General features: G+C 38.6%; 4 protein-coding genes across 8 annotated transcripts in view; all 4 read left to right on the top strand.

Annotated features, from left to right (window-relative positions):
• Nucleotides 1-1,642, top strand: part of jagn1b (jagunal homolog 1b) — a 3,846-nt gene extending 2,204 nt beyond the window's left edge. The window contains exon 3 of the mRNA XM_039695068.2: nucleotides 580-1,642. Coding sequence (XP_039551002.1) covers nucleotides 580-1,042 — 463 coding nt within the window. The 3' untranslated portion in view covers nucleotides 1,043-1,642. The remainder of the gene's footprint in view (nucleotides 1-579) is intronic.
• A 9,532-nt stretch (nucleotides 1,643-11,174) lies between these two features.
• Nucleotides 11,175-17,331, top strand: LOC120495195 (adhesion G protein-coupled receptor G7). Its single transcript, XM_039694628.2, has 11 exons — nucleotides 11,175-11,248; nucleotides 12,136-12,272; nucleotides 12,381-12,512; nucleotides 12,610-12,770; nucleotides 13,585-13,734; nucleotides 14,389-14,501; nucleotides 14,634-14,962; nucleotides 15,296-15,377; nucleotides 16,227-16,385; nucleotides 16,605-16,764; nucleotides 16,895-17,331. Exons 1-11 carry the CDS (start codon nucleotides 11,175-11,177, stop codon nucleotides 16,991-16,993), a joined length of 1,596 nt encoding a protein of 531 aa, XP_039550562.2. The 3' UTR covers nucleotides 16,994-17,331.
• Nucleotides 17,332-28,301: 10,970 nt separating this feature from the next.
• Nucleotides 28,302-44,445, top strand: LOC120495337 (adhesion G protein-coupled receptor G7). Of its 5 annotated transcripts, none has more exons than XM_089117273.1 (16): nucleotides 28,302-28,405; nucleotides 29,667-31,313; nucleotides 31,403-31,513; nucleotides 31,662-31,696; nucleotides 31,802-31,954; nucleotides 33,518-33,609; nucleotides 33,712-33,842; nucleotides 37,310-37,414; nucleotides 37,512-37,669; nucleotides 37,876-38,052; nucleotides 38,347-38,459; nucleotides 38,552-38,883; nucleotides 40,826-40,907; nucleotides 43,166-43,324; nucleotides 43,413-43,572; nucleotides 43,665-44,445. In XM_089117273.1, the coding sequence occupies exons 1-16, from the start codon at nucleotides 28,372-28,374 to the stop codon at nucleotides 43,839-43,841; spliced, it is 3,666 nt and encodes a 1,221-aa protein (XP_088973399.1). In that variant the 5' UTR covers nucleotides 28,302-28,371; the 3' UTR covers nucleotides 43,842-44,445. The 5 variants fall into 5 exon arrangements, 3 of the variants coding, with proteins under 3 accessions (XP_088973399.1, XP_039550779.2, XP_039550781.2); XM_039694845.2 differs by having other exon boundaries at nucleotides 31,593-31,696; XR_016145605.1 differs by lacking the exons at nucleotides 43,166-43,324; nucleotides 43,413-43,572; nucleotides 43,665-44,445 and adding exons at nucleotides 39,175-39,238; nucleotides 39,352-39,474 and having other exon boundaries at nucleotides 31,593-31,696.
• Nucleotides 44,446-46,665: 2,220 nt separating this feature from the next.
• On the top strand, nucleotides 46,666-56,768 carry adgrg7.1 (adhesion G protein-coupled receptor G7, tandem duplicate 1). Its single transcript, XM_089117293.1, has 16 exons — nucleotides 46,666-47,094; nucleotides 48,415-48,609; nucleotides 48,692-48,805; nucleotides 48,890-48,993; nucleotides 49,093-49,245; nucleotides 50,604-50,695; nucleotides 50,811-50,941; nucleotides 52,432-52,554; nucleotides 52,655-52,812; nucleotides 53,209-53,373; nucleotides 53,638-53,750; nucleotides 53,843-54,174; nucleotides 54,751-54,832; nucleotides 55,842-56,000; nucleotides 56,089-56,248; nucleotides 56,344-56,768. Exons 1-16 carry the CDS (start codon nucleotides 47,061-47,063, stop codon nucleotides 56,518-56,520), a joined length of 2,292 nt encoding a protein of 763 aa, XP_088973419.1. The 5' UTR covers nucleotides 46,666-47,060; the 3' UTR covers nucleotides 56,521-56,768.
• The last annotated feature ends 15,321 nt before the right edge of the window (nucleotides 56,769-72,089 follow it).

The following is a 72,089-nucleotide window of genomic DNA, read 5'->3' as shown; positions in this document are numbered from 1 at the left end:
AACCAACCTTGGTGAAGAGCTGAGGATCACTGTCAACACCCGCCTCTGTAGTGATCATTTTACACTGGATAGTTTTATAAACTTTCCTCAGAGACAACTGGGATTAACTCATAATCCACTGTTACTGGTGAACGGGGCCGAAACGGCTATCTCCCGCCTCAGTGTTCATCCTCCCGTCGCGAAAGCAGTATCAGCTAATATCACCATCAACAGCTTTCCCGTGAGTGGGCGTGGCTTCAGCGCAGCCAGCGGACACGCCCCCAGCGTTTGAGAACAGAGATAACTGCTAATTTTTAATTTTTAAAAAAAGCAGTTTTAATTTTTTTTTTTTTCTAAGATTTTGATAGCTTATTTTATGTACTTGCCGGCTTTTTTTATCATTCAAATTTGGCTGGGTGGCTAATAACACATTTTTCTGTGGTGTGACAAACTCAGAACCCATAATTAATTTTGACTTTACAGGGACTTTAAGACGTGATGAGGCCTTAAAACTACTTAAAAAATACTAATGTATTACATTTTTAATCTCTGAAGTTACAAACTGATCCTGTTGAACTGACCCCTTCTCAATCCCTCCAGTGTGGCCCTGAAGTCTGAGATCAAGAAGCTGAACATCGCTCATGCAGTGGTCTGGTTTCTTGTAGCAGCACAGGTGGTGGTCAACCAGCTGAACCTGGTATCCCATAAAGTGGTGGCCTCTCCATACCAATGGGAGTACACATATCTTCTGAGCATCATACCTACAGTCTTCAGCTTCATGGCTTTGCCGAAAAACAACATCAGTTACCTGGTCATCTCAATGATCAGCGCTGGGCTTTTTTGTGTGGCTCCTATTCTTTATGGAGGGATGGAGATGTTTCCAGTGGCTCAGCAGCTTTATCGCCACGGCAAAGCTTATAGGTACATCTTTGGCTTCTCTGCCGTGTCTGTAATGTACTTAGTCTTGATTATTTCAGTTCAAATACATGGCTGGCAGATCTACTACAGCAAAAAGCTGCTGGATGCCTGGTTCACCAACACACAAGAGAAAAAGAAGAAATAAGAGACTGCTGGAGAGTAGATGTCTGTCAGCTTCTTCTCTGTGTCTTTGTTTCCTGAGGGCTCTTTGATCACATACGTTTTTATGATTACCTGACTAACTAATTTGAGCCTATGAAGAGATCAGATTTGTTAAACCAGGATCTTCTGTTCTTCCCACCCACTGGCTCGCGGCCCAGATTCTGATTAGGTCTGAACTTCTGCCTTTGTAATCTCTGTCTGTCTGCCACCATGTTTTCCACATGCTGTGTAACATGTCCTGTTCCTCCACAAGGGACGTCCCTGCAGTTGCACCTCATTGCAGTACACGAGATCCAGGGGGAGGAGTTGGATCCAGATCTAAGGGGTGGAGATGGGTAGGATTAGTGGTGGGGATAGGAATCAGAGGACGGAGATGAGTAGGTTTAGGTATATGTAAGGTGGGAGGAGTTGGAGCTGGATCCAACTCCTCCCCCTGGACTTCGTGTTCTGCAGTGAGGACCATCTCCGTCCCTGGGAAATATATCTTCAGTTATGAAAGTTATCCATTTACTACAGTAATGTATGTAAGACAGTCTGCTTTTTTCCACGAATCATCTTGCAATTAAAATATTCAATATGTATACATTTTTGTCCGTTTTTCAATATATAGACTTGAGCTTACAAAATTTAATATTGGCTAATTATTTAATTTTTATGCCCTCTTTTTTTCTCTTTATATATGATATTCCACCGAACAACAGTAGTAGGGTATTGGTTTCTAGAAATGGCCAGCAGATAATTAACTATCTGTGACGTAGTAAGGGTTGACATTGGGTTTATGTATTTACTTGAGATTTGTTACTTTTTTTAAAATAAGCCATAATTTGTGACTGCAGTGGTGTCAGTAATGTAATCCAAAAAGTAAATTTGAATCAAACCAGCCTATAATAAATAAGCAAGTCCATCAGACGCACCAATTTTCCAACTCTTTAAACTGATAACGAAAATAACATAATTCTGTCTAAGTGACATTGGGATATCCAAGCTCTATTATAGTTTCAAGTTGATGCATGAGACTGGCTTTTGCTGTAGACTATTTCTTTAGGTCTCATCCTTTTAAATCCTTTTGTAGTCAGTATGTGAGTGGATAACAGCTGAGTTGATGTGAAGGTTTCTAGGTAAGTACATATCCTTCATCACTCTCATGGATGCACAGGTTCTGAGCTTTATAAGCTTACACAGATTAACTGTTTAACCTTTGCACCTCAGTCTTCTTTCTTTCCTATGGAAGTTCTTGTGCAACACGTTTCTGTCATCATTCCAAATTCAGTCATAATCTCAAAGTACGTTTTCATCATTAAACCATCAAATCTGCATTCAAAAAATGCTGGGTTCAGACAATTGGGTAATATATATATATATATATATATATATATATATATATATATATATATATATATGTTTTAAGTGCCGTTTTCTTTCCACACGTTCCCTTTAGCTTCTGTTGCATCCTACAACTTTTACTAAATATATATTTATTTTTTTGAGTAGGCCATGAACTTGAATCAATAGCACACTATTTTATGGTTGTAAAAGACTGCTCTGGATAAACAATCTTATGGGCAAACTGCTCCTATTCTATTTTATATGTGTTATTTAAAATGGAAAAAGGTTAAATATCAGGTTTACTGGTCACTAGCCCAGCAGGCCTTGTTTGTGAGGTGGAGTTGTTCGTGATGAAAACCACTGACAGGAAAATACTCGTCTCGTCTGAATGTTCACGTCATCATACAGGTGCACGTGCATAGCTACATTTAGGCAACTAATTATTTCTGTACTAGAAAGGCAGAAACGTTTCTACATCATAATAGTTTTCTGCTTTTGGGGTTTTTGCACTATAGAGAGATTCGCCATTAATTTGCCTGTTGTTCAATGGCGTAGCTGAAGTGCGTGATTGCTGACAATAATTTGCATCTAAAACGAGGCTCACTTTGAATAACAAAAGTGAAGTTGAGAAAAGGGTAATTAATCTTTAAAAGTTTGACATATGTCAATCTTTTACACAATGCAGTGTTTATTTGGACGTGAATTCCGTTTGTTTGCGTCGTATAGTGTCTGTGTAACCGCGTGTGCCTGCTTTGAATCTCTTCGTGTTCTACAGTGATTCATTCTTATATAATGACGTGTACACAAATATTAAGTTATTTACATAATATTTGGCACATTTGACATGTTTCTTTAAAACCCTTGAAGTCCACCCAAATTCACTGACCCTATTGGCTGGTCATCTGAAGAAGAAAAAAAAAGTCGGGAAAGCTGCATGAGGATGAGTAAATGATAATTTTCATTTTGGTTAGGCTAATAGTTAGGCCTACTTGACACTTTTATCCAAACTAGTTAGGCTATGCCCGTGTAGGCCTTGTAGGTTCTCTAATAATTTTAGTTCAGTAGTAAAATGCAGTTAGGCTATGTCCAATGTTGTCACTGTCATGTAATGATACCACCTGTCATGTTTCTTTTCATGTTTGGTTTTTGCAAAACATTGCCCATTACCGTGTCCATAGCCTTTTCCCCCTTAGAAATGCAAATATCTGTCATGTCAAACTCAACATCTGAGATCCTCCTACATAAGTCATAACCAGGCATGCTCGAGAACCAGATCATTAATGTGGAGATGATGGATCGCTTCATTCTGCTGCTCATGTTTCTTTCAGGTAAGTTATTGTAACATTACAGGCTAACTTTCAGGAAAAAAAGATGTAATGCAGGGATTTTTTTTTTACGAATAGATAGAGGTTCTTCTCTCTCTCTCTCTCTCTCTCTCTCTCTCTCTCTCTCTCTCTCTCTCTCTCTCTCTCTATATATATATATATATATATATATGGAGAGATATCTAATTATATATTCTTTATTAACATAGCTCTCATTATGGCATTAACACACAAAGAGGGAAAACAATCCTGTTTTTATATGTTTTCTGCAATTCGAAAATTATGCCCAACAGGGGTACTTTTTTATTTGTGAAATATTATTACAATTCAAAATAACTGTTTTCTATTTGGATATATATATATTAAGATGTTTATAAAAAAATTCAACTCCAGGCACTCAGTGGGATGCAAAAGATAAAAAGCCTTTATTATTTTAAGGGTTAAAACATTAAAACGTGTATCGGCCCAATGGCCTTCATCAGGGTGTTGGTCTACAGTATATATTAAAATGTAATTTATTGCTGCAATCAGCATTAGGGGAGAGCAGGGCACAACTCTGCTACAAATGAACACTTAAAATTTTATTCTAGGACCTACCATTTTCGTAATAGTAAAATTATTATTAATAATAAAAATAACAGTAATAATACAATTAAGCCAAAATCTAAATTTAAAGGGTTTATTGCATTAAAAACAGGCCATATTTTGAAGAAATAAACAAGTGATCAATGCATAGTAAACTAAAATTTTATCATTTTAAATTCAACATTGTTTGTGAAAGTCCAACAAAGTTAAATGTATAAATAAATACTCAAATCTGAAAAGTTGTGTGGCTCCCTGTTTTCATTTGATTATCATTGTACACATGGCGGCTTAGTTGTAACACAGTGTTACAACTAACCCCGCTGTGTATTACATATTTTAAACCTAGCTAACAGTTGCTAGGAATTGCTGACATGTTTCAAAACGGTGCTATGTTTGAGCAAACAAGACAGTGATTAAGGCAATATAAAGTTAGATTTGGAAACGTATACACCCAACTCAGAAACCGGAAAAAAACCCCTATCATATAAAAATTCACTTGCATGGTGTCAAAACACTCTTTGTCTAGTATCTTCACGAAATAGTATCAAAAATTTCCAGCGAGAGAAAAAGAGCGGAAACACAACCTGCTTGATCCTGACTATGTAAAAGGTCCATGTTACATTTAACCCCGCGTTAGATTGTGCCCCTTGCTCCCCTACTCCAGTCTTCAGTGTCGCACGAATCTTCAGAAATCATTCTAATATGATGATTGGATCAAGAAACATTTCTTATGTCACAGCATTTGTCTGAAATAGAATATGTTGTAAAATTATAACTGTCTTTACTGTCAATTTTGATCCTTGCTGAATAAAAGGATTTATTTCTTTAAAAAAAATCTTACCGACGTAACTTTTGAATGGTAGTGTAATATTAGAAAAGATTTCTATTTCAGATAAATGCTGTTTTTAAACTGGTTTCAACCTTTATAATATGAAGAAATGTTTCTTAAGCATCAAATCATCATATTAGAATGATTTCTGAAGGATCATGACACTGAAGACTGGAGTAATGATGTCGAAATTTCAGCTCTGATCGCAGGAATAAATTACATTTTAAACTACATTAAAGTTAAGAAAAGTTATTTTGAATTATAATAATATTTCACAATATTACTGTTTAAAAAAAAAACTATATATTTTTAATCAAATAAATGCAGCCTTGGTGAACATAAGAGACTTCTTTTAAAAACATTAACCCATCCCACACTTTTGAATGGCTGTATGTTATATATTATATTAGTGTGCTATTGATTCAAGTTCATGGCAAATATTCCAGAATTGATAATTATACAAAAAAATGTAATTGAATAAATTCAATTTATCCATCTTGATTTGACTAAATTACCTTGTTTGTTATTATTTTAGACTATATATAATTATACAAAAAAAATAAATTCAATAAATTTCATTTGACTAAATTACCTTGTTTGTTATTATTTTAGTGTATATATATATATATATATATGAATTTGTATATGAATGATTAAGGTTTAGGTGAGACTTGTACATACGTTTAATTTTTTTTGAATGCCAATACTTTAATAGCCAATATAATTTTATGAAATATCCCATTGAACTTGTCAGTTTTTAATTGTATTGGCTGGCATTCTAATATGGATGGCCCAGGTTCGGCGTATTTGCATATGTCACGGTCATTTAAAGAATTACGTGCAGGAATTTCACTTGCAAATGACCTCAAGGTACAGAGCTGTCATGGGTTGGTCTATCTCTATAGTATACTGTACTTATTGGGCCAGGGAAAGCGGCCCAATAAATGGGTTTATAAAACAATAGGCCTTTATGAAATCACATTGTACCAAACATTTTGTGCTGATCCTGATCAAATTGTTCCTTCTTTTTGAACAGCATTTACAAATGAGGGGTCAGTGACTGCTGAAGGTGGAACAACTGAAAGTTCCTTCGCAAATACTACTACACTTCTTAATACCACTACCGTCAGTTCTCCAAACACCACAACATCTGAAACTACAACCATCCCGCCAACAACTACAAACACCACTACAACTCCTACCACTACTACCACCACTATCACTCCTACTACCATTCCTACTACCACCACTATCACTCCTACTACCATTCCTACTACCACCACTACCACTCCTTCCACCACTACCATTCCTACTACCACCACTACCACTCCTTCCACCACTACCATTCCTACTACCACCACTACCACTCCTTCTACCACTCCTTCCACCACTACCATTCCTACTACCACCACTACCACTCCTTCTACCACTCCTTCCACCACTACCATTCCTACTACCACCACTACCACTCCTACTACCACTCCTTCCACCACTACCATTCCTACTACCACTACTACCACTCCTTCCACCACTACCATTCCTACTACCACCACTACCACTCCTACTACCACTCCTTCCATCACTACCACTCCTACTACCACCACTACCACTCCTACTACCACTCCTACTACCACTCCTTCCATCACTACCACTCCTACTACCACCACTACCACTCCTACTACCACTCCTTCCATCACTACCACTCCTACTACCACCACTACCACTCCTACTACCACTCCTACTACCACCACTACCACCCCTACTACCACTCCTTCCACCACTACCATTCCTACTACCACCACTACCACTCCTACTACCACTCCTTCCATCACTACCACTCCTACTACCACCACTACCACCCCTACTACCACTCCTTCCACCACTACCACTCCTACTACCACTCCTTCCACCACTACCACTCCTACTACCACCACTACCACTCCTACTACCACTCCTTCCACCACTACCACTCCTTCTACCACTCCTTCCACCACTACCACTCCTTCTACCACTCCTTCCACCACTACCACTCCTACTACCACTCCTTCCACCACTACCACTCCTTCTACCACTCCTTCCACCACTACCACTCCTTCTACCACTCCTTCCACCACTACCATTCCTACTACCACCACTACCACTCCTACTACCATTCCTTCCACCACCACTACCATCCCTACTACATCTACTACCACCACCATCACTCCTAATACATCTACTACCACTACTACCATTTCTACTACTACATCTTCTACCACCACTACCACACCAACTAAAACCTTATTAAAAGCCCGGTTAACCACAACTGCAGCACCAATTATCAACCCTAACCTGCTTTTAAGCACTCCTAAACCTACAGGTACGCATTGCAGAGTTCTCTGAAACCACATGTCAAACTCCGCTCCTGGGTGGTCACTCTCCTACACAGTGCAGCTCCAAAACACCTGCCTGGAAGTTTCTAGTAATCCTGAAGTTTTTCAGCTGGTTCGGGTGTGTTCAATTAGATTGGCACTAAACTGTATAGGAACCCTCCAGGAACAGAGTTTGACATCCCTGTCTCAAAACCAGGCCTGTAAGACCATGGGTGCGTCTCAATCAGCTCCCGAGTTGTGAATTGGTATATCGTGTGTACACAGGTAAGGACGCTAGTCACTATGGGACAATGATTACTCAATCTCCGGCAACGTGACTATGTGCAACGTCAACGTATAGTGTTGTAAAAAGTTACCGTTGGTATTAATCAACAACAGGCAGGAATGATATCTTTATAATATTATTTGTTATGCTTTGTAAATGCATAGTTCTGTTGCATATCCTTAAAACGTTTCATTTATTAATTATAAATGTTAACTAGATGTGTTCACTACCTGTCTAGCATTGTGTGTTTATGGTGACATGATAAAAAACGATTTGTCTTTTCAAATCTTATAAATCAATACATTGAGTTGGCTCTTGCATTTTATGTTTCGCGCTTCAGAAATGTGATGTAATTACTAGTGAGCAATGCTCCCCTAATAGTGAGCAATGCTCCCCTAATCTCAATGCTCCCTAGTTTTTGTGGTACATTGTGGGATTTGTTAGGGAGCGAACGTTCCAGTGCACTGGAAGGATTTTGCGAGTCACGACTGAGACGCCCTGATCAGTGTCCGACTACTGAACTAGGGAGCTGATTGAGATGGACCCAATTTTAAGACTTGATCCAGGATGACGTTGACTTGTTGACATGACAGTACCCAAAATGATTTTGTTGCAGGTACTACCTGTCCAGAAGAAACACTCAACGGTTTGACCTTTCCAGTCACTGTGATCGGCCAGTTTAATTATTCAACACAGCTATGCCCTCCAGGAACAACCAGTGGTATGTTTAAAGTACATAGATAAGCATGATGCTAAATAAATAGCAAAAATATTATTTTTTTAAAGAAATGAATACTTTTATTCAGCTTGGATCTATTGCAAATACTCAAAAGTAGTACTAAATACATTTATTATGTTACAAAAGATTTCTCTTTCAAGTAAAGGCTGTTCTTCTAAAATTCTATCCATCAAAGAATCCTAAAAAAAAAAAAGATCCTGATGTCCACAAGAAAATATTAACTTTTCAAAATTGTTTCTTAAGCATCGACTAATCATTTTAGAATGATTTCTGAAGGGTCACGTGACACTGAAGACTGGAGTAACTGCATCACAGGAATAAATTACATTTTAAAATAGAAAATATTTTATATTATTATAATATTGCTGTTTTACTGTGTTTTCGGTCAAATGAATCCAGCTTTTGTGATTATTAGACTTCTTTATGAAAAACAATAAAAATCTTTCCCCAAACTAATAAATGGTTTAATATGCAAAGGATGTGTGTGTGGGTGTGTGTGTGTCACTAATTATAATATGATGTTGACAAACTACACATTATGTATAAAACTCAAGCCTCATCTATTGTACAATAGAAATCGTATAACATCTGTACAGTGAACTTAATTTGGGTCAGAAGTACATATAACATGCTAAAGTGCAACTATTTTAGTTTTGTTTGTGTTCTTAAGTTAACCAGTTTAACCTGTATGACTTATATGTGTCCTTTAGCTGGTGTTCCTATGGCTTCGGCTCAGTGTTTGAAGTTCACACTCTTCAACGCATTTGGTGGACTTAAACTTCTGAACTGTGACTTGACCCTGGAGCTGTTCGAAAGCAAAGTCAACGTCTGTATTTACATCTTTGAAAAGTTTGAACAAATTCACATTCATTTTGAATGACAATTTGTTTTATTTTAGATATGTTCGGAAAGATTGTTGCACTTTGTTAAATATTACATAATATATATTTTATATATATATATATATATATATATACTACTCTCGCTGAGTATAATTGCACTATAGTCCATGTACTGAAAGTGAAATGTAGTGAGTGAAGTAGTGAAATGTAAAAACTAAATATTCGATTACACTTTATTTTAAAGTAAATATACATAAAGTACTAAGTAATAATAATTGGCTACATGTACAGTACTTACTACAGGGTTAGTTGTGTGTAATTATGAATAATTTATAGTTTTTACTACAGTAACTTCATGCAAAGTGTAACATAGATAGATCTCTCAATAGATTGAACTCTGCCATTTTAATGTGCTTTTGATAGACAACTGATTGACACAGTGGTTTTGATTGTTGTATTTAGTTAACTCTGGAAGAGAATATGCATGTTGCAGCCAATGTCCAGATGCTCACATCCAAACCTGAGCAGCTGACGTCCCAGAACATCACCTCTGCTGCTATGACTGCCAATAGCCTGCTGTCCTCCACAGCGTTAAATGAGGCAAGAATCCTATGACTTTCAGCACATGTAGAAACATTAATGTGCCCAAATTATGCTATTTTAAAGGGTCCTGATTTTGTTTCGGAGGTCTCCTACAGTAGGGTTACAAGCATCAAAGTTAGAAAATGACCACTGTCATTCAAAGATTCAGCCTCCCTAAACGCCTTCTTACTATGCTCTGATTGGTCAGATGGCCCAGTCTGTTGTAATTGGTCTTCTCTGCTCTGATTGGTCAGATGGCCCAGTCTGTTCTGTTGTGATTGGTCTTCTCTGCTCTGATTAGTCAGATGGCCCAGACTATTGTGATTGGTCTACTCTGCTACGGTCTAGTCTGTTGTGATTGGTCTACTCTGCTTGGTCAGACGGTCTAGTCTGTTGTGATTGGTCTACAGGAAGTGAGACTGGAGTTACTGATGACTCATTTCAGCAGTTCAGAATTGATTCTTTCTTTTAGGAGATGAAAACGTACTCAGTTACTTACGTAACCTCATATCTCTCTAGAAGAGGTTCTCTCGTACTGTGTAATATCTTACACTAGGGGAAAACCTCTTTTCCACAAGATATTGAAGCCAAAAATGATCCTTAATTTTGAATCAATGTAAAATGTGCAGCATGGAGACATAGGCAAGGCGGCTATTGGCTGTCCTGCGGCAACTGCAGCAGCCTATCGAAAGAGACAATGGGGGCGTTTTGCGGCCACTATATTACAAAAAAATTTTCCGGCGGTACAGCGACTGAAGGCCAGATAAAGGCCAGCGTCTTCAGATGCAAAGGCTCGTCCTGCAGAAAGCTTTTCTCAGATGGCGTGGTTTCTTCATTCCGGACCCAGCGATTTGTGAGCTTCGCTGAAGAGATGAAAAATCAGATTATCTCAGCCCATCAAGCTTTATTTATAGGCCTAAGCAACGCCTACTTTGGCGGGAGGTAGTGTAGATCTGACATCACCAAGGGCCTCTCTCGATAGGCTGCTGCTATGTGTTTTACATTAATTCAAAATTAATTTTTGGCTTCAATATCTCGTAACAAATCATTATACACTTTGATCTTTGAAATTTTGCAGAACTTTTACAATCACAAACAGCTATATTACATACTGCATGAAAGGTTATATGCGAAAAAGCATAATAGGGGCACTTTAAAATATGTTAGTAACTTGTTTGACTGCAGAAAACTCGTTATGAATAAATGTAATATAAAATGTTTTTATTATACAGACAGTTGCAGTGTCAGCAATGGCCACCATCAGTCAGCTCATGCAAACTGATGAAAACCAACACTCTGAAAACACTTATGATGCCCTTGAGAGGTATTTACACTATTTCAAATCCATTTTGATATTACAAAAAAGATAAATGTTTTACCTGGTCAACCAAATGTTATTTGGTTGATCAGGTTAACCTCACATTTTAAAATTTATCTGGATTAAATCATTAACATATTGAAAACAATAACAATATACCCAACATAGTTGACGGCAATTAATACACTCCTTGATGACAGGTCATTGGAGATAAAAATATAAACGATATACAGTATAAGTCAAGTCAGATTTATTTATATAGCGCTAAAAGAAAATAGCTTCACAGTCCAGCTTAAGTAAATTCAGTGATGTTTCATTTTTGTTGTAAAAAAGTTATTAATTTAGTTAATATATATATATATATATATATATATAGAGAGAGAGAGAGAGAGAGAGAGAGAGAGAGAGAGAGAGAGAGAGAGAGAGAGAGAGAGAGAGAGAGAGAGAGAGAGAGAGAGATCAACATTGTTGTTGAATATTAAATTAAATGTTAAATTTAATGTCCCCAACAGCAAGCCAAAAGGCGATAAGAGGATATTTACTATAATGTGTTAAAAATATCTACCACAGAAGAAAATTAAGTTGCTCACAATCACATGGTTTGGGGTTAAACCATTTTTTTTTTTATTTTCAAGGGGGTGTTTAGTTAATAGCATAGTTGAATATTTTTGCGGACATGAATAACATGAAATATTTTCTTATTTGAAAGAAAAGTAAATTTAATCTCACTCTATTTTCTAAGGTACTTAGATTGTAGCAATAAATGTAATAATCTTGACTTATTTGAACTAAAGACAATTCAAAAAGTGGTCTTTGAAAAAACAGTAATTTTATTTATTTATTTTTCATTAGGATGGATGTGTTTAACCTTTTCATGTGTATTATATCTTTAGACTCACTAAGACTTTAGAGGATTTTGCTTTGAACGTTAGTAGCATGAACTCTAGTGCACTGGTGCAGCCAAACCTAGCGGTGCAACACATCAAGCTGTCAAATTGGACCCCGGAAGTGCAATTCTACGCTCAAACAGGTCAGAGCAGAAACACAAAGAGCAAATAAAGCTTCATATGTAATTGTTATATCTTTTTTGATATTATAAAGACATTTCTACTTCCTAAACTAAGCTGCATTTCACTAGGACTGTCAGGGAAATTTACTCCTGAAGGAATAGGTCTGGTTGGAGACGCTGCTAACAAGACTGCCCCTTCAGGACACCCCTTTGATCTCATGTTAACTATCAAACTGCAAAACAGTTCCCAGAAAGATTGGGGTACCGTTTATGTCTCTGTTGTTGTTGTTGTTGTTGCTCTTGGTTTGAGGAACATAATTAAACCCAAAATTTTGAATAAATTTCTCCTTTCCTGTAGGGAACAAAAATCTAAGTATTGGAGTGGTGCTTTATGAAAACGACCATTTTTTCAACTCAAAACAGTTCAATAGCCAACTAGATACGAAGAGAAGGGTGATCTCTGCTAGCCTCACGGACAAAAGCTTGCTTGATAACGTGGAGTTCGCCATTAGGCCCGAGGTAAGTGAGCGTAAACTCATAATGATTACATTACATATAGCGGCTTCTCTGAATCACTCATGTTACCAGTCAATAAAACTCCTACACATGAACTATAACTGTAACGTTAGCCTTTTGTTATCACAAAACAAACCCTGTCTGGGTTACGGGGATCAGGAATGACAGGTTTGCATACTTTTGTTTAGACTTGCCCAGAAAATAAATCAATTAACATGAATTATGGATTCTTCCACTGGAATTAGTAAAAGTATTAACACACTACCAGTCATTGTTTGGGAAGAAGTCTCTTTTCCCACCTGAATTTGTTTGATGAAAAATACAGAAAAAAGTGATATCGTGAAATAATATTACATTTTAAAATGGCAGTTTTCTAGTTAAATACTATATATTTAAAAATGTTAATTTAGTCCTGTGATCAAAGCTGAATTTTCAGCATCATTACTCCAGTCATACAGTAATCCTTCAGAAATAATTTCTAATTATAATAATAATTTCTGATTATTATCAATGTTGAAAACACCTGTGTTGCTTAATATTTTTATTTTACTGTGTCCCTGTTACACATATTACATGTACTTACTATAGTAATAACATTAAATTGTGCATAAATTACGCAACACAATTTATTGATGAATTGCATTATAAAATATAATAAAATGGAAAACATTTATTTTAAATTGTATTAATACTTTACAATATCACTGTATTTGTCATCAAATAAAGAGAAGAGACTTCTTCCAAAAACATGAAAAACTCCTAATTATTCCAAGATTCTAGTGCACACAGATTTGTTTTCACATGTTTATGTTTTCAGAATATATCCAGCTTGACACTTGGCGACTTTGCATGTGTGTTTTGGGACTACGCTCATAGAGACTGGAGAACAGAGGGCTGCGTCAAAACACAAAATCCCAGTGGTGTCCAGTGTAAATGCAACCACACCACCAACTTTGCTGTTCTAATGGTTAGCGGTCATGTTAAAAGTGTTAAAGGAAATATTGAAACTTTGCTCTAAAACCTATAGTGATCTCCCTAGATAGTCTCAGTAACTAAAGTGCGACATCGCTTCCTGTGGAAACTTCCCAGACAGCAAACTGACATTGAATCAACGTGGAAACGACGTCTCTCATGACATTGAAACAACGTTGATTTTGCTCATCGAATTAACGTTGAACCAACGTCAGGCGCGGCATTCTTCAAAGCTAAATGAAAATCGAAAATTGGTTTGCTTTCATAACGTTGAAACAACGCGTTGATTTCAAGTTGATTTTCCGTTAGTTTTGAAAGAATGACGCGTCTGACGTTGGTTCAACGTTAATTCGATGAGCAAAACAATGTCAGATCAATGTTGTTTCGATGTCATATTTCCACGTTGATTCAATGTCAGTTTGCTATCTGGGTTTATATGTGAAGAAAATAATGCTCCTCAAGGAACAGACACAGACAAGTCTCATATTTGATTTCAAGAGAATCTGTTGTTAGCATGATGCTAAGCTAACACAATCTGTTATGTTAACTTACCTGTAATGTGGTAGTAAAAATACACAGTACTTTTGGAAAAATTGGGGAATCTAGGTGAACTATAATAACTATCAAGATTTCTCTCTCTTTTTTGTAGAGCTTTAGAGCAGACTATAATTATTCTGAGGCTTTAAACTGGATCAGTATTGTGGGATGCAGTCTGTCCATTGTGGGTTTGATCCTCACTACAGTTTATCAAATTAAGACCAGGTTTGTACTAAAGCACTGGATAGATTTAAAGAATATTAGTAATAGAGTAATATAGTAATGCTATTGTACTGATACACTGTAATTTTAATCCCCCCCAATATCAAATAAACTGAATTCTTTACAACTCTACAGGAAACTGAGAGGAGCCAACTCCACTATGCTCTTAGTGAACATCTGTTTGTGCATGATCACCTATTACCTGCTGTTCATTTTTGGAGTCAACAACCCCGTCCCGAACTCAAAGGCCTCTGTTTCAGAGCAGAACGTTGTTCCTTCTTCAGATATGCAACCGAATGTTGATCAGGGTCCTTGTACGGCAATCACAGCTCTGCTGCAGTACTTCCTGCTGGCCACGTTTGCCTGGAACATCATGTATGCGGCTCACGTGTTTTTCCTCATCAGAAACGCCCTCAGTGGTCCACCACAAGGTTTCCGCACCATCGCCATGGCAGCCGGCTGGGGTACATTTCATAAAACACACAGATATATTAAAAGACATGACACTTTCATTCTGTCTGCATAACTGTAAACACAGATATGGTATTACATATGTTATAATAAATGGGCATATTAAAACTATTGGTAGTGCACTACTACTATAACAGTTTAGGCATCAAATTTTTATTTAATTTACAGGATGAAAAGTGGATATTCATTTTCAGGTTTACTAAAGAACTGTTATTAATTTTTACTTTTATTTAAGATTCAATTAACCCATCTTAAATGTAGAAATGAGCATGAGGATAATCATATAGGCCAACATTTAATAATTTTGATCAATTATAATGTCTTAGGTCTGCCTGCTGTTATTGTCGGCATTTCGCTGGCCACCACCTACAGCTTTAAGGACCCTTCAGGTTATCGACAAGAAGAGTTGTAAGTTAAAAATCATTTCACGTTCTTGTGACTTCGAGATTTCTGATTCATTGAATGCAATAGTTTAGCCTAACTAAAAGAATAACAAAGTGCAGAAATAAACTACAGTAAATAGTTAACCCAGATAGCAAACTGACATTGAATCAACGTGGAAATATGACATAGAAACAACGTTGATCTGACATTGTTTTGCTCATCGAATTAACGTTGAACCAACGTCAGACGCGTCATTCTTTCAAAACTAACGGAAAATCAACTTGAAATCAACGCGTTGTTTCAACGTTATGAAAGCAAACCAATTTTCGATTTCATTTAGCTTTGAAGAATGCCGCGTCTGACGTTGGTTCAACGTTAATTCGATGAGCAAATCAACGTTGTTTCAATGTCATGAGAGACGTCGTTTCCACGTTGATTCAATGTCAGTTTGCTGTCTGGGAAACTAGTGACCAGTAAAACTAGTCAAGCAGTATAACAGACTGTTTCTTGTAGTGTACAGCCAAAATAAGTGAAAGCGGAGACACCGGAGCACCTCGCACATTCAAGTTACAAACACATTCACCTCGCACATTCAAGCGCCATTTTTTATTTTTAAAAGGAATGAAAGCGTGGTTGTAAGGGATGAATAGATATACATCTCTTAAGTGAGTTGTGCTGTTATTGAATGTGTTCTGTTCTGCTGACGAAAAGCTGCAAAAAGTAAAATTTCAGTATACAAAAAAATCCAGACAACATGAGCTGTGGAAAATTACAAGTGATCAAGGAGCTTTACAGCTTTCTGGTCCTCTTCCTCTTACTTACCAATTATTTACACATCCAAGTATTTCTCATTCTCTCTTTGTCCTGTTTTAGCTGTTGGTTGGCATCTCTGGACAAAGCAGGAACGTTTGATCCGAAACGGCCGATGTTATGGGGTTTCTTGCTCCCTCTAGCGGTCATGTTGTGTTTTAACACAGCTCTGCTTGTTTACTTCTCTCAAACCATCTGCTGTGCAAATCCCAACCTGAAGAGGTACGTAACCGAACCGTAAACAAATGTTCCGGGGTTAAAACAAGTCCCCGGTTATGAAGACATTCCTTGAAGTTTGATTCGGATTTAAAATTGTTTATTGAAGACTAAGTAGAGTAGTAGCTGCCTGAGGTGTGATTCTTAGAGCTTTGATGTTTAATGGCAACATAATATTTGCAGTTTAATAAAAGTTAATATTTGCTATATTTTTTGGTTATTTAGCTCACGAACCACTCCTTTAAAGAAGAAGATTTTGAGTAGTTTCTCTCTGGCTGTGGTGCTCGGTTTGTCCTGGGTCATTGGTTACTTTGTGCTCATTACCCATGACAAAACACTCTATATCATTCTCAGTGTGGTCTTCTGTCTCTGCAATACAACACAGGTGTGTTATTACACTATTAATAATATTTTCGACACATTATTTTTACTAAGGATAGTACATTTTTATTGGATTTATTGAAGCTGTCTTACATTGTTTGGTGACTGACGACCCCATTTTCTGTCCTTCAAAGGGTGTTCAGATTTTCTTTTTATTCACACTGAAGTCTTTTCTAAAGACGAGAGCTCGATATAATCTGGATTCTAAGACTGAATCAGGGGGAGTGCCTTAACATGAAAAATGGACAAAAATTAGCCAAGGACAAGACAAGATTGCAAGATTCCCTTTTTTTCCCGAAATTTATTTTTAGTTCAGTTTAATATTATTTAATACATTATTATTTTATCTCATATACTCTTATTAGGTACTGTACTGGTTGATTGTACTTAAAAATGTAAATCATTTCAACCTAAATTACATTAAATTAATTAGTTAAACCTTGTATGACATAAAAAGTTGAATTTTTTTTGATAAGATAAGAAATATAAAAGCAAATGTTGTCATTCCTTTTTGATCACGTAATGTGTTACAGTGTTTAGTAAACTTTAGATATTATAATATATCAGACTTGCTTTTTAACAAATTATTTAAATTTTCTCACTGTTTATTAAAAGAAAGTTTATTTGAAAATATGTTGTTTGTTTTATTTATTCACGGGACACGGACACGGGAGGCACCTAGCCGACACGCAGGCAATAAGCGCTGGCGTCGACGTCAGCAGTGCTGTAGGAAATCAGGGCTTTCTGAGAAGCTCACCTAAGGAAATAATCGCACGTATCCAGTCCGTAGAGAAGAATGGCAATCAAACAAAGACATCTGAGCGGGTCCGGTACTAGGTGGTTGAAGCGAGTACATGAGGACACTGGCTCCACTCGGAGATTGTATTATCTGGCGAATGTGTTGGGTGTCGCCCAGCCTGCAGCTCTGCAGATGCCTGTTAGCAAGGCGCCATGCGCTAGAGCCCAAGAGAACGCCACACTCCAGGTGGAGTGGGCTGTCACACCAAGAGTGCACGGTCAGCCTTGCTTCTGGTATGCCAATGCAATGGCGTCCACTATCCAGTGAGACAGCCTTTGCTTGGAGAGAGCCTTTCCCTTCAGCTTCCCACCATAACAGACAAAGAGCTGGTCTGAGGTCCTGAAACACTACGTCCTGTCTACATTGGCGTGGAGAGCATATACTGGACAGAGCATTGCCAAGGCTGGGTCTGCCTCCTTCAGGGGCAGCGCTTGAAGGTTCACCACCTGGTCCCGGAGGCAGTGGTAGGAACCTTGGGCACATATCCAAGTCGGGGTGTCAGGATCACGTGAGAGTAGGCCAGCCCGAATTCCAGGCACGCTTTGTCAACAGAGAATGCGTGCAGGTCCCCTACCCTCTTGATGGAGGCCAATGCAGCCAGGAGCACTGTCTTCATTGACAGGAACTTAAGCTCCACTGATTGCAAAGGCTTAAAGGGAGTACTCTGCAGGGCAGTTAAAACCTCTGAGAGGTCCCAAGAGGGAATGAGAGGAGGGCAAGGAGCTCCTCTCAGGAACGTGACGATCAGGTAATGCTTCCCCACAGACTTACCTTCGAGTGGGTTATGGTGTGCGGCAACATAGACTTTGAGGGTGGAGAGACGGCTTTCGCTCCAACCCTTCTTGAAGGAAGGAAAGCACGACACTGATCGAACATCTCCGGGGGTCTTCTCGGTGAGAAGAGCACCAGTTAACGAAGGAGGTTCTACTTTAACGCATAGACATGTCTCTTGGACGACGCTCTTGCGTAAGTGATGATAGCCACCACCGCAATCCGTCCCTGAGAAAGGAGGTCCTTCCTCAGGGGAATTGGCTAAGGAGGTGCTGTCGCAAAGAGAACAAGTTCGGAGAACCAGGTCTGGGTGGGTCAGTATGGCACAACCAGAATGACTTGCTCCTCATCCTCCCTGACCTTGCGCAGGGTTTGCGCAAGAAGGCTCACTGGGGGAAATGCACATTTGCAGCCCCGTGGCCAGCTGTGCGCCAGTGCATCCGTGCCGAGCGTGCCCTCGGCCCTCGAATAATACAGGGCGCAATGGGTCGAGTCTTGAGAGGCAAACAGATCTATCTGTGCATCCCCCAACTGGTCAGCTGAACCGAGTGGGGATGGAGTCTTCATTCTCCAGGGGGGTGGAGATTGCACGAACTGAATCGCTTAGCCGAGCCTGATCATCCGAGCGACCCAGTGGGACAGATTGGGAAGCTCTAGCCAGGCTCCCAACGACTGTACCAGCGGGGTCATACAAACCACAGACTTCCCATCTGTGGTGCAGAGAGGCGGAATGACTGGCCCAGACGTGGACGGTATAGTGGTCCGGTGTGGGGGGGATAGACGTGTCATTGACCGTGCCCTGACAGAGGAGACCAGAGGGGCTCTGCCAGGGGGCTGGTGACAGAGGAGGATGAGAGCGGTATGGTCCGGAAACGGCGTGCACTGTTAGCCAGCTCTGGGGACAGGAGGACAAGGGGTGCTTGGCTCGGGGGCGGCGCACCATGTCGTCCGAGAACTCTGTGTGCTTAGAGATGGGAGAGTCAGTTCTTTCTGAGATAAGGATTCTCCCCCGGCCCTCCACCAGGGAAAGGAGTGGCCCTGCTACCAGCTCCTGGAAAAAACTGAGTCTCATCTTTGAGCAGCCCATCTCAAGAGTGCTGCTTAATCAGGCGTATAGCGGGGGCAGGCAAGAGAGGGCTGTGGCATCCCCCTGTGTCTTCCAGAACCAGCCCGGGTGAACGGGCGGGGTGGGAGCTGCAGGAGAGAGTCTTGACCATAATGACGGGATGGTTACGTTCCCACGGGGAGAACATGAGTCATCCACAAACGCTGCTGTTGTGGAAAAATTTAATATTAACTAATATGAATAATAGCCATCATATGTTTTTCTCTCTCTCACACACACACACACACACACACTCACACACAGAGTGGTAGAACAAATGGCCCTGTTTCTTATGTTAATTATAGAGCCCTGGGGTGGCAAGGAGGGGCATGGTCACCTTTTGAGACAACAGATGTGGAAAGTTACAGAAACTAGGAAGGAGGAGTTTTACTGTATAAAATGTCATGTTTGTGGTAAATCAAACAGGTCTTCTGGTTTTCCGAGCTGGGTAGCTGCGGCTCTGAAAAGAGGCCTCCTCACAAGAATAAACCTTTTCTCTTTATTACAGTTTGCCTGTTCGGAAAGTTTCTTATACCTTTGATGCTGTTTTCATTAACCTCTAAAACTTGCCATTACAGTTGGTGTCAGAAGTGTTGATCCTGTGCAGAATCTTCTTTCTCCTGGTCGTGGAACGGATTGGACGGAAAGTGCACAACCCCGGCAGCAACAGGCAGCCGGTCTCATACCTCGATGGTTTGAGATAGAACTCAAACACAGGTTAAGAGAGAGAGAGCCAACAACCGCATCCAGACCAGGGGAAATGAAATCTCACTAGGATTAAAAGAATCCGTGGCAATTACAGAAAAGAAAAAGCATCTCTGGGTAAGAAACGGCAAATTGTTTTATTGATGTTAAGTGTTGATGATTGTGAGTGAACATGAACCGTATTGGCTGAGTTTGGTTCTTTGGTACGAGCAGAGTTAGTTTTTTGAGGGAGAGATTGATCTGACAGTATCAGACCGATCTCTAAAATAAACTAAGCTCATGTAGATGGACGGAAGTGGATGCGACGTACCATAATTGCTCGTAGGCGGACGGAAGAACCGCAGAGATTAAATAGGTGGACGGAAGAAACACGCTTTTTAATCAAGTGAACGGAAGAGTCACGACTGAAGTACGGGTTTAGACAAAATCCTGATTGTAAACTTGATTCATTCTAGTAAAAGTGGACGGAAGAAACACGCTTGAGTTAATTTTATGTAAAACAGCGGACGGAAGAAACGCGCTTGAATTAATTCTTGTAAAAGTGAACGGAAGAATCACGCTTGATTGATTTGGTGCACAGGAAAAATAGTAAATCGTATTTACAGAGCAAATTTGCTAACCTTGCCGATACGAGGTGACAGAATCGGGTCTGCTGAAGACGTTCAACAGATTATTAGACGCGCGTCGAGGAAAAAAATCCAAGAGGGGAGATTCAGCCAATATGGGGTCATCTAACCGTAAACTAGGTAATTTTTACAAACCAGTTTTCGGTCAAATGAAAAATAAGTGCGATTAGGAAAGAGGGTCCGTGAAAAGCAACAAAGGGGGTTGCTGCCGGTGTTTGTTTTTTTGTCGTGTGTTTGTGAGGCTCTGACGGAGCAGAATTCTACTGATAAACAGTGTGTTTGTGATTTCCAAAATGAAAGGATCTGAATGTAGGGGAAGAAAATAGGAAAATATGGGGTTTTCCTGATAGAATTTAACAATGAATTGTTGGATTGAGGATAGATAGATGGTAGGAAAAATGTGAGTTTTTCCACGCAGTGAGTTGTTGGATAGAATCAGAATGTAGAAATAAAACGTAGAAGGATGGTTTATGCATGTAGGGGAAGAAGGCAGGGAAAACAATAGTGTTGAAAGAAAACACCAGATAAAGAAGAAGCTGGAATATAAAAGGAAAAAAAATAGAATTCATGACCATTTTTGAACACTTGTTAAGTCCAAGTAAGTTGAAATGGTATGAAAGGTTTATCAAGCAGAATATGGAAAAGTATTTCCAGTAAAGGTAAAGTACAAACTAAATTTTAGTGATAAAATAATGATTGAAATGATAATGTGAGTGTGCTTTATTGTATTATAGATATAGTAAATCGTAACTGAACAGTCATGATGGGAAGACAAAAGAGAGCAAAATGCTGTAAGCAGCTCTTCTCTGAAGCTCTAACTTTAAAGATACTTGCAGATTTAGTTTAATAACCATTGTGTTTTCGAACCAAAGGGTTTATAGTGGGGTAGTGAAAAGATGGACTAGCCATCAAACCTTCATTTATCATAAAATGAATTGGAAATTATAGTTTATTTTTATAAAAATTATAAATAGATAAACAAATGCATATATCCTGGTATTTGCAGATGATGCCTTTTCCTAATAACTGAGAAGGGACTAAGTAATACAGCAAATAGTGCGTGCTTATTAGCCCGGCTTTCGGATGCTATAATGGGTTTTGCAATCAGTGTTATTGATGATAATGCTAAATTAAAGAAAGTCTGTGTTATGAAGGAATTTTGGATCAGGGAATCATTTCCCTGGACTAAAGTTAAACTTAAGCAGCCATTTAACAAGTAGCTGTGGATGCAAGCTGAGATTTTTAACTGAAAAAATGTATTTACAGTATTTACCATTTTGAGGCCAAGAAGATTAAGCCAAGCATTCCAGGTGTCAAACATTAGCTTTTGTCTTTATGCACTTCCTGGCCAGTAAGTTCAAGATACAGCTTTGCTTTTGTAATGGTTAAGGTTTGACCACTCTGGTCAGACTGATCAGATTAGCGTGTCTGCTGCTGCTGAATCATTTACATTTGCTTTGTCTCAGTGTATTCATGTAATCCTGCCCTCTTTTAAATGTATAAGAATAGTTTTGTGTGCATTTGAATATAGATCAGTGTTTAAGTGATGATATTAACATTTTGGTCTGAGAAAGAACAGGAGGGGGCTTAGAAGGACCATCGTATTATGTATTGTTTTAAGTTCACAGGGGTGAGAACAGTAAAACACCCAAGAAGGGGAGTTGAGCGTCCCACTGTTAAATTGTATTTCTAACCTGTTAGATCGGGTTTCAATTGGGTTGAGAAAGAGACAGATAAGAAATGAGTTGCAAATGAGTTGCAAATACTTTTAAAAAGTATTGCTAATTGCAGAATTGGTAAACTCCTAGAAAATAAAAAACTAAGTCAGATATTAAACTATGGCCATTAGGAACCTGGCAAATAAAATTTAGATGAAATTTGAAGCATTACTATTTTTATAAAAGATAAAATAGGCTAAGCAAGCAGTGTTACAGGTTTAACAGTTGATAAATGTAAAATGTGAAAAAAAAACTTGACCAAAACTTGAAAAATTGACCAAGAAAGGATTTTAGAAGCTGATGTTGATTTTAGAAAATAAGCTGTGGTTTGGCTGAAACAATTTGCATATCTTAATCTTGTGTGTTGGGACGGAAGCTGCCAGCATGACAGAGACTCAATCCGAGTAGAAATTTGTAATGTCTAAATTCTCTTATAAAATTGGGCTTGTATTAAAAATACAAGTAATTTATGGAAAAGATGCCTTAAGCTGGGCTAGAGTTAAAGTCTGAAGTTACACGTTTTGAAGGAAGCAGGAAGTACCAGTCCTGAATAACTCAAGAGTCTGTCTCTCTCTCTCTCTCTCTCTCTCTCTCTCTCTCTCTCTCTCTCTCTCTCTCTCTCTCTCTCTCTCTCTCTTTCAATGACAGCTAAAAGCTGTTATCTGAGTGTGTTATAAGTGATAATAAGAAGCAGAGGACAATTTGTAAATACTTTAGGAGCAAACCTGAATTACTTTAAAGACGTTTTTAAAATAATGCAGACCTTATACGATAGAAGAGACATTTTTTTGATTAGTTTATTTTAGGACCAGTAACTTCTTTGTCTCATTTTCTTTAGCCTCCACCATTCAGAATCGATGGCTCTAGGCTACAGATATAGATGTACACTGAATGTACGGTCGTGATCTAAATTTCCAAGCATTGTGATTTTGCTGAGGATGTTTAAAAGGTTAATTTAATTAAATACTGTCCTACTGGACTGTGATGATTCTTGAATGTCTTCTCACCAACACCCACGAGAAAAGTCATAACTGTCAATTTTTAGAAAAGTCTCTTTGATAATTCTGCCAAATTGGATGGAGCTGTAACCAGTATGCATGAGGTGTCATCCCAACGACGGGTACGATCTTCGATAGCCCTAAAAGACAACCTAAGGCAGGGTTTCACCGCTACTGGGCACCTGCCCACCAGGAAAGGGAGGTGTAAACTGTGCGAAGGGAGTGGAATGTGATGCCACTTTGGGCAAAGGGCATCAGAGAGGGGACTCAGAGGACTGTGATACAGTTTAGTCTGCTTCAACCAAGAGTCCACTCCCAAATATACTTTAGAATGAACTCATCCTCTAAAATGGCTTAATTATCATTGAGATAAAAGAAGTGAAGTTATTTTGTTTCAACACATTTGGAATTCAACACAATCTAAACAAATGGTAGTCGATTGTAGAAATGGGGCCGGTGTGAGACACAGGGAATCTTATCAGACAATGGGGTGTCTCAAACATCATTAACATAGACCACAGTTGGATGCATCTGATGTGGAGACATTGACAAACATTTTTATGATGTTAATTGCCTTAAGGGCAAGGAGTGTGTGGCAAAATCCAGCATATCAGGGTAGAGACATGGTGGTGGCTAAAGATTAGGACAACTAAAAGTCTGAATAAAAAAGGTCAAAAGTTTAGTGTAAGGAATTTACCCTGTCTAAATTACAGTCTTAGGAGGCTGTTGGAAAGATTATTCGTTTGTTCGAGAGAGAGAGACTGCTTGAAGAAGAAAGGTCTGTGTATTCTATCTTTCTGTTTTTCATTCAGACAAAGAAGCTGAAGCAATTTAATGATAATGAACCAAAACCAACACAGCTGACTTTTCTAAAATCAAAAGAATAATGAACAAACATGTTTTAAACTATAGTTAAGAGGCCATAGAAAATAATTAGATAAAAGATATAGAAATACGCAGGGTCTAAAATATCATTTAAACTGTAAATCTTTTTAGATAAAAAAATAAGAAATATGAACGGTTCATATTTAGATGTATTTTATGGTGATTGCACTTTATGTCTTGATGAGAGTGAGTTTAGAGGAGTTGCTCTATCTGAATAATGTGTATCATTAACCTCTGGAAAGAATTAAGGCGAATAACAAATTCAAGAGAGGTTGATAATTTTTTGGCAAGAACAAAGTGACATATTGGCTAAGATATCGAATTATCAAGGGAGCCCTTAACGTTTATGATTAATGTAAACAAAGGGAAAATTATGACTGACATTGACAAGTCTGTACAGCATGACCTGACTTGACAGAAAATAGAATGTAAGACTGAGGGCTATTAGCCTTCAAATGATGAGGACACCATTGTGTTAATTTGATGCAAGGATGAATTCATGCATCAAAAAGGGGGATGTAATGGCAATGGCCAAATATAATATGGTTTAGGGGACAAAAATGTCCTAAAAAATTGTGGTATAACAAATTGCAGGACTGATTCGACGGGAAGCGCCAGGGCGAAAAGAAACTACTTAAACTCAAAATTTGTTTTTCTCTACAGAGCAGAGCAGATTTTGATACAGGAATGTGCCCAATTGAATAATGACTGTTGAATGTGTCCCCTTAGTGGATAACTCTGCTATTCTCCATATAGCTGTAGTAAAACCACGTAAAGGAGGTAGAATTACCATGTGATTACAATGTGCTTCACAACTGCATTGACCATGAGAATGCTTTGCTCACAACAGGAACTTTGCACTTTTATCATGCTTCTTAACAAAAACATTGGTGTGGGAAGATTTTGAGCCAGATCACATCTCATACTCACATTCTCATCCTGGCTCCCTGTTACAACAGGGCCAAATTTGCATCACAATTGTAAAACTCCCTAATCTTTGTTTTGAGGCATGATGAATTTACACATAGACACAGCTAAATGCAGACACATAGATAACACCATTTGATAACTGATTTTGTTTTGTTTTACTTTGAGTTTACTTTATTATTTGTTTTGTTTCTGCACATTTGTATTTTGTCCATTTTATTTTCAACAATGTTTTTGGACATTAATTCAATTTAATCTCTGTGTTTGGTTACACTATTTTGCTGATACTCTTCATGAAGTGGGGTTTAAACCAGTATTTGTTGTTTTTGTTGTAATGCCAGAAACAGTGTAAGGGCTAGTAAGATCTTCTTTTATTCTCCCTTGACCATATTTTGGAAGTACATAAATTTAAGATAAATTTGAATCTGACCATTTCAAATCTCTGACCATCAAGGATGCCATACGCTTTTGTTGTTTGTTGTACCGTATGTTCTTTTGAATCACAGAATTCCTGCTACCTATAGTTCACAACTGTCTCCTGCCTCGGAAAGAGGAACCAGCGTTTGCTCCCAGATTCAGTGCCTTTTCTTATGGAGGTGTGAAGTTTTTTGATGGAACAGTGCAACACTATGTGACAGAACCTCCTCATGCAGGGCTGAAGGGAGAACAAAGACTTAGACCTGACCAGCGGATATTGTAACAAGCCTGGACGGAAAGTCTGGAGATGAAACTACACAACAGAAAACATATCTTTATGGACTTGAACTTCATGTGGGTGGCCAACGGTGCCAAGGGATGATGGATTTTATTTTCAGATATACAAAAATCGGATATGAAGAGTATAACTGTGATGATACGACTGAAATTTTTCTATTGATTTTTATTATTATGATTATGGGTAATCTGAATGATAAAAAGGGGGAAGTTGTTGTGGAAAAATTTAATATTAACTAATATGAATAATAGCCATCATATGTTTTTCTCTCTCACACACACACACACACACACTCACACACAGAGTGGTAGAACAAATGGCCCTGTTTCTTATGTTAATTATAGAGCCCTGGGGTGGCAAGGAGGGGCATGGTCACCTTTTGAGACAACAGATGTGGAAAGTTACAGAAACTAGGAAGGAGGAGTTTTACTGTATAAAATGTCATGTTTGTGGTAAATCAAACAGGTCTTCTGGTTTTCCGAGCTGGGTAGCTGCGGCTCTGAAAAGAGGCCTCCTCACAAGAATAAACCTTTTCTCTTTATTACAGTTTGCCTGTTCGGAAAGTTTCTTATACCTTTGATGCTGTTTTCATTAACCTCTAAAACTTGCCATTACAGCTGCTCTACCATGATCAAGCCCAAGCACGCAGAGCAGAGAATGTGCCCATCAAAATCGGAAATGAGTCGACCACAACCAGAAATACATGGGCGAGCCTTCTTTAAAAAGATGTGCCATGTGCAAGCTCTTTTGTGAGAAGTGAAAAAAACTCCACAATGAAGCGAGCTGCGAGAAACACACTCATTGCACAGATCAGCATGCAATGTGAACTCGCTGTAGATCGCCGTCACACCAACACTGGAGAGAGTGGTTCGTCCCGTAGAGCAAAGTCAGAAATGGCTGTGAAGTGAAAAGATACTCTTGGCTTCGAAGCAAAAACATATCTGCATGTTGCCAGCGTCCTCCTTTATACCCACGAGGTAAGGCAGAGATACGCTATGCAAATTCCACAGATCTATGGCATTTCTTTGCCATTGGCTCGTTTTGTATACTTAAAGTAGATAGTCTCTCTAAGCGAAACCCCATCCGATGAAACTCGGAGTGACAAAGAAAGGGTGATATTTCTTTTGTGATATTTGTCAAATGTTGATGCATAAAGGGACAGTTCAATTTGAAGTTATTTTTTGGTATGTTTTAGCATGTAAGATGTAGGTATCTTTGTTTCCGCAGTAGTTTCAATTTTGATATTTTTAGGTCAAACTGTTTGTGTCTATCAGTCATATAATGGAGGTCTATGGTCACCACCTTAAAGAGCATGCACAGAGCAGTCCAAATTAAACATGATTTAATGACTCGTAAATGTGGGAACAAATTGATGGCCTAAGACATGAAACGAGCGCTTTGTGTGAGAAAACGAACAGTATTTATATTGTTTTTACCTCTTCTAACCACAGCCACATCCAAGTGATCTGAGGGCGCGGGCGATTTGTGGCTGTGGTAACAAGAGGTAAAAACGATATAAATACCGTTCGTTTTCTCACACAAACCGCTTCGTGTCTTAGGCCATCAATGTGTACTTACATTTATGAGTCATTAAATCATGCTTAATTTGGACTTCTCTGTGGATGCTCTTTGAGGTGGTGACCATAGACCTGCATTATATGACTGACAAGAATGGTTTGACCTAAAAATATCAAAATTTAAACTACTGTGGAAAGAAAGACATTCCCTTTAATATCCATTTAACATAATGATTCAGTGCAGTAAATATTATACATGGAGATAAGGACAAAGGAAGCTTTTCATAGGATCAGGACATTTTTACAAATATTGTCCCACTTTTATTAAATGTCGACATATCTTTAACTACTTACATAAGAAAATGTTTTAGTGCAATATCCTCATTGTGTTCATGCCTTATCTTGTTATTTAGATGGGAAACAGGTATGGTATAATCATTAACATATTTTTTTTTTTTTTGGTACAATGTCCTTATGGGTTCATGTTTTATATTTCTTTTGATGTGGGATGCAGGTAAGGTTAGGTACGTTAATCATTACCTAAAAATGTATACTTGTAGAAAGTAGAAACTGTTTAATTGTTTTATTCCTCTACATCATTAAATATGTTGACAAAGGATGAATTAATGGATTCTTGAGCTTTCAGTTATTTTATATATGTGCTGTGCCTGTGTGAATAACACAGAAAAATATGTACTTTTATTGTTTAGCTCAGTCTGTAATATAAGTATATGGGTGGTTATTTCCTTGACTGATGGACTTCCCACTCCAGCAAAGATCCAGCCCTTTATAAACCAGACAGTAACAAGACTTCATATTAGTTAGTTTTATATTTGTGGTGTATAATGGACCACTTTCTACTCTTAATCTTTACCACAGGTAAGGTTCACTTTTAAAATTGTTAGAATTTTTATACAAGTTAATTATATATAGTTATGTTATTATTATTAACAAATAATAGCAATATTTTTCCACCATTTTCTTTAGAATTAATTAATAATGGACATGTTTTAGACAATAATGCATTATGATTTCACTTTGATGCTTTATTTGATTGGGCAGCAAGACACTTTTAATCTTTTGTTTCTTTCTTAACCCTTTTTGCACAACTTGCATTCCTGAATGTGTGCTAGTTCTCGGTTCATTTCATATCACAGTTCAGTGTAACCACTACATGTCACATTTTCCAAATACTTGTGACATAAAAGCAGCCTAATTTGACTAATGCACTATACATATCGCTACAAATCACATTAAGGAGGTCTATGTGATGTGTTTGTGTATATGAAGTGAATATTTTTGATCTGACCCATAGAAATTACTTTTATTGCTATAGCCCAATTTACTCAAGTCATATCAAATAGTTTTTGACTTAATTTTGATGTTTTAACTAAAGTTTTGTTTGAGACTACACATTTCTGCTAATATTTGATGTTATTTAAAAGAGGTTTTTCAACCTGCCTAAAGTGGCTAAATGGCACTTAGAAATCAAAACAAACGGAGATTGATTTCAGGTTAGACAGATTAATAGCTGGTTAATCTATTTATTGATCAAAATGTATTCATAACTCAAAATGTATTAAGTTATGTCAATCAATGGCCCAGCAAAATATCAAAGTCCATACAGACAGCTAGATAACAGAAAAAGAGGTCACGAGGCAAATAATTGAACAGTTGAGCTCACAAAAGCAGGAACAGGGAAAAATCTTAAATCGATCTGGCAGCCAGTTTATACAGTCCATAAGAACAGGCAGAGAATCAGACCCAGGCAGACGATCACTTGACGCATGTTAAAACGCAGACAGGAACAGATAGAAATAATCCATCAAAGCAAGTTACTAGCTAGTGGTAGCGAGAATCAATGGCATAAGAAAGCCGGTCTGAAAAAAAAACAGAAAAAAACGTATAAACCTGTAGTCAAATAGACGAAACAGGCAATGAAAGAGAAAAACTGAGGGGTTTAAAAAGGAACACATCAGGGAAAAAATATGAGAAACAGTTGTAAGAGCATGTATGGCTGCATTTATAACAAAGCCCAAACAGCTGTGTGTGGCCGACACATGAAAAACGCAAAAAACTTGAAGGAGATCAAACCTGCAACCTAACTGATATCCATTGTATGTTTTGTCTCTGTAAACAGCTGTTTTTGAACAGACTGAATCTTTTCAAATAATCAAGACCACTATAATAAGCAATGCATCACTTGGCTGCTCAACACTTGGCTGCTCAAAAGTCGACGACTCAACAGTCGACTCCTCAACACTCGGCTCCTCAACACTCAGCTCCACAATAGTCGACGACACATCAGTCGACTCCTCAACACTCGGCTCCTCAACAGTCGACGACACATCAGTCATCTCCTCAACACTCGGCTCCCCAACACTCAGCTCCACAATAGTCGACAACACATCAGGCGACTCCTCAACACTCAGATCCACAATAATCGACAACACATCAGGCGACTCCTCAACACTCAGATCCACAATAATCGACAACACATCAGGCGACTCCTCAACACTCAGATCCACAACAGTTGACTCCCCAACACTCGGCTCCTCAACACTCAGCTCCACAACAGTTGACTCCCCAACACTCGGCTCCTCAACACTCAGCTCCACAACAGTTGACTCCCCAACACTCGGCTCCTCAACACTCAGCTCCACAACAGTCGACGACTCAACAGTCGACTCCTTAACACTCGGCTCCTCAACACTCAGCTCCTCAACAGTCAACTCCTCAACACTCGGCTCCTCGACACTCAGCTCCTCAACAGTCGACGACACATCAGTCGACTCCACAACACTCGGCTCCTCAACAGTCAGCTCCTCAACAGTCGACGACACATCAGTCGACTCCACAACACTCGGCTCCTCAACAGTCAGCTCCTCAACAGTCGACGACACATCAGTCGACTCCTCAACACTTGGCTCCTCAACACTCAGCTCCACAACAGTCGACGACACATCAGTCAGCTCCTCAACACTCAGCTCCTCTACACTCGGCTCCTCAACACTCGGCTCCTCAACACTCGACTCCTCAACACTCAGCTCCTCAACACTCAGCTCCTCAACACTCGGATCCTCAACACTCAACTCCTCTACACTCAGCTCCTCAACAGTCAACTCCTCAACACTCGGCTCCTCGACACTCAGCTCCTCAACAGTCGACAACACATCAGTCGACTCCACAACACTCGGCTCCTCAACAGTCAGCTCCTCAACAGTCGACGACACATCAGTCGACTCCACAACACTCGGCTCCACAACAGTCAGCTCCTCAACAGTCGACGACACATCAGTCGACTCCTCAACACTTGGCTCCTCAACACTCAGCTCCACAACAGTCGACGACACATCAGTCAGCTCCTCAACACTCGGCTCCTCAACACTTGGCTCCTCAACACTCGGCTCTTCAACACTCAGCTCCTCAACACTCGGCTCCTCAACACTCGGCTCTTCAACACTCAGCTCCTCAACACTCGGCTCCTCAACACTCGGCTCCTCAACACTCGGCTCTTCAACACTCAGCTCCTCAACACTCAACTCCTCTACACTCAGCTCCTCAACACTCGGCTCCTCAACACTCAGCTCCCCATCACTCAGCTCCTCAACATTCCGCTCCTCAACACTCACCTCAACACTCCAGACTAGAACCCAGAGATCCACCACTACAGCTGCCCCGAACACAACAATGATCGAACCCAGTCTGGTGTGTGAAAACAAGGGTATCTTACAAAACGGGATCTGCCTCTGCCCAGACGATTGGACTGGAACTACCTGCAACATCTGTAAAACACTTTGAAAATATTTCGCATTTACACTGAATAATCTTGATTAAGTTGTCATGGTTACTGACAGTCTTCTCTTATTTTTACAGCAAATTTTTGTCCTGAACAAAAGACACAAACTAGTAAATTCACCTTTCCAAAAACGGTCTTAGGCCAGTTTGCTTCCTCAGTTGAGCGATGTCCATCACATACACCAAATGGTATTTCAGTCTATCTTTCAGTATTTACAATATACATTCTACTTTAAATATCTCTTCTTTTAACATGAATGTTTTTCAGCTGGAATCCCCAAAGCTTCAGCCCTCTGTAATATATCTACTCACTTATTTGATCCTCCAAACCTTCTAGATTGTGGTTTGACCCTGGATACCATTAACAATGGTGTAAGTAATCAATGTCTAATAATTATAATAGTCATATAAAACATGAATTTCCTCAGATGAAAACAGAAATGATTGCATAAATCCATTTTTTTTTTTTTAATGAAGCTTACTGGAGCTACTCAAGCCGAGGTCCTCTCCTTAGCCTCCAGTACCCAGATTCTCACATCCATACCAGAACGGCTAACAGCCCACAACATCACAAATGCTGTTAATATAGCCAACATCCTGCTCACCCGTGATGAAACTGAACAAAGCACGGTACTTATTAAGCCTTAAACAGATTTTAAAATGTAAAGTCTGCTATGAGGGACATTTCCACATTTTCTCCATTTAAACTGTGTGTGTGTGTGTGTGTACAGTACCTGTTTGGAAGTTTGGAGACATTAACCTTTTTATGTAGTAGAAGGAAATCCAAGGCACTCTTCTTTAGAAAATTATAAAAAGCCTTCATTAGACTGGCCATTTCATGATGGAAAATTAGGCTTGCCTAATTAGGAACACCTGAATGATAAATTGAATGCACATACAGAAAAGGTCCACTATTATAATACTTTTGTACACAGATGAGCAAAAACATTATGACTACCTCCCTAATCTGCTGTCGGTCCTTTGCATATTGTGGAGGCATGAACTCTACAAGACCCCTGAAGGTGTCCTTTTGTATCTGGCACCAAGACATTAGTATTGACATTAGACATCATTCATAAGTCCTGTAGGATGCAAGGTGGAGCTGCCATGGATTGAACTTGTTGGTACAGAACTGAGGAATTTGGAGGCCAGTGCAACACCTTGTACTTTTCATCATGTTACTCAAACTATTCCTGAATAATGTTTATTGTGTGGCAGAGAGCTGCCAAAAGAGGCCACTTCCACCAGGGAACTCCACTGTCATGAAGGAGTGGACATAGTCTGCAACAGTGCTTAGGTAGGCGGCACATATCAAATTAATGTCCACATGAGTGGCCAAACCCAGGGTTTCCCAGCAGAACATTGCCCAGAAAATCCCATCCCTCCTCCGGCTTGTCGTCGTCCCACAGTGCATCCTGGTGCCATCCCTTCCCCAGGTAAATGGCGCACACGTGCACAGCCTCCATGTGATGTAAAGTAAATCGGGATTCAGTGGACCAGCTGACCTTCTTCCACTGCTCCAAAACCCAGTTTCAACGCTCTAGTGCCCCATTGTAGACACTTTCGACGGTAGACTTGGGTCAAGTAATCTTCATTTACATAGCGCTTTCAACAATGCAGATTGTTCTAAAGCGCCTTTACAGTGATAATAGGAAATTAAAGTAACAGATTGTTTTTCACTTTATGGTAGCTCTAATATAAAGTTATTTTCCAATTAAAGTTAGTTTTGATTGATTCACTTCCGTTGCAACGATCATTAGTTATTAACTATTAACTCGTGTTAGTTATTAACTAAACCACATTTTCTAGATTACAGTGTTTGTTGGAATATTAGTGCCTCACAGAACCTGTACAGCATGTGTCAAATATAAAATTAAATAACTTGTATTATTTGTGAAAAACATGTTAACTCCTCACTACCTTGTCATCCCACAGAAACTACTAGTGATGTGGCCCATTATTTTAGTGAAAAACATGTTAAAAAAAAACTCAATTTCGATCAGATCTTTATTCCTGCCCATTTCTCCTGCATTCAACATTTTTGCTTACCATTTAATCTACCCAGAGCTTGTGGACTTGTTAGAAGATGATCAACAGTATTTGCTTCACCTGTGACCGGTCATAATATTTTGGCTCATCAGTGCTTATACAAACCAGAGTTGTTCTGAGAAACGCTTTTTCTTCATTGTTCAGGAAATTGCAGTGTCAGCAGTCGCCACAGTCAGTCAGCTCCTGAACGCGAGTCATGGGATATACTTTTCTGTCGACCAAGCTGCAATAAATGAGTAATAAAACAATTCACACTTACTGCACTGACACACAGAACCATCTCAACCAAATTCTTTCTTTTTAACCTGATATCTGACTTTTTAATTGTGTTTGTTTAGACTAACACAGACTCTACAGAAACTCTCTCTGCGTGAGAAGTCAAATCCATTGCTGGTGCAACCGAACATGGCAGTGCAGTCACTGGAGGGGAAAACTCCAATCCGACAAGTGCGATTAACCTTTTTTAAAGGCAAGTTTGAAGCTTAAATATACAACAGAACTCTCTAGAAAAAAGGTGCATTTATGAAATGACAAGATTCCGACGTATATAGTTCATAACCTTGTAGAACTCGACCTGTAGGATTACAGTACCACCAGGCACTACGTATTTTGGCATTAAAAGTGTTACCATAGAGATGCATACAGTAATTACAAGTTTATGGACATGAACAGCTTAGAGTACAATGTCACATGTTGTCATTTTGTAATTAAAGCTGCAGTCGGCAAGTCTGGCAGATTGAGTGGACTTAGGCAAAAACTATCAACTATCCCCCACTATCAACGAATACCCTCCCACAGAGTTCGTGCTCAAGTGCATACGCACCAGGTTATCTGTGAAAGCGCCCGTCTCATTATTTGGAGGTACAGGGGTTGGACAATGAAACTGAAACACTGGCCAATGTTTCACATCTATATGCCTGGCGGCCAATCTTCAGAGTGAAGCACGGGTGGATCAGTGATGGTTTGAGCTCCAATATCATGACAATCCTGATTGTATTTGATGGACACGACACTGCCGAGGACTACCAAACCCTTCTGGAGGATCATGAGCACCTGATGCTCAAACCGCGTATCAGCATGATCATGCACCAACACACACAGCAAGACTTGTGACAGAAGGGTTTGATGAAGATGAAAGTGACGTTAAACATCTCCCATGGTCTGCACAGTCACCAGATCTGAATATTATTGAGGTGTTTTGGAGGAGCGAGTCCACCAGCATCATATAGTGACCTGGACACTGTTCTGGAAGAGGAACGGCTCATTATCCCTCTGGTCACTGTGAAGGACTTCTATCTGTCAATTGGTGCTGTATTTGGATGCAAAATGAGGCCCTCACCATTCTAACAAATTATTGTGTTGTGAAACCAGGTGTTTCAGTTTCATTGTCCAACCCCTGTATGCTGCCCTGGCTAATCTACCAATATATTGCAATTGCTAATGTCATTTATACTCTAAATGAGCTTACTTGGTTTGTTAGTGTTCTGCCATCACGCTTCCTTACTGCGCAAACTTCAGGCGTGTGCATGTGATTGTAACGTGCGCGAGGGGTGGTGTGTGCCCGATCTGTGATTGACAGTCACATCTCACACCCCCTGTGCTGATTGCACCCGATGATCCGGGAGCGCTGGATTTTTGCAAAACAAATAACATGCTCCAGATGGAGTTAGAAGCTTGTTTTTTTTTTTCTAAAACAACTTTATTTGTGTTGTTCTGTCGGATTATAGTGTCGATTTCACTGAATATGATCAAAAAAATGTTGCCGACGGCAGCTTTAAGACATGGTGTGAATGCCACAAAAGAAGAAAAGTCATGATTCAGTGTTTTTATTTCTGTACACTGCTGGCCAAAAATGTGGAATATTTTAGAAATTTTTATGTTTTCATATGATGTCTCCTATAACCGCTGCCAAGGATCTCTCTCACTCTTTTGTGCTTGAACAGTTTCAAGCTGTTAAGCACTGACTGTGCACGGTTTATGAAAGAGGTCCTGTCATGGAGATCGAGTACAACTTCACACAGAGAAAAGAGTAAGGGCTGTAAAAACCTTGGCTGGAGGGACAAGTTCGATCATGTCCTTTGCTAAGAGGACAGCGATCTCCAACTGAATGACAGCAGAGTTCTGGCCTCGTACTGAAGTAGAAAAAACGCTGCTGTATCTGTGCAGACGCCTGAAGAATAGAACAGCCGAACTAGACTCTGGAAAAAATATGGAAAGCGGTAGCCAATGCGTTCCTACTCTGTACTAGTGGCACCAATGGAACGAGCGAGGGGGAGTAGGAGTTGCTACAGTATGTTGTGAGGTTTTGCATCCCTTGGAACTCGTGGTGAATGGAGTGTCAAAACACTTGCTCACAGGACCCACTGTCGAGGGGACTGCACCTCATTGATACTCTTACACTTACATTTCTCTCTGCATAGACCTATTGCAACAAATTGCGGGGAGCCCAAGTATTTGTATCCATCAAGGATCTGGGGCAAGTAGTCAATGTCTGGCCATCGCAAAAAAAAACAAAAAAAAAACAAAAAAAAAACAAGGTCCGTTAACACCATGTGTGTGTGTGACCCAGGAAAAGAGACAGTTCTTATTTTTCTGACCATGTAAAGGTCTCTCCACCCTCCCATGGGAGTGAGGCTCACCCAAAGTGCTGAGGCCCCAAGTCCTGTTCTGGCTGAAAAATGTTCCTTCTACGACTTTGAAATCTCAGGGAAGAGCGGGACCTGTAATTTAATTGTTTAGTTGGTCTCGTGTCCCATTGAATAACATGGGGAGGCGGGGGTTATGAGCTATACTAGGTCCGGTCACAGGGGGGCGATCGAGACGTTTTGGCTTCACTTTTGAGGGCTTGTGTGGCACGCTTGGCCGTGACTAAGAGCTGGCAAGCTACCAGCTGTTAGCCACTTAACTAGCTAACAACGCTACCTAGTCAGAGCAAACAACCACCAAAATCATACATTTGATTGTTTTTTAATAATACATATTACATTTCCCATGATTAAATATTAATCCTTAGTGGCCAGGTGCTGCACTATTACGTCTTTTACTCATCCAGCCACAGCATATTGATATGCTAAAATCTCAGTCTCTCTCTCTCATTCAAATGGTCAGTTTGGTCGGCCATACCGAGCGAGATCGGTCGTAAATATGGCGGTGTTCTCTTTGGAGTGACGTAGATGGCCTCTGTGAATATGAAGGAAATTGCCTCTTTCAGAATGCCGCTGATACTCCCTGCACTTATCTCTGCAAATAACACAGTCTCATCCCAAAAAGTTATATAACTGACGTTTTGGGACGTATTTTGACCATACGTCAATATCCGCCTTTTTAGGGCCCCCTTAAACGTCGGTAGATGGCGATCCCGGGCCGTCATACAACTGACGCTTTACCTTTAACGTCAGTTAGGTGACGGGGTAGGTTTAGGGTTAGGTTTAGGTCTGGGGTTGACTTAGGATCCCATAACCTCATCTACCAGCGTTTAAGGGGGCCCTAAAAAGGCGAATATTGACGTATGGTCAAAAGACGTCCCAAAACGTCAGTTATATGACGTCTTGGGATGAGACCGGGTTGCTGCAAACGCTGAGAGAGACAGCTGATGTTTGCTCTGGTTCCACACGCCAATTTCATAAAGGTGTTTGGGGCTACCAAGAGTGGCCCCTAGTATCTTTATTTCAACACAACGTCAGAAAGGGTACTATCAGTATACTACAAGTTCACTTATGCACTAAAAAAAGGGGGCCAATTTAGTCCCAAATAGTATTGAAATAGTACACACAAGTATACTACTAGTATATTGATATTATTATACTTATAGATAAAGTAAAAATGTACTTGAACTTTACTTATGTATACTGAATAAAATGTAATTATGTTTTTTTTTTGTAAGGGTTTGGATTGTTAGCGTGCTTCTAACAGTCATGTTTATCTTCATTTCTTTAGGGCAGAGTGATACCTTTTTACCTGACAGAATAAAACTGGATACGACACAGGCTGAGATTTCCAAAGAATCCATTGACTTTCAAATGAATGTCATGTTCAGTGAAGGTCCACTTTCCCCCTTGTTTTTTTTTATTTTTCCACATGAAATTATTGGTTGAAAGTGGTATTTTAAATATTGTAACTTTGTCCCTTATTTTTGTAGATTTTGATAAAGATGTTGGGTTTGTCCTCTATGATAGCGATCAGTTCTTTCAGTCAAAAAGCTTTCAACCTTCTTTGAATACCAAAAGAAGAGTAATATCTGCTAACCTTCAAGAAAATCTCGGCTTTGACCACATTGAGTTTGCTTTCACACCATCGGTGAGCAGCTAGTCCAACAACACAACACGCCTTGCTGTAGCTTATTAATAATGGTACTCTTAAAAATAAAGGTTCCAAAAGGGGGTTTTGGTTCCCTTAAGGAACCTTTCAGTTTATAGTCCTAAACCATTTTTTTCTTAGTTTGACATTGTCCGAGGTTGGCACAGGTATGGTGTTCATGAATTAATACATTGTTGAACTTTCAGGTCGATTCTACACTATCCCTCAACGACTTTGCATGTGTGCATTGGAGTTACACTGAAAATGACTGGAGCCCAGAAGGCTGCTCCAAAACATTGAACTCCTCAGGTCATGTAGTATGCAGCTATAAACCGAAAAATGTTAAAAGTGCATTTAAAAGTGCAAACTTTGCCATTTTGATGGTGAGATATATTTGTAAAAGGATGTAAATATTGATATTTGACTTAAATGGGTCAGTACACTCTAAAAATTAAAGGTGGTTTTCAGAGCAATGCAAATAGGAGATACATATTTGCTTCACCAAATAACCTTTAACTGAACAATTCTTAAAAGAACCATTTTTTTCTTATTGTAAAGAACATTTTTAATAATCAGAAAAGATGTTAATATATGACCTTTATTTTTAAGAGTGTGAAGTCTATGATGCTGTCAATTAAAGTCCACTGCAACTAGAATTTTAGTGTCATTTTCCGCAGACATTTGATATCAACTATCAGTATTCTGAAGCCTTGAATTGGATAAGCATCACCGGCTGCACTCTGTCTGTACTGGGTTTGTTTGTCACAGCTGTGTACCAAATCATAACCAGGTAAAGGCTTATAGTTTACACTGTTAAACATAGCCACAGCTATTTGAGTGGTAAAACTTTTTATAACTTATAATAATGCACTTTTGCCGCAGGAAGTCAAGAGGAGGCAGTCCTACTCTACTAGTTGTGAACATCTGCATGAGCATGACGGTTTTCTACCTTCTCTTCATCTTCGGCATAAACAACCCTGTCCAACATCTGAGTGTGGCAAAGCTGTCTGGTCAGAATATAGTTCCCGACTCAGACCTTCACAAGTACCCAGACGAGGGTCCCTGTACAGCATTTACAGCTCTGCTTCAGTACTTCCTGTTGGCCACGTTCACCTGGAACACTCTGTACGGCGTTAATGTATTCCTCCTCTTCAAAAACAAAGTCTCTGGAACACCTCTATGGTTTCCAAAGGTCTCCCTGGCTATTGGATGGGGTAAGGGTATATTGAACAAAACACTAATGTATTATAACTAATGTCTCGGTTTTCAGCATGGGTTAAAACTATATGCTAAAATGTATCAACTGGTTTAAATATGTATATTTTTATTGCTTAATTATGGCATTGGCCAAATTATTTTCTGCTGCTGAATCATTAGCGCCACACAAAAAAAAAAAGTTTTTTTTTTTATGTCTGTTGAGTCTTTCTGTTGAGTTTTCCTCACAAACTTTAATGAATAATTTCATTGTGGTGTTGTTCCAATGCTGTATGTCCTAAAAACAAAAGGTCCAGCTCGTGCTCGTCCATTCAATGGCAGTGAATAGCCGTGCAGAGAAAACTAACTGCCAAGGTCAGGATTTTCATTAAAAAACACAAAACTTGTATATACCCCCAGTAAACATGGAATATAAGACTATGTGTTGCATGGGGTCATTCTGTGATACTTTGGATATTTTTTAAAAGCTTGATGTTGGACCATTTTCCCTGCCATTATATAGAAGAGTGCAAGCGGGATTAAAAAAAAAAAAATCTCCTTTTATGGTCCGAAGAACAATAAAGGGCATGTGGCATTAGCACAACACCAGGGTGAGTAAATGAAGACTTTTTTTTTTGTAATTTTAGGGTGAACACTTCCTTAAATGTTAATCATCGAAAGTATTTATGATTGTGTGGAATTGACCCTCTCACTGTGACATTTTCTTATCAGCATGAAGAAGTGATAATGGTGAGGGAAGGACCTTGGTTATTATTAAAGAAGTAGTTCACTTTAAAAAGAAATTTACCCTATGATTTACATATATTATGTATATGATTTTCTTCTTTCAGAATACAATCGGAGTTATATTTATAAACACCTTGACGCTTTCGAGCTTGTGGATTGCAACCATCAGTTTGAAGATCAAACAAAGCTTCCAGCCAAATGAACATACGGATTCGACTTAAATGGTAAATGGACTGCATTTACATAGCGCCTTTATAGACCTAATGGCCACCAAAGCGCTTTACATTTGCCTCACATTCACCCATTCATACACTCATTCACACACCGACAGCGGTGTTAGCCATGCAAGGCGCCATCCAGCTCGTCGGGAGCACCTCGACACTTGGTCAGGTGGAACCGAGGATTGAACCACCAACCTTTCGGTTCGTAGACAACCCACATGAACCATTGAGCCACTGCCGCCCCATCTAAAGCGGTCTTAAGTCTAAAGTCCAACTTATGGGAGTAATGTGACATATTGCTGATATTTACGCTACGCCATGCTACTTCTGTCAGATGGTTGCAATCCACTGCCATTAAGCTCAGGAGCGTAAGGGTGTTTTTTTAACACTGATTGTTTTACTCTGAAAGGAAAAATTCATATACACCTAAGATGGCTTGAGGGTAAGTAAATCATGGGATCATTTTAATTTTAAAGTGAACTACTTTAAGTATTATCTAGAGTAACCATGCGTTTCCATCATGTCGAGTACACAGGCCTATATAATCGGCAAAAGGTTGTATGTTTTTGAAGATTACAAAGTTGAAGTGGCTTCAGAAATCACTCATCTTGCTTAAACTAAATACGAATAATTGCGTGTTTTGAAAAAAAAAAACCCACTATTGACTTGCAGAGACAATATTCTAAAACTGTATTTCAAATTATTGTTTTGTTATATTGATCAAGTAGCTTTACTGCAGTGTACATGACTGTATTTTATAAGTAAAACATTTTCAATATTTTTAATCACTTTTCCGAAAACGAAAGAAAGAAAAAAATAATGGTGTATATTGTCAACCAACATTTTTATAATTGGTAATTCATTTTTTTTTTTTTTTTCTAATTTCATTCACCTTGCATCCTGGGTATTAACTGCAAAATCAAACAAAAGACTAAACCCTAAATATGAACTAATATATCCAATATATAATGTCAATAAATCTTTTTCTGTTTAGTTCTACCCGCTGTTATTGTTGGTATCTCATTGGGTTCCACCTACAGAGTGAAAGAGCCTTTAGGTTATCGTCAAGAAGAGTTGTAAGTATCAAATATTTACATTTTTAAATACTCATTTTTATTACTTGTATGCCTAGACAGACTGATCACAGACTGATCTCATGAAGTAGCGTGTGTATGCCACGCCAATTCGTATTTCCATTTTTGGCGTGCTATCAACACGCATAATCGCCTTTCAGCGTGTTTATGAACGCCGTTGACTTAACGTTATAAAAATATATGACTTACCTCAACCCCGTCCCTAAACCTAACCGTCACTGGGGATAATGGCATTTATGACTGTTCCCTTACCATCCTAGGTAAAAAAAAGATATGACTTACCTCAACCCCATCCCTAAACTTAACCGTCACTGGGGTTAATGGCATTTATGACTGGAGATTTGACTGCGTGTACAGACACGCGGAATGACGCGGACGTTAATGGCGTAGACATACACATACACGCATACACGCGGATAGCTCAAAATGCGTAGAGATAACACGCCACCTGACTCGAAATTTTGCATTAAAGCCAAGGTCCCCTTTAAATTCAATATGTTCATCATATAAAGCGATCGAGTCTCTTCAATAAATTTGGACAAAGGGGGCTTTTTTTTGTCGCGGTCCAAGCCCGAGCGCCTTTGTTCCCGGCGCCCCCCGCAGCGTTGGTCTGTTTTCACACTCAACTTGACTCTATCGAACCCTGGTACGTTTGTGTGCATCTTGCGTCATCGTAAACGTGCGCGGCGCATGATAGAAAACCGAACGTGAGTAAATATTGTGTTTTTTAAATTAATTTGCTGCTATTATGCGCAGTTGAGTGAACAATACAGGTTTGCTGTGCGTGTGTCACTTAAAGCCTAGTTCACACTACGTGATTTTAAGCCCGATTTAAGCCCGATTTGCAAATCGTTGAGTCGCCGACAAGTCAGGGTGTTATCGCGTGCAAATCGCGGGCGATTAGCGGACGATTAACGCTCGACAATCCGTTAGTGTGAAAGAGCCAACAACGCACCAAAGACAGCTCGCAGACACCTCGCAGACAGGTCACCGAGCTCAGAAAAATATCTAGCATGCTAGATATCTCGAGCAGTCGCGCGACTCAATCTCAGTGATGTCATGAGTACAGCCAATCATAGCAACGCATGGGTTGAGGACACCAGGTAAATCTTACTTTTTCTTTTTTGCATTTTTTTTTCTCAGAGCAGATCGTCGAGCAAACAGTGTGCAGCACTAGTTTCTGTCTGACGTCCATATTCGCGTGTTGTGTTCTTCTCTGCAGTTTCGCGTCATTTCTGGTTCGTTTTATTGCGTGGTTTTTCGTTACAAAACATGGTTTCTAGACCAGATAGAATCGTGTTGTTGTCAACTCGTTATTTGTTTGATTATTTTCAGGATTTAGACCGTACTATAGTACTGAAACAGCTCTCATTGAGTCACAAATGATATGCTCTTATCATCCGATCGTGGTTGTATCTCTATGTAGTGCGTTGTTAACTCGTGTAGTGAGTTACCTCCTGTTGTGGATCAATCACGTTGTGTTGTGTGGTGTGAACAGCTAAACAACTTGAACACTCATGATTTCACTGAGAGCAAGTCATGTAGTGTGAACTGCACAGTTCAGCCCGACATTTTAAAATCATGTAGTGTGAACTAGGCATAAGGTGGACTTCTGCTGCTTGCAAACGGACTCTTTTGGAGACAGTAGATTTCCAAATGTTTTTCTCGAATACACTGTAGGCTCATTCTCGCTCGTATGCAAGGTAAATCATCAACACTATCATCCCTTACAAGTGTTTTATTTAGCTGAATACATCACAAGCTGAAACGCATGCGAAGGATACTTTACTTCCTGAACAAGTGCGCGCCCGAATCCATGTTGCTTTCACATTCACACGAACCGCGGCAACCGAACTCAGTCCACCTTCTCCAGGTAGTCTCGGGTTCAGTACCCCAGTGCGCACCCGGGTCCTATGACAGCGTTCACATTAGCGATTGTTCATGCGAACCGTGCCCCGTTCCGAACTACACTGTCAGTGTAAAAGCCCCCCAAGCCGCTCAGTTCATGTGGCTTAGTTTCATGATCTCTTTATGGAGTTTTTGAAGCGCAAAGTGGTAGATTTCAGTAAAATATCATGTCGTATGGGTTTGGAACGATAGGAGGTTGACTAAATGACAGAATTTTCCTTTTTGGGTGAACTAACCCTTTAAATGTAAAACAAATATTTACTTTATTTGTGTGTTTTTTCATTGTTCTCTCTGGATTGCTATAGTTCAGTTGTCACTCTTCTTTGATGCAGTTGCTGGCTGGCTTCAATGGACCACAAACAGAAGTTCAACATGGGGAAACCGATGTTTTGGGGATTCTTGCTCCCGTTAATACTCATGCTGCTCTCAAACATGGCAATACTGCTGTACTTCTCTCGCAACATATGCAGGACCAACCCTAACTTAAACAGGTATGTTTACTTTGGGACCGGAAGAGCAGTTATCAACCAAAAGGCATTTATGAGAATATATTTAACCAATAACACTGTTGCTGTTTAGTTCACGGAAAACTCCTCTAAAGAAGAAGATTTTGAGTAGTTTCTCTCTGGCAGTCATGCTCGGACTGTCCTGGGTCACCGGCTACATTTTGATCATCACCCCTGAAACAAATCTTAAACTTATTCTGAGTGTGGTTTTCTGTCTCTTAAACACAACACAGGTGTGTTAATGCACATTGCACAAAAATGCACAAAATCTAATGGATTATAAATGAAATCAGCAATGCTTCTGTTTTTCTTTCCATTTCCAAAGGGTGTTCAAATATTAATTTTATTCACTCTGAGGCCATTTTTAAACTCAAACCCAGGATTTCTGGACAGTCTCTGTGTGTCAAACATAGGCTTTCACAGGAAGACTTTCTCTTTATGGAAAAATAAGATGCAAGAAAGCAACGAAAGCTACAGATCCACTGAATATGAATTGACCTGATGGACAATCAAAGGTAATAACCAAAAGATTATTATTTTGAGACTTTAAAAAAAAAAATTCCATGCAATGAACGATGAAAAGGAGGAATATCAGCTTAAGTCAGAAATGTTGTCTTGGTGTTCGTACTAGCAAAAAGCTAATAATTTTTGTGTATGTATAAATTCTGTGAGTATTTGTGTGTTTATACACACAAATATTTTTCTGACTTACTGTGTATGTGTGATATATATTGAATGTATTTACTGTATTGTTTTATGTATTGTTATGTATTGTATTGTTTTATCTTTTATTGCATGTGCCATTAGGAGCTTTTGTGGCTTTGTTCACACTGTACACAAAACAATTTCTTAAGGACTTACTGTTGAAACATATTTCAGGTTATGAAATCTGACCTGCTAATTACAAAAGTATTATAGGCTTCTATCCACCACTTAATGACTGACACATAATTCTCAGGCCAATGTGCCACATTCTAAATGATGATTAAAACTAATCGAAATCTGATCTGAGAGAAAACAATTGAAAATAACAACAACAACAATAGAAGAGTTCAGATGCAAAAGCCTCTAAGTGCCATTTGAAATGTTCTTCTTTAATGATAATTTTTATCAAGCTTGTATATTTAAGTTCAGTGATTTCACTTAAATGGCAATGATAATTACCTATTAATTGTTATTTAAGTGAAATTACTGAACTTAAATATACAAGTTTGATAAAAAATCATCATTAAAGAAGAAAATTTCAAATGGCATTTAGAGGCTTTTGCATCTGAACTCTTCAGATATAGCTTTAACACTGGATTTCATTGGTATTATTTTCTGTTCAGACTAAAGAATTTCTTTTTAGATTGGACCAAGCTTGATGACTAAGGTTTGGAATTGCTAATTGTTTGAAAAGTTTATTGTCAGCTGCCAGATCTGTTTTTTTTGTTTTTTTTTGTTATGTGTGATGTTTGATTTATGTGCTTTAATGTAAAATAATATGTTTTATTTATGTGCTTTATTGTAAAATAATATAAATGTACTGTAAACACACGAATATTCACACCAAGTTTGGCTCATTGCTTCTTTTTTTCTAATCACTGTTGACAGAAATTAAACATTGATGAAATGACAGACTATTGGGTCTGAATTCATGTTTTCACGATCTTAATGTATGAGTTTAGGAATTTCTTTACTCTAGTAACCATAGCAATTTTAGTTGAGATCACATTAGCGTCGGACGGTTAGGAAGTTTCTGTAATACGGCCCTAGACCTCTAAAGCAAAGTCAGGAGAGCGTTTCCACAAGGGGGCGACATTTACAAGAATATACTTTTGTGATGCATAACTATGGTTGAACCTAGTTTGGATTGTTTAAGCACATACAGTGGCTATTGATTTATTTTTGTTCCCCGTTCATTCAAATCTTTTTCAATATTTTTTTATTTGTATCTTTTGCATTGAGACCTGGAGGAGCCCAGAGGCACGGTGAGGTGCATGTTCTTTTAAGTCCGGAACACGACAAGCCGATGCCGACGAACTACGCTAATGAATCCCGACTGTGTTGTCGCCTCTCGTCTGCTTTCGTCGAGGTAAAAAGCAGCACTTGAACGCACCAAGAGAACTACAGGCGACTGTCAGCTAGAATGTGCGTTCTGCACTTACCGTAAACAAAGCTGTTGAGATTTATAAATATGATTTGTTTATTTTATGGTAACACTTTAGAATACGGTTCCTTCGTTAATGAATAACTACACAAGAACTAATGAGTAACACAATATTTACAATCTAGTAACTATTATTAACTAACAAGAAACTCTGATTAACGAACTAGTAAGTAATAAAGTATAGATGAAAGTGTTACTAGATACTTCTGTGGGAATTACTAATTATTTGGATCCGTATTATAAAGTGAAGATCATTGGAACTAACTAGTAATTACTCAAGTGTTGAATAATTCATCATACCGGCGTTCAAGGAAAGTGTCCAAGGAGCCGGGTGACAAGGAATATGTTTTTCGGGCAAGCGACGCTGAGACGTGGAGGCATGAGGATGAACGAAGAGGCCTAATTGTGGATGCAGGTGCAACTTCACACATCATCACAGATATCACAAAGTTTTGATGGTTTGATAGCAGTTTCAAAGCCGACACTCACTGCGTGGAATTGGCTGACGGTACGAGGTGCAACAGAGTCGCTATGAGCAGAGGAGACGCAGCAGTATGTTTAGTGGACAGCACTGGACGATGTTTCAAAGCGACGCTAAGTGAAGGCAGCCATTTCGAAAGGAGCAACTGTGATCTTCAGAGAGGGGAGTGCTAGAGACGTACCTCTTCCAGTGGTTGGTGAAGAAGAAAATATTTACAGAGTAAGACATCCTCGACTCCGGGCGACGAGGCGGTCAGTCTTTCCCGCCATTAGTAGATGGCCATGGAGGGAGTGGTACTGTCATGGAAACAGCCTCGTCAGCACCAGACCTCCTCACTCCGCCCACTCGTTCCACATCGCCTGAGTACTGATCAACTGTTCACTCTGCTCATTGTCTGGTCTCGTCGATTCCTTCGACTACCTGACTCTCCATCTTGGATTCCCTCAACCCGCTTACCTGCTGTGATTCTTACCCGTCTTCTGAGGATCACCTGTCTACATCTCCGGTCCTCTGTCTTCCATCCAGCTCGACATCGTCACCCTACATCAGATAAGAGACATATTTACATGTCTTTAACCACTTGCATAATTTTTTTTTTTTTTTTGGTACAATGTCCCATAATGTGTTCATGTTTTATCTTGCTTTTGAGGTGGGATATAGGTAAGGTTAGGTACACTAATCATTACACACAAAAAAATAATTCATACTTGTAGAAAGTAGAAACTGTTTAACTGTTTTATTCCTCTACATCATTCATGAGTTTCAGCATTGACAAAGGGTATATAGGATGAATCAATAAATTCTTGAGCTTTCAGTTTCAATATCCCAATATCCCTCCATAGTTTTACATGCATGTTTTAGAGACACCCTAAAAAAGATTGGTAAGATATATGTTCTGTGCCTTTGTGAATAACACAGAATAATATGTAACTTACTTTTATTGTTTAGCTCTGTCTGTAATGAAAGTATAAGTGGATATGGGTGGTTATTTCCTTGACTGATGGACTTCCCACTCCAGCAAAGATCCAGCCCTTTATATACCATACAGTAACAACACTTCATATTAGTTAGCTTTATATTTGTTGTGTGTAATGGATTACTTTCAACTCTTAATCTTTTCCGCAGGTAAGGTTCGCTTTTAAAATTGAATATATATATATATATATATATGTATATATGTATGTATCTATTTATATATATATATATATATATGAAGAGTTCAGATGCAAAAGCCTCTAAATGCCATTTGAAATTTTCTTCTTTAATGATGATTTTTGTCAAACTTGTATATTTAAGTTCAGTAATTTCACTTCAATAACAATTAATAGGTAATTATCATTGCCATTTAAGTGAAATCACTGAACTTAAATATACAAGTTTGACAAAAATCATCATTAAAGAAGAAAATTTCAAATGGCATTTAGAGGCTTTTGCATCTGAACTCTTCATATATATATATATATATATATATATATAATTTAATATTATTATTATTATGTATTTATATAGTAATGCATAGATTGTATTGACCACACTATTATTATTAATAATTAATAGCAATTATAAAACATTTCTCCACTATTTTCATTATTTTTTTACAATATTACATTATGATTACAATTCCTTATTGTGTGCTAGTTTTCTGGGTTCATTTCCATATTGGTGTTTTGCACATCACAGTTCTGTGTAACCACTCCATGTCACATCCTAATTTTCCAAATACTTGTGAAATAGAAGTAACCTAGAAGTAATTTGACTAATGCACTATACGTACATACAGGTATCACTATGTTATCATATCTCATGTTAAGGGGGTCTATGTGATGTGTTTGTGTACATAGTGCAACAAGTGAATATTCGCAGTTGTTACATTGAGCTATTTCTTATCTGACCCATAGAAATGACTTTTATTGCTTTAGCCCAATGTATTCAAGTCATATCAAATAGTTTTTGACTTAATTTTGTTTGACTTGTCTTTTATTTACAGCAATTTTGTATTTTTTCAGTAAGACTCTTACTGAAATCTGAGAGCTGGCTCACTCCTTCATAGGCTGCTATGGTAGCATCTGCCGTCCCCTAAAAGTTATTATAGACATTGTTGAAGTAGTACATTTTTCATGTTTGGGTGAATTAAAACACAGACAGGAACAGATCGAAAATAATCCATCAGAGCAAGACAATAGCGAGAGGAAGCAGGAATCACTGGAATGGAAAGCTGCGGGCTGAATAAACAAAATAACAAAAACAAAAACGAGACAACTAGAATAAACATTGTAGTCAAATTGACAAAACACACTTGCAATGAAAGAGAAAAACTGAGGGGTAGAAATAGGATAATTGCAAAGCGCGATCAGCTGTGCAGCCGACACAAGAGGAAAAAAAAACACTAGCAAGAGGAGAAACCTGACAGATACCATTTGTTTAATGTTTTGTCTCTGTAAACAGCTGTTTTTGAACAGACTTGGTGTCAAATAAATTCGACCAATGAAATGATCAGCAACTTAACACTCCAGACTGCAGCTACTGCACCCCCGAGCACAACATTGACCAAACCCAGTCTGGTGTGTGAAAACAAGGGCACCTTACAAAACGGGATCTGCTTCTGCCTAGACGATTGGACTGGAACTACCTGCAACATCTGTAAAACACTTTGAAAATATTGCATATGTATAATCTTGTTTAAGTTGTCAAGTTTACTGACAGACTTTTCTTTTACTTACAGCAAATTTCTGCCCTGAACAAAACCCCACACAAACTAGTGAATTCACCTTTCCAAAAACAGTCTTAGGCCAGTTTGCTTCCTCAGTTGAGCGATGTTCATCACATACACCAAATGGTATATCATCATTTCCTATCTTTCAGTATTTACAATATACTCTCTCCTTTAAAGATCTATTCATTTAACATGAATGTTTTTCAGCTGGAATCCCCAAAGCTTCAGCCCTCTGTAATATATCTACTCGCTTATTTGGTCCTCCAAACATTCTAGATTGTGGTTTGACCCTGGATACCATTAACAAAAATGTAAGTAATCAATGTCTAATGATTGCAATATATAATATATTTTCCCCAGATGAAAACAGAAAAGTTTGCATGATTGTATAATTTTTATTTTTAATGAAGCTTACTGGAGCTACTCAAGCCCAGGTCCTCTCCTTAGCCTCCAGTACTCAGATCCTCACATCCATACCGGAACGGCTAACAGCCCACAACATCACAAATGCTGTTAAAATATCCAACATCCTGCTCACCCGTGATGAAACTGAACAAAGCACGGTACTTATTAAGCCTTAAACAGATTTAAAAATGTAAAGTCTCCAGTCATGAGGGACATTTCCAGATTTTGTCCATTAAATCTGTGTGTGTGTGTGTGTGTGTGTGTGTGTGTACAGTACCTCAGCAAGACTGCATTTATTGCATGTTAAAACATTGCAAAATATGATTACAAATTAAAAGAATCTTTTGAATTTTCAGCATCATTACCTTTGGTCTCCAGTGTCACATGATCTTTCAGAAATCATTCTGATCTGCTGAATTGACGCTAAAGAAACATTTCTTGTTATAATATATTAATTGCATTATTATTAAAATGGTCCATTTTTAGATGTTATTTTTTTGGGTAATAATAGCAAGACAATTGGTACTTGCTCATGTTCATGTCTTTTTTTATATTTCTCTTTACTCGGCTCAACTTGTTTTTCATAATTTGCATGTTGTTATTTCCATACGCAGTGTAAACACTGAATATCAGTGCCTAATGTTCCAAACTGTACATAAAATAGACAGATACACTCATTTGACTACTCCAGGTACACCACAGAACCTTATACAAACATCAACCACAATGTTTTGCAATCCTTTGCTAATGGTTCTTCTACTCTTATAGTAAGATGAATCACACCCATCTCCATCATAGAGCCAGAAGTATGTCTGCACCATTTTGAAAATACTACTGTAAATAGATGAACAAAAACATTATGACCACCTCCCTAATCTGCTGTCGGTCCTCCACATGCTGCCAAAACAGAGATACACTTCCCACTTTGCATCCTGGTGCCATCCCTTCCCCAAGTAAATGGCGCACATGTGCACAGCCGTCCATGTGATGTAAAAGAAAACGATTCATTGGACCAGTCAACCTTCTTTCACTACTCCAAGGTCCAGGTTTCGATGCTCGAGAGCCCATTGTAGATGCTTTAGATTGTGGACAAGGGTCATCGTAGACACTCTGGTTTGAGCTAAGCAGATCCATACGCAGCAGAGTGTGATGCACTGTGTGTTGTAGCCAGCCTTGGGTGCCAAACACCCAGGTTTATCACTTCTCGGACCCCTATTGGTTAATTCTAACCACTGCTGATTTGGAGCAACCCACAAGCTTTTCCAGTTCAGAGATACTCTGACCCAAACGCCTTACAATTACAATTTGGACTTTATCAAATGCGAACAGATCTTTATTCTTGCCCATTCAACAGGATTGCAAGGATTGTTATTGTTTGCTTACCATCTAATCTACCCAGAGCTTAATATGTGGTCTTGTTAGAAGATGATCAATGATATTTGTTTCACCTGTGACCGGTCATAATGTTTTAGCTCATCAGTGCTGTTTTGAGAAACTCTTTTTCTTCATTGTTCAGGAAATTGCAGTGTCAGCAGTCGCCACAGTCAGTCAGCTCCTGAACGCAAGTCATGGGATGTACTCCTCTGTCGACCAAGCTGCAATAAATGAGTAACAAAACAATTCACACTCAATGCACTGTAGATTGACACACAGAACCATCTCAACCAAATTCATACGCACTTTCTTTTTGACCTGCTATCTGATTTTAATTGTGTTTGTTTAGACTAACACAGACTCTACAGAAATTCTCTCTGCGTGAGAAGTCAAATCCATTGCTGGTGCAACCGAACATGGCAGTGCAGTCACTGGAGGGGAAAACTCCAATCAAACAAGTGCAATTAACCTTGTTTAAAGGTGAGTTTGTGCTCATTTTCAAGCTTAAATATACAACAGAACTCTCAAGAAAAAAAATTGTAGAACTTACTGTCGCACTTACAGTTCTACAAGACACCAACTTATACTACCAGTCCACTGCAGATTCATTTAGGCATTGATAGTGTTACTATAGAGATGCATAATTACCAGTACAAGGACAGCTTAGTAGAACGGCCAGCTCGTTCTCATCCTTTAGCGTCATATAGGTGACGCTACAAAACAGCAATACTACGCACATGGCACCCTTTATCGTTAATATAGCACGCGAACCCAAGGCGTCATAAATCCTTTAGCGTGAATATGAGACTACCCTACCCTACCCCACACCTAAACCTACCCATCACAGTGCGTGTTATATTAACGATAACGGGTGCCATGTGCGTAGTATTTCGCCGTTTTGTCATATAGCGTCACCTACAGTATATGACACTAAAGGATGAGAATACGTTGGAACGGCACATGTTGCGATGTGGTGTGAATGCATCAAATCTAAAATAAAATGAGACACTATGATGGTTTTTTTTACACATGGCCACTGCTGGTAAAAAAAAAAAGTGGAATATTTTAGAAATTCGTTTGTTTTCATGAAAACTGCTGCCAAGGATCCCATTTGCCCCATGAGCCTCTACAAATATTTTAGTGGGACCGCTGTTTTGTGCTTGAACAGTTTCAAGCAGTTCAGCAATGACTGCGCAATGACTCTTGGCCTCCTGAAGAAGTACGAGAGTTGCGGTCGCAACGTTCCCATGGGCGCATGACCCATCCACGAAAACTGTTTCGCCACAAGTGCTGTTCCCATACAGTGAAACCAGCACTTGTTGTGGCCGTCCAAGAGAGAGAGAAATCATCTGCACCCCCGTAGGACACAGACATAACAGCATCTTTAAAAAAGAGGCGATCTGCCTTGCAGCTCTTTTAGAGGAATTCACTCTTTTATTAAGGAAATTGCCTCTTTCAGAACGCCGCTGATGCACTCAGGGGAACTCCCTACACATATCTGAGCAAACGCTGAGAGAGGCCACTTATGTTTGCTCTTGTTACACATGCCAATTTCATTGGCCTTTTCTGAATACATCAGAGGTATTTGGGGCTCCCAAGAGTGACCCCTAGTATCTGTATTTCAACACAACTTCAGAGAGGGAACTATCAGTATACTTGTAGTAAGTTGCAGTACCAATGAAAAATGTAGTTTAGTACTGTTCCACTTGAAAAGTTGTCCAATTTAGTCCCAAGTAGTTTTGAAATAGACTTTCAATTGTACTACTCGTATATTGAAATTAGTATTCTTACGTAATTAATAATATTTAGATTTATACTTACGTAATTTTAATATTTATACGTAAAGTAAAAATATAGAGTATAAGAATTTACTGAATAAAATGAAGTTGAATTATACTAATATATTTTTGTAAGGGTTTATACAATTAGCATGTCCGTCCTAACAGTCATGTTTATCTTCATTTCTGTAGGGCAGAGTGATACCTTTTTACCTGACAGAATAAAACTGGATATGACACAGGTTTCCAAAGAGATTTCCAAAGAGATTTCCAAAGATAACATCGACTTACAAATGAATGTCACGTTCAGTGAAGGTCTACTTTCCCCCTTGTTGTATTTTGTGATTATTCCACATTTAAATTATCTGTTGAAAGTGATATTTTAACTATAGTAACTTTGTCCCTCTCTCTGTAGGTTTTAACAAAGATATTGGGTTTGTTCTCTATGATAGTGATCAGTTCTTTCAGTCAAAAAGCTTTCAACCTTCTCTGGATACCAAGAGAAGAGTAATATCTGCTAACCTTCAAGAAAGTCTTGGATTTGACCAAATTGAGTTTGCAGTCACACCATCGGTGAGCAGCTAGTCCAACAACATACTTCCCTCTGGGCACACTTTTGTGGTTTGCGCCTTTCTGTCGCTTATAAATAATGAAATTAGAAATACTCAGGCCTTACACTCTTAAAAATAAAGGTCCCCTTAAAGAACCTTTCATTATAGTTCTTAACCATTTTTTTTTCTTAGTGTGAAGAACATTTCAATATTCTATAGAATCCCTTTTTTTACTATAAAGAACCTTCTGTGCAATGTAAAGATTCCATGGATCCTTTGATGCCAATAAAGAACCTTATTTTTAAGAGTGTACCACTGGAAGTAAGCTTTTTTTCTAAAGAACTATACAGTGATGTTCCTCGCTATCAAACACATTGACAGAGGTCGGCACAGGCATGATATTTATGAATTGTTTCAGGTCGATTCGACACTATCCCTCAACGACTTTGCATGTGTGTTTTGGAGTTACACTAAAAATGACTGGAGCCCAGAAGGCTGTTCCAAAACATCGAACCCCTCAGGTCATGTAGTATGCAGCTGTAAACCGAAAAAATTTGAAAATGCCAACTTTGCCATTCTGATGGTAAGATATACTTGTAGAAGGATGTAAATATCATTGAACAACCTTAAGGTTATCATTATAACCTTTAACTGAACAATTCTTAAAAGAACCATTTTTTCAATAATCAGAAGAACCATTCTCCGCTATATGAACAATGGAAATGTTCCATGGAATGCCAATGATCCAAAGATGCCAATCAATAACCTTTATTTTTAAGAGTGTGATGTCTATGATGCTGTGAATTAAAGTCCACTGCTACTAGAATTTTAGTGTCATTTTCTGCAGACATTTGATACCAACTATCAGTATTCTGAAGCCTTGCATTGGATAAGCATCACCGGCTGCACTCTGTCTGTACTGGGTCTGTTTGTCACAGCTGTGTACCAAATCGTAACCAGGTAAAGGCTTATAGTTTACACTGTTAAGCATTGTCACAGCTATTTGAGTGGTGCAACTTTTTATAGCTTGTATTCATACACTTTTGCCGCAGAAAGTCAAGAGGAGGCAGTCCTACTCTACTAGTTGTGAACATCTGCATGAGCATGACGGTTTTCTACCTTCTCTTCATCTTCGGCATAAACAACCCTGTCCAACATCTGAGTGTGGCAAAGTTGTCTGGTCAGAACAAAGTTCCCGACACAGACCATCACAAGTACCCAGACGAGGGTCCCTGTACAGCATTTACAGCTCTGCTTCAGTACTTCCTGTTGGCCACGTTCACCTGGAACACTCTGTACGGCGTTAATGTGTTCCTCCTCTTCAAAAGCGGAGTGTCTGGAACACCTCCATGGTTTCCAAAGGTCTCCCTGGCTATTGGATGGGGTAGGGGACTTGAACAAAGCACTAATGTATTGTATAGTTATAACGTCTTATAACGGCACTTTTATGATGGATGGATGCACTGTTTTGAGCTTCAAACTTATGGTTGCAATCCACGGCTATTATAAAGCTCGGAAGCATCAGGGTGTTTATTAACTCCGATTGCATTCGATTGAAAGATATACACCTAAGATGGCTTGAGGTTAAGTAAATCATGGGGTAATTTGAAGTGAACTACTCCTTTAAGCATTATCTAGAGTAACCATGGAAAAAAAAAACACCAATGACTTGGTGAGAAGATATTATAGAACTGTATTTTAAATAATTGTTTAGTTTTGACTGTTTAAAAAAAAAAAATCAGTATTTTTAATCACTTTTCCAAAAAAAGAAAGGTGTATACTTGTGTATGTTATCAACCAACATTTTTAAGAATATTGTTAAATGGTATTTTCTTTTTTCACCCACCCCTGCATCCTGGGTATTAACAGCAAAATCAAACAAAAGACTAAACCCTAAATATGAAATGACATATCCAATATATAATGTCATTAAATGTCAATAAATCTTTTTTCTGTTTAGTTCTACCCGCTGTTATTGTTGGTATCTCATTGGGTTCCACCTACAGAGTGAAAGAGCCTTTAGGTTATCGACAAGAAGAGTTGTAAGTATCAAATATTTCCAACTTTACTACTTTTATACGCAGACTCACAGACAAGGCTTAAGCCCCAGACTAAAATGCATGTTTGAGCTGTTTTATGTTTGTGCCACTGTTTTATCTAAAGATGCACAATAATATGTTTTTCAAGGTGCCTTTACCACTTAGATCTAACCTTTGCTTAATCTAAGCCCTGCCTGTGAAACAAGTACTAGCCGTTCATCCATTTTGAATTCCGTGCTTGTTTGGATGTCCCGTTTCTATTGGTCGCGCTATTAATCATCACAGAGCGCAGCGGCAAAAGTTGAACTATTTTGAACTTTGACCGTGGAGTGCGCGCGTGGACGTCAATGGTGCACACCGCTGCGCTTGCGCTTTGGTCGATGCAGCGTGGCGCAAGCCATTGAAATGAATGGGTTTCAGTGCACAGCCCATTCCGTGTCCTGTGTGAAAGGCCCATTACGGCTGCGACACGGCTAACTTAGCTAACCACGCCCATTCTAGTCAATGCTTGTGTTTACACCAGCCGCGTATCAGAATCGACCCAGAAACTGATCTTCGCACCGCTTCACTAAAGATAGGCACGAGTCTATTTTTGATGGACGCTGTGTCCAAGGCGCACCGTAAATACAAAATAAAAGTTAAAAAACACTGTCAATTTCAAAATAAACACCCTGTTCAGTCTCCATTGTATTGGGCACCAATATATCAAGAAAAACCACGTTGGACAGGCAAATCAGGTGGTCTCGCGTATCCAGTCGCTTCGCTTCTGAAATGCTCCTGGAGTGAGTTGGCACCGCGTGGACAACTGAACAAAACCTCGGAGCCGTAACGTGCCACAGACGCATGCAGTGTAACTAAGGGGTTATGGGTTTGGAACGATATGAGGTTGAGTAATTTTCAGTTTTGGGGGAACTAACCCTTTAAATGTCTTTTTATTTTTACTTTATTTGTGTGTTTTTTCATTGTTCTCTCTGGATTGCAATAGTTCAGTTGTCACTCTTTTTTGATGCAGTTGCTGGCTGGCTTCACTGGACGACAAACAGAAGTTCAATATGGGGAAACCGATGTTTTGGGGATTCTTGCTCCCGTTAATGCTCATGCTGCTCTCAAACATGGCAATACTGCTGTACTTCTCTCGCAACATATGCAGGACCAACCCTAACTTAAACAGGTATGTTTACTTTGGGACCAGAAGAGCAGTTATCAACCAAAAGGCATTTATGAGAATATATTTAACCAATAACACTGTTGCTGTTTAGTTCACGGAAAACTCCTCTAAAGAAGAAGATTTTGAGTAGTTTCTCTCTGGCAGTCATGCTCGGACTGTCCTGGGTCACCGGCTACATTTTGATCATCACCCGTGAAACAAATCTCAAACTTATTCTGAGTGTGGTTTTCTGTCTCTTAAACACAACACAGGTGTGTTAATGCACATTGCACAAAAATGCACAAAATCTAATGATGGATTATAAATGAAATCAGCAATGCTTCTGTTTTTCTTTCCATTTCCAAAGGGTGTTCAAATATTAATTTTATTCACTCTGAGGCCATTTTTAAACTCAAACCCAGGATTTCTGGACAGTCTCTGTGTGTCAAACATAGGCTTTCACAGGAAGACTTTCTCTTTATGGAAAAATACGATACCAGAAAGCAACGAAAGCTACAAATCCACTGAATCTGAATCGGCCTGATGGGCAATCAAAGGTAATAACCAAAAGATGATTATTTTAAGACTTCCTTTAATTCATTTCAATGAATGATGACAAGGAGGAATATCAGCTTAAGTCAGATATTTTGTCTTGGTGTTCGTACTGGCAATTTTATGTTTATGTGTAAATTTTGTGTGTATTTGTGTGTGTGTATACACACATTTTTCTGAATTTAATGTGTATGTTTATGTGCTCTAATGTAAAATAATATAAATGTACTGTAAACACACGAATCTTCACACCAAGTTTGGCTCATTGCTTCTTTTTTACTAGTCACTGTTGACAGATATTAAACATTGATGAAATGACACATAGACTGTTGGGTCTGAATTCATGTTTTCACGATCTTAATATATGAGTTTAGGAATTTCTTTACTCTAGTAACCATAGCAATTTTAGCTGAGATCATATTAGCATCGAACGGTTAGGAAGTTTCTGTAAAATGGCCCCAGACCCCTAAAGCAAAGTCAGGAGAGCGTTTCCACCAGGGGGCGACATTTACAATAATATACTTTTGTGATCCATAGAAGATAAACTGTGGTTGATCCTAGTTTGCATTGTTTACGCACATACAGTGGCTATTGATTTTTTGTTCCTCTTTCATTCAAATCTTTCATCTGATGGCAATCAACTTTGCATTGAACATCTTTAACCTTTTGAATGGCATTTTTTATATGGATATACAATATATATATATATATATATATATATATAACTGATTATGTGAAGTGGTTGTCTAGACATGCACACAGAGAGAGGGAGAAATTTTGATCTTCTATGTTAGGGGAAAAAAAAAAAACATGGTGAGGTTATTCATAGTTCTTGGTATTAGCAAGTGCCGAGGTTTTGGAGCAAGTGCCAGACCGCTCTGGTTAATTTTTGTTATTTTCTTATCCTCACAGTAAAGGCGAATATTACTCTGTCGTCCTGCAGTTTGGCATTTAAATAAAACTCTTCTGTATAACTCATAATTCACTATTTATATTTGGTAGTCCACACAGACGAAAGCGTTTTCTCTTCCTTTGTAGACGATGACCTCATGGCCGTCGTCAGAGCGGTTCTGACCTGTTCAGCCATGTGTGTAAATGCTAAAATACGAATGGTAAATTGACCCTTGGTCAAAATGTTTCTCTCAAACAAGTAAATCCCTTCGTCTGCCGCAAGAGAGTGCACATATTCTACTCCAGTCAACATCTAAAGAAATATTAATTTCAATGAACTTCATACACACGTTTGTCACCCATGTGCTGTTGTCAAACATGATTAAATTGCATCTATAAATAACAGGCCTTGCATCTTGAATAAAAATCAAGTGTTTTCTGCCTCTCTAGATTTGAATCCTGTAGTTTTCAGGATTGATTTTGAAGAGCCAACTGGCAAAAAATCTCCAATTGTGCGAACTAGTTGTGTTACCATTAGAAAGTGCTCTGGATAGTAGAGTACAAAGCACCAGGTTCTGGTCCGCTGGTTTTTACCACTGTTGGGTACGTAATGACCATAGGGTTTAAGAAAACAGCTGAGAACACTTTTTTGGGGGCCTAGCTGTTGTGTTCACACCTCACGATTTATTGCAAAGATGATTAAATTTCCTGCTGTAAGCTACTAAGTTCCTGAACGTACTTGTCTTTCTGAGAGCACCGTGTTCTGGGAATTCCTGGCTATCATGTGTCTCTGTGATCTCAATTCATGACGGTAAGTACCGTCACACTCTTCCGTCAAACGTTCGTCGTTCAAAATGTACTGGCCTTTGTCAGCGTGAGGGATTTGTGTTGGCACACATTTTGACGGCTTATGAGAGGGCCTTCTTTTGGTGGCCTTTTTAATGACTTTGACTTGATTCAGGGATTTTTTTCTGTAAGGGTCATAAGATTATTTGTTGACCACTCATAAGATATGATTGTTTTATGTATATATAATGTATGTATAAAGTATACTGTTTGAAAAGTTGGCTGCATTTCCCAAAAACGTTGTAAGTAGATTGTATAACCATTGGTACCAATGGCTACTTAGCCTAAAAGTTACCACTGTTTTTGGAACTGAAAGTTAAAGGGACACCCAGAAATGAAAATCCTGTCATCAATTGTATTTCTTTGTTGAACATAAAATAAGTTATTTTGAAGAATATGGTAACCAAACAGCTGATGACAGAATTGTTTTATTTCAGACCATTAAAATGGTGAAATAACTGAGAGGTGACAAAAGCCTGGTTTATTTTACGGCTGTCGCTGTGAGTCATTATTCATTTTCAAATCAGCTTATTCTTATGCTTAAAAAAGAGTGGATTTAATCAAAGTCTCACCGACATCAAAGGCCTGTTCACACCAAGAACAATAACTATAAAGATAATTATAATAATATGTTAGCATCCACACCATAACTTTCTGTTTTATTTTAAGTGTGTGCCCTAGTTTTGTCGTCTGTCACTTTAAATGTCGTCTGCCACTTTAAACTGTACCCAATCTAGTCTGTTCCTTAAAACTGTATTATTGTAAAGCTTGAAGAGGTATTGTGAATAAACTAAACTAAACAATGAAATGCCAGAGCTCCTTAAAGTCGGTGGATTCTGATTGGCTGTCAATTATTTTATTGCTCATCAGCTGGAAAAAAATCAAAAATTCTATGAAAGTGATTCCAACGATAATATTCCAGTTGTGATGTGGACTATCGAATTACTGTATAACTATTCAAACTTTCTTGCTATAGTTAACATCATTGGTGTGAACAGGCCTTAGGTGGAGATTCTTCATATAGAACATTTATCCAAGTAGGCCTATGTAAGTATTCAACCACTACTTGAGGTTTAGGGCAGTTTAGTGCCAGAGATAGTGTAAGATGTGTTGTTTTGGCCACCTCATGTACATGACCAACTTCATCTGGATAGGTAATGTCAAGTTTTTTTTTCTGCTGTGGTTCAGGCATCAAGCAAAAACAAGTTTTGGTAATGCAGGGCCGCTTCATAACTGAGTCATTCCGTCATGACATGCATCTTCGCCAAATATCCCAGTGTTTGTTTCGTTTGCACAGCAGGGGGCTCAGTTCTGGGCTCTGGACCAGATATCCAAGAATTAGGGTTCACAGGAATGTCTGGATCTATAAGTTCGTGTGCATGTATGTGTTTGTGTTTTTGGCTGTACTTCGTTGCTGAGATATGTGGGCCTCTGAGCTTGTGAATCAGTGGGAAAGGATGGGAAAGACCTCTCCTGCTGTGTTTTTTGTTTGGCATTTATTCAGGTTCTCCACCTTTGTTGTCTTTCTCTTCCTAGCTGTTCTTCTCCTTTCCAATCTGATAAATTATCCAATAAGCAATGTATGTTAAACACAGGTCTGAAATCCATATTTCAGTGCATATTTTTCCCATGCCACAATTCATGACAGGCCAGCAAATGCTGTTTGACATCAACTATATAGACTTGAAACAGACCACATCTCCTCAAAGTTCTTCATTGTTTTAGAGAGACTACTGAAAACTTTCTAGTATCTGGACAACATAAGAGCATCCAAGGTAAAGAAAGGGGAAAAGAACTCTTTAAAAATCTTGAATTTGACTCTTTTCATTCATGTTTTTATATGCTTTACACTATTTTCAACAAAAGTTTACCAGCATTGTCCTATTGTCCATCACACACAGTCATCATGAGGGTCTGTGAGGGTTCTCTCTATTGGCGCTTTTCCACTACACAGTACCAGCTCCACTCTGCTCGGCTCGGCTTTGTTTGGTTTTCCACTGTGTAAAAGTTGTACCTGTACCTGTTTTCGGGTTTTTTTTTTAGTAGCGAGCTAAGGCGAGCTGAGCCAGTACTAAAATGTGACGTGAAAACAATGCCGACTGCTGATTGGTCAGAGAGAATCGTCATCATTCACTGCGTCATCATTGCACGCGGCAGATGGAGTATCCAGAATAACCCGCCATTTTTAAATAGTTTGGCCAGAGATAGTTAATAAACGTAGTACTATTATTATGGCAACTCGGAAGAATATGCCGTGGTCAAACGAGGAGGTGCAGACTTTGCTTTGTTTGGTGGCTGAAGAGAGGATCCAGCGAGAGCTTGATGGGGCAACGAGGAACGAAAGGCGTCGCTATGATGACCGGGTACTATTTGTGGCGATACTGTCTGCAGTGGAAAATGGAGCAAAAAGCGAGCCGAGTCGAGTCGAGCTGGTACTGGTAATGGAAAAGCGCCATAAGACATCTTTTCCTGATTTAAAAAAAAAAAAAAAAATCTTAAACTGCATGTTTGTGCTGAAGTTTTTAAAAATAGGTATATCTTCAAAGCTTCACTGTTTTTTTTTAAATAATAAAAGATTAAGCCAGACTACTTGGGTTCAGACACAATATTTATGTCTGTTACTATAGTCAGATTATGTGATTTTGAGGCAGATACATTTTTTATCCAATACGAAATTATGAGCATAAACTACCATGGAAACAGATTTACAGAATATGGATATGCAGAATATGCTATTTTGGTAATTCTAAAATGACAATGCCAAAGTCTGTCATCAAAGTGGCTTAGTAAAATCCTCCCAGAACTGTCTTACTGTACGTTCACACCGCCGCCGACTTGAGCGTCAAAGAAGCTCTGGCTGCCGTGTCAAGGACGCTTGTAAAAAAGTGTGGGGAAGCTCGTTGACGCTTTGAACGCTTTGACGTTGCAGGGAGAATAGAAGTGTCACAACATGAAATGTAATAAACAGAAAAAAACAAGCAATACATTTAAGAAACCTTTTTTTAATGACAGCATTTTTATTACCGTTTTGGTCACATTTGGTCGGGGAAAAAAATTGTTAGCTATAATTATTATTATTATTGCGGTCAAATCGGTGTCACCGTGAACAAATGAACTGCATTCCCGCTATAAAACGAGCGTAAATATTTCAAATAAAACTTGCACTCATGCGGTCCCTATAAGCAAACAACGTAATGTCTTAAATGATACGAAACCTGTAGGAAACCCAGCAACGGCGATGAATAGCTCTTCCATTTTCTCAGAGCTAATGTTTTTGTAGGAACGAAAGTTTACATTCATGTTTCTCCGGAATCAGCCAATGTGAAGGACGTCTATATTCCAATTGGTTACTGCCGTTTTTGCCGCTGCTTGCCGCTGAACCGCGGTCACAGCTCATTACCACATAGTTGAGCTTCTTTCAACTTTCTGATTGACGCTCAAAACGCCCAAAACGCGACGCCGATGGATTTGATGCTCCTTGCAGCTGAGAAAAGCCAGCTTCCATTGAAAATGAATGACTTCCGGCCGCTTTGAAAGCTCAAGTCGGCGGCAGTGTGAACGTACAGTTACACGAAAAGGCATCCACCTTTAAAGCAAGAAAACATGACAGTGTTTATTGCTTTTCTTCTGCCTGCTCTAAGGTGCAAGTCAGAAAAGGCCCACAGGTGCTTGTCCTACTTCAGAAAATTTTATTTTGAAAGTTGATCAGGAAGAGCCAATTTTGACCTCTTTGTCTCACTGGATGGTTTGCTTTATTTGTAAACGTTTTTTTTTTGTTTTTTTTGCGATATTCCAATTTTGTCTGGAAACATTGCTTCTATCTGCACCGTCATTGGTTGTTACCTCTAAGTTGTAATGTACAAGTGAAATCTAAGTGAAGATCAGCATTGGGAATAACAGTATTAGCGTAATTTGGGCTGGCAAAGTGTGTTTACCCGGCCGCAAAAGTGGGCTACCTCAGGCTGTCAGCCTGAATGCTTCCCACTTCCTGATCTGTCAATACTTTTCTTTACTCTACACTTACTTCTTACCTCTTGGCTAAAATTAGAGCAAGAGTGGTAAAATAGCAAAGGAAGGAAAAAGAAAACATTTCCTTCATTTACCAAAGAATTTAGTTTGACCCAAGATTTTCGTGCTCTGTAGCACACAGCTTTGCTAAAGGTTGGCGGCACGTGGAGGGAAGATGACCTCACGTGTGCTCATGGAGACAAAACGTGCCTGAGAGAGACCACAAGACTTCTGTCAGGACGCAGGAAGAGGGAGAGATCTGAACTGATAAGATAGTCAAGAAAGTTTGATTTGGACTGTGCGGTCAGTCTGGAGTGAAACTCAACTGACATTGAGATGAATTGCAATGCTAATGCTAGCTGATTTTTCCAGGTATTATGAACCTCCTTTCTTCGACCAGTATGAATTTTTCATGCTGGTTTATATGTGCAAGTTACATGGTCTTTCTGCTAAAGCTGATTGACTAGGGTGAACTTTCTAGTTAAGCCAGATCAGTTGGATACACCAGAACATTAGCATCCAAAACACAACAAACACAGGGTTTGCTGTTCTCCTCTTTGCATGCGTTGAAATTAGACCACCCGGGCTTACCCCAGTTTTACCAGCTGTTCTGTACATAAACATAAAATGTTAAAAATAATAGAGATGATGAAGTGTTAGGTTTGTTATTATTGGATGCTGTTGCCGAGCGCATGCTGATTCCCAATTGGCCACGGTCTGATTGACACGTCCTCCTGCTTCATCCCAGATAGTGAAACATTTGGTTTGTTTGGAGCTTCTGTCCCAATGGGCCTCCACTCAGAGCATGGGCTGATGTATGGCATATCACGGATAGACGTTGGGGAATGGAAAGAGTGAAAGATAGAGACAGAAACTGCTCGGATCTCTCAGAGTATTTCTAGCTTAGTGAGGAGTGATATTAACCATGTGACTCTGGAGCCTTGGAGTCTGAATACTTGCATTATAATAATTCCCTGAAAGCCTTGATAATTGGGTCTTCTTGGGTGTTGAGTTTTACGAAACATGACAATGAGAGCTTCCTCTGAAAGTTGGTACTGAAAATTCACTGACCTTTTTGTCGCATTACCCTTATACGTCTATGTTGCATGTGAACAGTGTAACGTAAGAAATTTCTAATCATTCCAAATGACCAACAATTTTTTTTGTTTCGCTTTTAAAACTTCTTTTGAGAGTTGTGATGTATCCTCAGAGCCCATTTTTGAATGCCACTGTTAAAGTGTAATTTTTCACGAAGATAATGCAAAGAGCTTACTAAACATAAAGATAAGAACCGCCCACAATCGTTGCATAAACTACGATGGAAACAGATTTACTGAACAAAATCTTTCGATGCGCAACAATCGACTCGAGTGACTTTGCCCTAACAGAAGATGTAATGGATAACCAGTGGACTGATTTTATTGCACATCATTGTGAGCCAAACCTGAGCCAAAGTCCGTCATCAGAATGATTTGGTATAGGGACCTCCCAGAATCGTCTCACACGATTGCGTGATAACATTACAGCATTTAATGCATTTTGCCTGCACGCTCTGAGACACAAGTCATTTAAGATGGAGGATAAGAGAGCCATACAGTTTCTTCCCCCGATTGCATCAGCTTCCATTTTTATTACTGATATTTTGTGCCAATTTCCCTGGAGGTGACGATTTTGTTCTCTTGAACCCAAGGGATGGAATCGCTACTTTCCATTTTTACGCATACGTTAAATTCTCAACTTTGGATGGAAACGTGGCTAATGACAACTGAAGGGTATCGAAAGATGATGTGCAAGCGTGAATGAAAAGAACCCAACCAAAGCTCCTTTCCTTGGTTTTTGATTGGGGCACACATGGTCAAGTTCTTTCTTGAAGCGAGATGGCTGACTGCTCAACTGATTTGCATTAGCAGGGCAATTAAAGCAGAGATGTTCTTTCTCATGATCCCAAACCGCTGATTATCCACCTTTGGCTTTTGATTCAGATTTGTGCTTAGAGAAATCTCCCTCTTTGGCTGTAGCAGGAGCGACTCCCCTCCAAACCTGCTTTGAGGATCAGTGAGCTTCAACAAGGTCGGTTTAAGAAAAGGATAATCTCATAGTTTACGGCACCTAATAAGGCCAAATAAGTGGATATGTGTGACAGTTGTATTTCTGTGGAGATTTCCATTTTCATATATTAGCCTTCTCTAAGCCCTTTCATTGTGTACTGTTGAGATGATAGATCATCCCTCGCTTTATTTTCATCCCTTGATTTGACGTTAAAGCCTCTGGGACTCAGCATGCCATGTGCAGCGCAATGAAAGACAAGCTCTGGCTCACTAAAAATGCGACGTCTCTTAAAATATATTCCATTATTCAATGCCTCATAGACATTCGAGAAGCTAGTTTATGCAAAGAGATGTATGTGTTGCCAGAGATACTCTGTTGCACCTGCTTGAGATCATCTTTAGTGGTTAAAGCGTAGGTTTATTTTTATGTGTTTGGTTAAGCTATTTTAGACATGAATGTATTATATGTATGAGGTGAACGAATACTTGGCTGGTCACTGTGTTGGATGCTTGACAAAGAAAGTTGGATGGCGGGAGCTTCATTTCTGTGATGTGGATTAATGGCCTCTTGTTTTCGGTGTTTTGTTGGATCCTAGAGTCATGACGAAATGCGATTGATAGTTATAGTGTGTATTTATGGTGAAGTATATAATGTGTTTAACTCTTTTCCCACCATTGACGGAAATTTCGTTCATTTACTGTATGAGACAAGCCTTTTCCTTTGAATTTTGATTTGAATAGTGTTATTGTTCCATCTACTGAATATACAATGGTTGCACATAATGTCTTTTTCACAATTAAAAATAAAATGATAGTTTGACTTAGTTTTGTTTTCTCAATTCCTTTTTACAGTGTAATTTTATTGCTGTTTAGTACTCTTTCCAGTGCAAACCACCTTTAGTGATTGACCCTCCATTGCACGATCAGTATTGATCTCAATGTAAATGCTAAATAAAATGTAAAAAAATCAGTATAATCCATTTACATTTTTGAGTTATTACAACAAGAAATCCCCAGTAATACTTATGTTTAAGCCAATTTGATTGAACATTTTTCATCCAATTCATTTTTGCAGGGCAACCAAAGATTTCTTGTCTAGAAGGTCCATTATTAATTAACAACGCAATAAATTACAGTTATTATGAAAAGAACTTTGCAATATTTATATATGAGGAAAGCAATTGCATTACATTCAGATGCACATAAACGTCAAGACTTTACTCATAAAATGAAAAGATGAACGCTTAACATGACCACAACAAATACCTAACAGTGAGGACAACAACATGAAGTACAAGTCTGAAAACAACAAAACAACCGCATAATTTAACCGCAGTGCATGTTGGGAAAACGTGAAACCTTAGCAAATCAACAACATCTCTCAATATGAAACTGTTCAGACAACTTTGTTAGGCTTTAGACAGCATTTGGAAGAATATTCCTTTGTGTTTTTCCATGTGTTTTGATGTAAGTCACTTTTCTTAGTATCTGTGACTCATAAAGCCCATGTGCTGGATAAAATGTAATCTTTTTTTTTTCTTGGTAAGAGCTGAACACAGTTCCTCAGGAAATATAGATCTTTCCTGCCTTTGTAGTCTCAAGGCTACCAGGGAGAGATGAATTGAAAACTGAAGGGAAGCAGAACTGGTGGAACTGATGGAACAAAATTCTCCATAAACTTTGCTTTTCTCCACACGGTGATTCTCCTTCTGAGGCTGAAGGGGCACTGGGAGTGGATATTCGGAGTTGTGTTGAGTTGTGTCAAAGTGGCAGAGGTGAAAGAACATCTGTATTCAGATCAAGCATTGCCACTGAATACTTACAGTATATCTGAGACTTCTGTCTTGATACAAATTAAAATGTTGTGCAGATATATTTCGTAAAGGAATATTCCAGGTTCAGATTATGCTCAGTCGACACAATTTGTACAGTTTTTTTGCTTACCACAAAAATAATTTTGACTCGCCCGCCCCTTGATTTCTTTAAAACAAAAATGGAAGTGAATTTTTGAGAATTTAAAAACAGAAATGTGAATTTTATATAAAATCACTAACATAATTTGTATTATTTGAGCTGTATAGGTGATTAAACCATTTTTACAGTTGTTTTAGGGCATTGTCAGTAAAAAAATGTAATATAACTTTATACAGAAAAGGTTATTAAAGTGATTTTCTTTAACTAAAATCATGTTGTTTACATCTGGTCGCTCGGGCTGCACTTATGAGGTCAACATCCGCAGATTGTCCATGTGTCGTGGAGGGAAATGTATTCAGGTTCTGTGTGACGTTTACAGAGCAACAAGGATAAATAATGATGTACTGTGCTCTTGGCAATAAGAAGAAAAAGTGTGCTTGTTAATTTTAGGTCATAAATAAAGCCCCATTAATCTGTCCTCTCCACTCTCTGTGGTTAAAGGAGAAGATTCCTTAGAGTTAAAGTATTCTTGGCAGGTATTGTTTATCTCTTGTTTTCGCATACACATGGCCTTCCTTCCCCTCATTCTCATTTGATACTGCTGAAAGCTTCAATGAATTGGCACAGAGCCTTATTGTGTTCACTAAACAGACGAGGAACCCCTCATTTCACTGTTTGGCATCTGGAGATCTGAGGCAGACGGTCTCACTGATGATGGATGGCTGACGGTCTCATCCAAGACTTACAGGACAGGAATACATCATCTACACCTAATAACCACCCTCATATTGTTACCAGGAGTGTTAATAATTGGAATGAATGGAAAAAGCATGTTTTGATAAACTTGTTTATAATGAACTTGAAAAATGTTGCTTAACTTAACTTAGCGTTTCCATTTTCTAATAGTGCATGTTTGACAGTAGCCTATCTGTTTTCAAAATAGAATAAAATTTCCTTTAGCAAACTAAATTTTTCAACAACATGATTTTATATCTTGCAATGCTAAGTTTTTACCACGCAATCATATTTCTCGGAATTGCAAGGTTAGATATAAAGTCACAATCACAAGAAAAAAGTCAGACCATTGGCCATTAGAAACTGAGAATTTGCGTGAAATATATTTAGTATTTCAAGATATGAACTCGCAATTGTACAAAAAAAAGTCAAATTTGGCTTTATTTCTCGCAATTCTGATTTTATTTCGTGCAATTACGTGTTTATAATTCACAATTGTGTGTTTACATCTTGCAATTGTGAGTATATATATCCTGCAGTTCTAACTTTACTTCCCGCAAATCTGAGTTTATACTGTATCTTGCAACTCTGACTTTATTTCTAAACTCGTAAATGTGAGAAAAATTCAGAATTTCAAGTTATAAACTCGGAATTGTGAGAAAAAAAGTTTAGTAGTGGTGTGGGGTGCGTGTGTAGCCTATTTTACGTTTGGATAGAATTAGTAGTGTGTGTATTACACACAAATGAACTGCATATCAAATGCACATAAAAACTGTGCATCATAAGCACGTAAAAACTAATTTTCGCGTATAAATTGCACAATAAAAAACACAATGCATGCTATAGAGACACATTTATGTTAGAACAGGCTGGATTAACATATAAAAAAAGAAAGAGCAGCAGGAATATTAAGGTGCCGTCACTTTAAGAGCAGCACAGGTCCAATATACTGTTACACATGCATTTTATCTCTCGCATATTTACGTTCACTCAAGACATAACCAACAATGTTTACGATGGTACCCGACAAGACAGGAATTTTGACATAATTTTGTGTGAATGTCCGTTCAAGCTCAGGAAGTCGTGAAAGAGTATTATTGTGGACTTGTTTTGTATTCAAATATATCCATATTGCTTATAACCTTATCTTTAAATGAACAGATTTATTTTTTATATCAGTTGAACAGAAATAGGTTTTCCATTCAATTTTGCCCTGGTTAAATGATGTAGGGCAGGATTAAACTACTAACCTTGATATAACACAGACTTCTTTCCCAGCTGTCAACCTAAGGACTGCACAGATTTTCCAGTATTAGCTGGTTATGTCGAAGTCAGACCCTGAAAAGCAGATGTTTGTGCAATATTTATGTGTTCATATCATTCATCGGGGGAGAGCTGCAGATAAATATAGGACATTTAGATGGATGAGCAAGTAGAAAAAGACATATGGGACCTTAGCATGCCTGTTGTATAGCTGCTTCCAATCCATCTGGAGTTTGTCCTTGTCGCTCGCCAGTAATTTTGAGGTTTATTTTATGTTGAGCATCCCATAATGCAGTCATGAGCAGTCATCCCGTTCGCATCCCAAGGCGTCATAGTGCTTCGCATAGTGCGAAAAATGAGTGCTGTGTTCATGTCGTAACGATATGGCGACCCTATCAACACCAAAACGAATCTGCAGTGGTCACAAAGATTCACGCAGTGATGCAAGTCAGAACTCTCCGAAAATTCATAGTTTACATGTTGTAATTATGAGTTTTTTATGAGGCGAACACTTTTTACAAGTCGGAATCACAAAATCATGGTAATTCTGACATGGAGTGAACACACTTTAGGCCTATGTGTTATATCATCTTATCAATTCACACATATATTTGAAAATAAAAAAAATGTGTTTCTGTCAAACAGGGAAAAAATTATCAATAGTGCAGCAGTGTGTCAAAAATAAAAACGGTATATTCCCAAATAGCAAACTGACATTGAATCAACGTGGAAACGACGTCTCTCATGACATTGAAACAACGTTGATTTTGCTCATCGACACCAACGTCAGAAGCGGCATTCATCAAAGCTAAATGAAAATCGAAAATTGGTTTGCTTTCATAACGTTGAAACAACGCGTTGATTTCAAGTTGATTTTCCGTTAGTTTTGAAAGAATGACGCGTCTGACGTTGGTTCAACGTTAATTCGATGAGCAAAACAATGTCAGATCAACGTTGTTTCGATGTCATATTTCCACGTTGATTCAATGTCAGTTTGCTATCTGGGTTATCAAGTACTCATCATCTTATTGTCACACCTTTTTATCTTCAGCTCAAGAGTTATTAGTCGCATGCTCAGTTGATTGGCTAAAAAAATTGTCCTGTGAGCAAAAATGGCTGATAAATGCCATAGAGATGCATGGGGATATTAACGGGTAGCTTTATTCAGGTATAAAATGCCTTTTTGGAAGAACAAATGCTATTTATTTAGCTAAATTACCTCAAAGTTTGTGATTTTGCAGCTAATACTGTGGTTGTCCTCCTCATGTTCTGTATATGTATCAGGATGGCCTATAGGTCTTTTAACATCTCAGTAGACTGCAGCTATTTGCCTTTAAAGTAAACACCAGCATCAAGCTACCTAATTTCTGTTTCTGATGACTTTATTACTTCAGTTGTGTGCATTTAACGCCAAAAACACGAAGGTCACGTTCTCGCTACATGTGAGGTAAACTCACTTAGTGTGCACTCGATAAGACCTCTGGTTGTGTTTTCTGCTCTTCATTTCAGAGAGCCTCTAAAGACTAGTTTGGCGGGCAGTAAGAATGAGTCAGATGAGTTTTCGAAGTAAAATTTGACACATCAGCAGACACGCTGCAAACATACCGTGTAACCTTTTTAATTATTTTAAATCGATATGGACATGCTAGCATTGCAAATATGCTAGCATTTGTTGTTGTCTTCATAGACATTTGCCATCATTCTTGGCGGTTTTCAGTGCACATAGTCTTAACTGCAGATTGGATGTCCATCCAACAACATTTCATGAAATACAACTATAGTGAACTATAATAAACCAAAATCAGTAATATTTTGAAAGCCCTGCAGTTCTATATACAATTTAGACAGAACCAAGATGGCCTTGTTTAATTTTTCAGCCCTTACCAGATGGACAGCAGGTGAGATTGTTCTGTCCATTCATTCATGTAGTAAAATCAAATTACCATTTTTTATTAGTCACCTGTTTGTGTTCACGTGATAAATGTAGCATTGTTTGCAGGTTATCCCGTTTATCGGTTGGCAGGGCTATGTTTTATCTACTCTTTCATCTGGTTTCTCCTGACAGGCCAACTGTTATCTCATACTTTGTCATGGAAATTAGTACAATTTATTTGGTTGTAATGATTTTTTTGGTCTGGATTCCACATGACGAAATGTGATCACAAAACCTGGGTTTGCAAAACACGTGTTTTCTAAAAGTGCATTGCTGTGAAATGAGAAAAATCATTTTAGTCTGTATTTTTTGCCTTTTGTCCAGTATTATCCAATTTTCCTAAAGGTGAATAGGATAATAATAATAATAATAAAAAAATAAATAAAATAAAAAAATAAAAAAATAAATTTGTGTGTAAGTGATATTTGGCTCAAAACATGAGAAAATGTCCTTGGAAGATATTGTAATCTGACACAAATAGATAAAGTGAAATGTTTCCTTACCACTAATATAAAACAATATGTCATGAAAAGCCAAATAGCTCAAAATTGACCAAATGCATGACGAAACATAATTTTTAGCCTGTATGGTGTCTTAAAGCTAGATATATGTACTTAAGAACAAAATGTACTGTACTTCATTCATCTTTATGTTGTTCCAAACCTATTTGACTGACTTTATTCGAACATAAAATAATTATAATAATAAATTAAAGCTGCAAGCAGCGATGAAAAGGGCCCTCGCACCTTTTTTGGAAGACAGAACACGGTGGGCAATATGTAATGATAATAATTGAAGGAGGAGTATGTCAAAGTAATTGTATTTTCCACACTTCCTGCTACATGCAGATGGCGCTATAGCTATAACCAAATATGTCATGTGTTCAGGACAGGACTCTTATCAAATGTGAAGTCTGCGACAGATCGGACATTGTATGCCTGATTTACTGCAGGCTGTCTGTGGTTGCCTAGCAACATCGAAACTGCAAGCAATATTGAACTATATGACATTTTCATGCACAAATCACCAAAAGGCTGAAATTGGGTGTACATTTCCCAGGCTGCCAAGGGTACACCCTTCGACGAAAACTCAAGATCTTGCTAGCAAATTAAAGTCACAAAGGCCTTAAGATTACATTCACCAAATTTGAAGAGGATCAGATCAAAACTGTAGGAGGAGTTCGTTAAAGTACAACACCAGGAAATTCCAAAAAATGCACAAAATCTAGGAGGAAGTTCAAAATAGCCGACTTCCTGTTTTGTTTAGGGCTATGCTCCAAGAGACTTTTTTGTAGGAATTGGGTCATTGTATGTACCAAATTTCATACCTGTACATGAAACGTAGAATGTGGGGGCAATAATTTAAAGAATTTGCCCAACCCGATTTTGAAAACCATTTCACACGTAAATTTTCACCACTTCTGACGCATGTGCAAAGTTTCATGAGTTTTTAAAAATGTTTAGTCCCCATTAAAAGCAATTCTTTTAAGAGAAGAAGATGAAGAAGAAACAGAGCAAAAACCGGTCCTCTCACCATTGGTGCTCGGGCCCTAAAAAAAGTTTTGGACCACACTGATTTTCATTGTATAGACAAAAACAGGCGACTCTGACATCATACCAGCTCATCTTCTTAATTTCAAAACACAGTCTACACTTCTTGTTATGCGAATGGGGTCCCTGTGGATGTGTTGTAATGCTACGCCACCCATTGCTCTGAACCCCTTCTCCGAAGTCAATACCACACAACACTGTACCACTGCCAGCTTTTCTGCTTCCTCCATCAACAGAGTGCAGCAATACTCCTTCTCTCTGAAGGTTTCTTAACGATAAACCTCCCTCTCAGTTTTTCCCGTTTGGAAACCAACACAATCTTTCTCCGTTTTCTTGGACTGGATGCTAAATTTCGTTTTGATTTGTTCATAAA

The sequence above is a fragment of the Pimephales promelas genome, chromosome 2 (assembly GCF_988280905.1).
Source record: "Pimephales promelas chromosome 2, fPimPro1.hap1.1, whole genome shotgun sequence".
Taxonomy (NCBI): Eukaryota; Metazoa; Chordata; class Actinopteri; order Cypriniformes; family Leuciscidae; genus Pimephales; species Pimephales promelas.
This window is presented reverse-complemented; position numbering and strand designations above follow the sequence as displayed.

Bases quoted from the DNA above. Each gene is read 5' to 3' on its own strand.
- adgrg7.1 (XM_089117293.1), top strand. From the start codon at position 47,061: ATGGATTACTTTCAACTCTTAATCTTTTCCGCAG. The intron at 50,942-52,431 runs GTGAGTTTGTGC...TCATTTCTGTAG, and splicing joins GCAATTAACCTTGTTTAAAG to GGCAGAGTGATACCTTTTTA. The intron at 53,751-53,842 runs GTAAAGGCTTAT...CTTTTGCCGCAG, and splicing joins GTGTACCAAATCGTAACCAG to AAAGTCAAGAGGAGGCAGTC.
- LOC120495337 (XM_039694845.2), top strand. From the start codon at position 28,372: ATGGACCACTTTCTACTCTTAATCTTTACCACAG. The intron at 31,314-31,402 runs GTAAAACACTTT...TTATTTTTACAG, and splicing joins TGGAACTACCTGCAACATCT to CAAATTTTTGTCCTGAACAA. The intron at 38,053-38,346 runs GTGAGATATATT...CATTTTCCGCAG, and splicing joins CAAACTTTGCCATTTTGATG to ACATTTGATATCAACTATCA.
- LOC120495195 (XM_039694628.2), top strand. From the start codon at position 11,175: ATGGCCACCATCAGTCAGCTCATGCAAACTGATGAAAACCAACACTCT. The intron at 12,273-12,380 runs GTCAGAGCAGAA...GCATTTCACTAG, and splicing joins GCAATTCTACGCTCAAACAG to GACTGTCAGGGAAATTTACT. The intron at 12,513-12,609 runs GTACCGTTTATG...CCTTTCCTGTAG, and splicing joins CAGTTCCCAGAAAGATTGGG to GGAACAAAAATCTAAGTATT.